The sequence below is a fragment of the Chenopodium album genome, chromosome 9 (genome assembly GCF_948465745.1).
Source record: "Chenopodium album chromosome 9, dcCheAlbu1.1, whole genome shotgun sequence".
Lineage (NCBI taxonomy): Eukaryota > Viridiplantae > Streptophyta > Magnoliopsida > Caryophyllales > Amaranthaceae > Chenopodium > Chenopodium album.
The window spans coordinates 16073118-16145206 of NC_137842.1; the positions used below are offsets into that span (position 1 = coordinate 16073118).

At 35.8% G+C, this 72089-nt stretch overlaps 2 protein-coding genes, 1 long non-coding RNA gene and 1 other non-coding gene across 4 annotated transcripts; 3 read left to right on the forward strand and 1 right to left on the reverse strand.

The window, feature by feature from the left end:
- Positions 1 to 15109: 15109 nt before the first annotated feature.
- Positions 15110 to 16607, reverse strand: LOC145559603 (uncharacterized). Its single transcript, XR_014092798.1, has 3 exons — positions 16198 to 16607; positions 15877 to 15929; positions 15110 to 15662 (listed from the first exon to the last, which is right to left on the reverse strand). It is a non-coding gene; the product is annotated as an uncharacterized LOC145559603 (long non-coding RNA).
- Positions 16608 to 31699: 15092 nt separating this feature from the next.
- LOC145561085 (small nucleolar RNA R71) lies at positions 31700 to 31806 on the forward strand. The gene has a single exon (XR_014093668.1). It is a non-coding gene; the product is annotated as a small nucleolar RNA R71 (small nucleolar RNA).
- A 3936-nt stretch (positions 31807 to 35742) lies between these two features.
- Positions 35743 to 51434, forward strand: LOC145558434 (la-related protein 1A-like). Its single transcript, XM_081619680.1, has 14 exons — positions 35743 to 36632; positions 39532 to 40039; positions 40336 to 40501; positions 40852 to 40942; positions 41148 to 41219; positions 41360 to 41934; positions 42642 to 42711; positions 48085 to 48186; positions 48464 to 48804; positions 48950 to 49093; positions 49321 to 49384; positions 49675 to 49820; positions 50033 to 50137; positions 50868 to 51434. The coding sequence occupies exons 1-14, from the start codon at positions 36384 to 36386 to the stop codon at positions 51049 to 51051; spliced, it is 2817 nt and encodes a 938-aa protein (XP_081475806.1). The 5' UTR covers positions 35743 to 36383; the 3' UTR covers positions 51052 to 51434.
- An 8654-nt stretch (positions 51435 to 60088) lies between these two features.
- Positions 60089 to 70841, forward strand: LOC145559604 (subtilisin-like protease SBT5.3). Its single transcript, XM_081621004.1, has 11 exons — positions 60089 to 60253; positions 60369 to 60478; positions 60641 to 60738; positions 60853 to 61017; positions 65285 to 65396; positions 67685 to 68231; positions 68833 to 68930; positions 69099 to 69344; positions 69498 to 69612; positions 69729 to 69942; positions 70190 to 70841. Exons 1-11 carry the CDS (start codon positions 60173 to 60175, stop codon positions 70723 to 70725), a joined length of 2322 nt encoding a protein of 773 aa, XP_081477130.1. The 5' UTR covers positions 60089 to 60172; the 3' UTR covers positions 70726 to 70841.
- Positions 70842 to 72089: the final 1248 nt, after the last annotated feature.

The window sequence follows — 72089 nt, forward strand, 5'->3', positions numbered from 1 at the left end:
CCACATCATATCTCCTTTCACCCTTCAATTTACAAATCCTTTCTTCATAAACACTTTGAGCCTCGTCTAACGATAGACCCTTCTTTTTTCAACCCACATCTACCTAACCTTGGGATGGGATGGTGTGCGACTTATGCAATTCTAAACAAAAGCTTGAGTATTTCAAAAGATAGCAAAAATAGCAATAAAAGTGTACAAAAGGGCAAGTGTTCCAATGCCTTTAATATGAAAGTATCTTTGATAAGAACACGTCTCAAATTGCGTCTCTTATCGAGTGCTCGGTACCGTGCCTGAGAAACATGAATGCCAAGTGAGTGATAGACCGCATGATCGAGATTGCCCACACTTGCAAAAATAAAATAAATGCTAAAGCAAAAAGAGCCAAAAATAATAGAAATTCAAGCATGAAAATACAAAGATTCAAAAGCGAAGTTGCACACCCTGGGGGCTTATCTAGGATCTTGAGCCTTTATCCCCTTCTTCTTCTTCAGCCTTTAGCCTAACCACGTTACAACCCTTAAAAAGACCTTTTTGAGGTATACACACTTGTGCGAGGTTCGGCTAGAGCTACGTTCGGCCTGATTCCTAACGGATACTTAGGCAACCTCACATCGAGGTGCGGCCATAATAAACATGCATTCATATTCACATTCACACACTTGCACCATGATCATATCAAGGGATCCCCTGTGCTCATCCCTATTCATTTAGAGCTAGACTTGGGGGCTTGATCCCTACATCATTAGCTTACCTAGCCTAAGAGTCACCATTATTTGGCTCTTCTAACAATATGTTTTTCCACACACTTAGCTCTTGTGGCCTAGCTTTAGTGTCACTATCACACACTGCACAGATACATGACCAAATATACTTCCCTTTAGGAACCCTTTGTCATGAAATCTTAATACAACGCTGAAGCATGCCTTGTCATATCAACATCACTCATCATTGCATCACGAAGCATGAAGTACTTAGCCTCCGTGCCTAAGTTACCCAAATACTTTCATCATGGAGTCAATAGTTGAGATAGCCTAGGATGAATTAATCCTTGAACCTTGAGAGATAGTATCAAACAACATTTGACTAAGCTCATTCAACATGCATCTTCAAACTTTTGATTTTCTTTTTCACGTCTTTCTTTTTCGGGAGAAAGTCGGTACCCTCCACAGAATTGACGGAAAATTTTTGCTTTTTTGCATTTTTCGAGTCGCACGATCACATTACAATGCACACATGAGTCATGTACACATTGAGTCATGTCGTGCCATATCACTTTGATTTGAGTCTAACACATGTGTCATTACACTTCGAGTCGAGTCAACCTCGAGCCAGTCAATCATATCGAGTCAAGTTTATACCTTGAGTCGTGTCAAGCCGATGAGTCAAGCAACATTAAGGCTTAGGTCAACCCTAAGATAATTAAAGAAATTGGCAAAGTTCTATAGTCAAAAATAAATACAGGTGCAGCAGAATAGGGAGGACCCTACTCCAATTCTTTGCGCCAGAGATATCTCAACAACAACAGAGCTCGAAGCCTCTTAGAAAGGTAATTTCGACTTCATACAGCAATTTCGGGTTCCTTGGTGCGCCAGTTAGCCCCTATAAGCAATTTGACATGATTAAGTAGTCAGTTTGATTACAATCACAAAAAGGGGTCGGCCTGATGAAAGATCGTCTCGCTTAGCTTAAACCGCCTAAGATATGGCTCATTACGGAGACACCGACATACTGGTTTTAGCGGAATAAAGTTTAGGCGAGCTTTAGAGATCGACAAATGTTGGTCTTCGGAAAATTTTTTTTCATGACATTATCGCAACAAACATTCAAGCACCGAAGCTCTATTGTTCAGAGACGCGTGAACATTTCCATCAGAAGCTCTTTTGCTCCAGAGACGCGTGGGCATATCATCAAAGCTCTTTTGTTCAGAGACGCGTGGACATTTCATTCAAGCTCTTTTGCTCCAGAGACGCGTGGACATTTCATTCAAGCTCTTTTGTTCAGAGACGCGTGGACATTTCATTCAAGCTCTTTTGCTCCAGAGACGCGTGGACATTTCATTCAAGCTCTTTTGTTCAGAGACGCGTGGACATTTCCTATTTTCAAGCTCTTTTGTTCAGAGACGCGTGGACATTTCCTATTTTCAAGCTCTTTTGTTCAGAGACGCGTGGACATTTCCTATTTTCAAGCTCTTTTGTTCAGAGACGCGTGGACATTTCCTACAATCTCTTTTGCTCAGAGACGCGTGAACATATCAAAAAGAAGCTCTTTGTTCAGAGACGAGTGAACATCGAAACAGCAAGGTGGCGTTCCCTGGATTATGGAGAGTTGTCACAAACAACTGAGGATTGTTTCAAGAGAAGCAATCTTCGATAGTATTCCCTTGGACGTGGAATGTTATCAATGCGGATGAGGATTGTTTCAAGGGAAATAATCTTCGATGATGTTCCCTAGGATGTGGAATATTATCATTACGGAGAGGATAGTTTCAGGCGAAGCAATCTTCCAAATTGGAAGCAGTTACGAGTGTAGCGGTTTTCAAGCGGGATGGCATTCTCTAGCTTGCAGGAGGTCGTCAAAACAATCAGTTACTTTCAGAGACGTGTGCTTGACGGTGCAAGATACGCGTTTCTTAACTCTCTTATCTGTTTGTCTAATGCTAGTTTTGCAGGTATCGGCGTTATAAGAGTGATTTAGGATCGCAGAACGTTCTGAATCATTCTCCGTCCCTATCGATACTTTGACTTTTATTTTCGAAACTTGCGTTTCTCCAAACTCAGTCAGAGTGGGGGCTTCTGTAGACACCCATTTGTGTCTCCCCAAAACCAAACCCAATTATGAGTGCCTTTCACGTCGAATCATAATCGAATGAAACGAAAGTGTGGAAAGGTCTAGTGTTGCGGAAAGTTTTATTTCTTTTCTCTTCTCCCTGTTTTGGAAAACTTTATTTTAAGAAAACAGCTAATCCAGTTTGGTTTGTCCATGATATGGGTCCAATAGTGGTGTAGTTGGATGGGGCTTGCAAAGACCTTTCCAACGATATATTATAAGCCCAATTCCAATGAATATTGAGGAAGTTATGACCAATTTACTAAACTAGGCCCGGTTTGAGCTTTATGTACGGCCCAATGATCTAGGGGAGGGCCTAATATGATTTATGATTCCTAATGCAATTAGGAATGGTTTTGGTATTCTAGAATATTCTAGGAGGTTCTTTTCATTCCTAATTCAATTAGGACTCTTTTTAGAGTTTTAATCAAGATCAAATAGCATTTTCGAAGAAATTTTATCTTCCAGTACGGTAAATTTATCAGATTTTCGAAAACGCGTTGGAATTAAGACTGGCGTCCAACCCCAGGCCTTGGCGCCTAGAACCAGGCTTGGCGCCAGACGCTAGCCATTGGCGCCTGGCGCTAGCCACTGGTGCCTGGCGCCAGCTAGCCAGGGTTGGCGCCAATGCTGTTTTGCAATCTTTAGACTCTGTTTTGTTAAATTATCTTTTTTGGCTGATTTTCTCTATAAATATCGTATTAAAAACTCCGTTTTCATTCATCATCTACATCTAATTTTCACCAATTCTCCTCATTCTTAAGTATTCATCTACAATTCATTCATCATCTTTCATCAATTCTCAACAATCAAGTATTCTTTAGCATTCAATTCTTTCATGCTTTTTCATACAAAATTTCGCATTCACAAGATCTAGAAACACCTAGCCATATTCGAAGTTGCCTTCGCCCTAGGCGTGAAAGGTTTTAATTTCTGAGGGTTTGGTCCCAAATCTCTATTTAAATTATTTAATTTAATTGCTTTGTTTATTATTTTCCTTGAAGTTACTAACGTGTGTATTTTGTTATTAGAAAGAGGTACGAGGCATCCAAGTAATTACTTTAATTGATTTATTGATTATGATGTAGATATCATGTTTATATTGTTATTTTGATTCCTAGTATCATGTCTAGGGTATTTTAATATTAAATATGATTGTTACGATGCTTCCTATGTTCTTTCTAATATTTATTCATGTTAGTATCATGTTAGGGTTAAAGATTTGATTTTTATTTCTTAGTGACACGCTAGGGTTTGTTATTAATCTTGTTAGTATCATGCCTAGGATCTTGCTATTATTATGCTTCAATATTAACATGAGCATGATTATGATTTTAATTGTTATAATTTATGATTATTATTATTATTATTATTATTATTATTATTATTATTATTATTATTATTATTATTATTATTATTATTATTATTATTTTGATAACGATTATAATTATTGTTATGGTTATTTATTATGTTGCTTGATACGATATTTTTTATTGCTTGATCACGCCTTTTATTGCATGTTTAAAGGGAATTGGTACTTGTAATCATGCTTAATAAGATAATTAATAATCTTGTTTAGGGTTAATATGATTATAAATTCAAGTGATCGCTAATAATAGTTTATTTGTGCATTAATATTCAACCAACATAGATTAAACAGGTTTAGGGTTAATCTTATTGATTGCATGTTAATTAGAAAGCGCACATGAATACGATCAGAATAAAGTAGAGGCCTATTATTAGGGCAGGTTCAACCTCTTTTAGGTTGGATTTGTACCTTCATCCCCGAACCCTTATTTGGTTCATGACCTTATGGAGTTGACGATCTCTTGGATCGTTAAGGGGTGTAACCTTCACCTCGTGAATGGTTTACAAGTTCCTAAAAAACTTGTTGGCGACTCTTTTGCTCTATCTTCTTCCCTTTTGGACGCCACCGTACTTTAGTGTATGATCACAGTGGGGTTCAAGCTAGTGGGATTTTTAAAGGCTTGAAATTATTCTCTACAATTAGGCAGACACATGAAGGTATTAACCTTTCATTTTTAAAATGCATTAAAAAGAGATGCAATGCAAAATGCAATTAACCCCCCTCTTTGTAACCTATCACCTCACCAATAGGCTTGGCTTTCTAATGTGGAGTAATGAAAGATTTAGGGCTAATTTAGCACCTAATATCGTCATTACCCCTATTGGTAACATCACATGAAAACAAACACATTAGTTAGCATAATAATAATAATTAAGGAAATTAAGAAAGGAACAAAGATAATACCTTGAGCTAGATGTATCAATTTTTTGGATAACCCTTCTTACTTATCAAGGATGAAAAGATGATCACTCCTTAATTAAAGTGCAATAAAAGAGACTAAGTGATTTTTTTTTCTTTTTTTTTTTTTTTTTTTTGAGTTTTGAGATATTAAAGGAAATTAATGCAAAAAATAAAGCTAAAGAACTTTTTTTGATTTTTGATTAGAGAAAATAAACTTGAAAAATAAAGCTAAATCTTGAGAAACAAACCTTTTTTTTTTGGTTTTATTTATAGACTAGGAATACTTAAGAAATTAAACTTATATTTTTAACAAGGATAATAAAGAAAAATATATAATGCTTGAACTTGAAATATTTTTGTGTTTTTGTATAGGAATTAAAGATGATAACAATACTTAAATAAAAATAACAATATCAACTTAATTATAAGATGCTTTTAATAAGCTAATAACTTAAAAAATAAAGCTAAATTAGAGAGATTTAACTAAGTAAAGATTAGAGGAGAAATTTTTAGAGAGAGAAATTGTAGGAAATTTTGGTGTGTTTTTAACTTGAAAATTAGATGGTATTTATAGGAAAATAAAGGGGTTAATTTGTAAATAGAAAAGTAAATAAATTAAAATTCAAGGATTATTTTGGTAAATATCAAGATTTTAGTAATAATGAGAATCTTGATATTAAATTCTTTCGTTTTATATGTAACAAACTACTTAATCTGTTTTACAACACTTAAACTGATAAAATAAAGAAAACCGTAATAAAATCAACTCTAATATTCATATAATAAAAAGGTTCTAAAATGCCATGGTATTACAAAAAAGAAAATATATGACCAAGTCATGTGACAACTCAAAATAATACTCACATGGTATACGATAACAGAGTGCCTAAATTTATTTAGTGACTATTATACTCACGAAGGTACTAAAACAACACTTATAAAATAAACATCAGCTCTGAGATGTCAGCTCTGAAAGTTACACAAAGACATCAGGTTATTATACTAATAGGGTTGGACAAAATATTTTAGAGTTTATAAAAAATTAAAAAATAAGAATAACCCCTGCTCTTATTAGATAGTACATATTTTTTTACCCAGGAACATCTAATCACATGACAAAATCGTATACATATGAGCATTACAAACAATGACCCTTACTAAAAGTTTAAAGTAAAGTAAATCATATCAAGCCATAAAATTGACGTGGTCAAAGTGAAAATACACCATATAAAATCATACAATATTAATTCATACGACATAAATTTAAGGTAGTCAAGAGTAAAATATATTCTCTTAACCGAATGACCCTTAAAAAAGGTGAACTCTTATCTTTCCTTAATCTACTAAAACACAAATTTATATTTATCATAGTCGCATTATTTCACAATTGACGATGACAAGAGATACAAAAATTGGATCGAATCAAACTAAAGAAACGAAGAGAAAAAAAAAAAAAAAAAAAAAAAAAAAAAAAAAAAAAAAAACAAAGGGAACAAAGGGAACAAGATGCATGAAAAGGGCTTCATCATCATGATGAGCTCGTAACTAACTGCTACTCAGTCACATTACCATTATGGATTCATGCATTCATATCCTAACTAATTTCTAGAAGCTTAAAGTACCACTGTAGATTCATGCATACGTATCCTATCTAATTGCTACAAACATAAAGTTCTACTGTTGATTCATACATTCACATCCTCACGAATTATTCTGCTGCTCCATATCCCTCAATCCGCTTTATACCCTAAATCTTAACAAAAATATATGGTGTTTCCTTATAAATTTCAGCCATTATCAGTCTGTTTTACTCCTGTCCACATACATGCTTCCTATCGATATATGATCATTGATCCGAGTTGATATCTATTGGATCCAATATTAACCGTGGGGGATAAAAAAAAAGGTAACGTTATTTCACTATTGACAATTATTCATCAAATTTGACGAAAGGATACAAAAATTAGACTGAAATAAACAAGTTATACTAAGTAAATAAGGAAAAAAATGGTAAAACAAGAAGAAAAGAACAAATTACAAAAGAAAGTCAGTATCCACATTATTAGACATGATTTTAGCAGCAAAAAAAATAACTTTCTTTCATCATAATACTCCATGGGACCCTTAGCCATGCTGCTACATTATTGATACTTAATCGAAATGAGAAAATGGATCCTAGTTTAACCTATGGTCGGTCTCAACTTGAATGTTGCACTTGTACCTATCAACGAAAGCGTTTGCTATGTACTCCCAGGTAGAAGTCTTTTCTTTCTCGAGAGAAAAGAACCATTGTTGGCAAACGATCTCGAGAGATAGTGAGAACAAAGAGGGGAAAACCTTCTTATCGATACCCTTAATACTCATTATTGTTTCGAATGCTCTTAAATGAAAATAAGGGTTATCAGTTGCTCTGAATTTTAGGATGTCATTGGCATTGAACTTCTGCGGAAGAAGATCTTTGTCCACCGAGACCCCTTGTGAAGTAAGCCCTTGAAACTTGTAGTCGCTAGATAGCTTGCTTAAACTCTCTTGCATGAGGTCCATCTGTTGTTGTTTCACGGGATCATCGACCTTGAGTGTGAGGAGCTTCAGTGTTTCAGTCATGGTAACCAGTTGGTTCCTAAGCTCGTTGACTTCTTCTTGTGTTGCCATTATGGTCTTAGCTTTCCTCTTACGAGCTATGGGTTTGTCGAAAAGTTGGACTTGTACGAAGAGGTTGTCCTTGATTAACCGTCCTTCCTTTCTTGACCACGCGCTGTAATTTAAACCATTTTGCGTTTTAATTACTTGACTCAAATCGACTTGACTTTACGGTTTATTTTAAAGAGGAAAAAATAAAAAATAAAAATAAAAATAAAAAATGGGTGCATATTTTTGGCAAAAAATAATGTACATATTTTTAGGGAATTAAGTATAGTTTTTACATTGGAGGATTAATATCCGACTTACCCCCCTAAAAAAATGACGGAAAAAGCGCGCATGCAAGACTCGCTTAGACATGGTTAAAGTGTGTGTATTGATGTGTGCGTTGAGTGACATGTTTGGACCCTTGTGTAAGACCATGGGACTTAGTGCCTAAACTCGATTTACGACTCAAACAAGTACTATTGACAGCGAAAATTAACCGAATTAATTAGCAAACTGGTTAATTAGACACTAGGTGATGACTCGACCAATAATCCGAACTGTCGGCAAAACGACAGGACTGGCGTCGCACTATGTAGCTTGGCGCCATACAACAGAGCTGTCGCCAGGCGCCACACTCCACAAGGAGGCGCTATAGTCCAAACTTTGGCGCCAATGCTGGAGCTTCAATCTGGGACTGTTTTCGGTGTTATTAATCAAAAGGGGTATGCCTAAACATGGGCACGGGCCGTGCCGGCACGCGGGCGACACGGGCCCGACACGAATCCGGCACGGCACGGTCGCCGGCACGGCGGCCCACCTGTGGGCCGTGGGCCGTGCCGTGAACAAATTTCTGGAATTTGGCACGGGCACGGCACGTGGCACGCCGGGCGGCACGTGGGCCGACACGCTGGCACGACCCGCCGGCACAGCACGTGGCACGGCCGGGCACGACACGGCACGGCACGAGCCCGCAAGGAACGGCCCGGCACGGCACGGCCCGTGCCAAATTACCGTTGGAAAACTAGTCGTTTTTGGCCGTTTTCCAACAGCTATAAACGGCTAGTTTTACACCCCATTTCCCACCCAAATTCCCTATAAATACCTCATATTTTCCTCCAAAATTTTCACAACTCATCTCTTCTCTCTTATTCTCTAATTTTCTTACTCCCAAATTCTCAATTCTCAAATTCCTACAAATCCTACAATCTTGCTCTCTTTTGTGAAAAAAAAAAAAAAAATTCCTACTCTCTTATAAATTTTACATTTTTATTATTATTACTTTTATTAGTCTACTACCAAAAAAAAAAATTGTTATATTTACATTCGGGAAATTATAAATTCGGGAAATTATAAGTTCGGGAAATTATAAATTTGGGAAAACATTGAAGCGTCATTGTAAGATCTAACTCAACTTTATTTTAATTTGTTATTGTTAGTTGTTAATCTTGTTATTATTATTATTATTATTATTATTATTATTATTATTATTATTATTATTATTATTATTGTATTCTTGGAAGTTGGAACTACTTAATTATATAAAAACTACTTTCTATTTTAATTGTGGGTTATTTGGATTGTTGAAATCTGTCTAAGGCGGGACTTGGGCTCTGGACAACGTCGCTCCTAACCTCTCCTACCTGGGATCTCATTGATCCAAGTAATCTACTATTATTATAATTATTTTTAAAAATTTAATTTATATAAAAACTACTTACTAATTCTTATTGTTATTGTTATTATTATTGTTGTGAATTGTTATTATTATTGTTATTGTTACTTTGTTATTGTTATTGTTATTTGTATTATTATTATTATTGTTATTGTTACTTTTATTGTTATTATTATTAATTAATCATGGCATCAAACCCGAACGCTTCCTCCTCCTCTAGAAAAGCCAAGTCAAAACGTAGGGAATCACCAAATCCAAACACTTCAATGCCTATGCCCCCCCCCCTAACATGCCCTTTCCCTCCCCTAACATGCCCTTTCCAAACACTTCCACCCCTTTCTTTCATCCCCAAAACACGGGAGGGCAAGAACAAATGGATGATATGGCTCCTTGGACCCAATTTCAACAAAGCCAATTTAAACAACATGAATTTCCTTTTCCTCCTCCTTCCCAAGGTAGCCAAACACAAGCCTCCGGGTCGAGTGAACCATCCACCCAAATGACCAACACCCAAAATCCTAACATATTAGAGTGGTGTACCGAAGAGGATTTTGCTCAAACCAAAAGAAAGAGTGAAGTTTGGTCACATTATCAATTAAGTAAAAATGGACAAAAAGCCAAGTGTCGGACTTGTGGTAAAATTTTCTCGGCCGATACCAAGGGAGGGACGGGACACCTTAGTAGACATACAAAAAAATGTAGTGGACCATCTAGTAATCCAACCCAACCCAAAATTTCTCAATTCCATCCACAAGGCTTCATTTACAATTACGAGAGAGATAGGGATGAACTTGGGAGAATGATTGTACATGCGGAACAACCTTTTCTTTTCGCCAAAATGATGCCTTCAACAACTATATTAACCGAGCACTACAACCAAAACACAAAAAAAATCTCCCGAAAAACCGTTCGATCTGCTGCCATGAAGAGTTATCTAGAGTACAAATTGAAATTAGTAAATGAATTAGCTAATCTTCCTAGTAGAGTTTCTTTAACCGCCGATGCATGGGATGGTGGTTACGGACTCCACTATTTATGTGTTACTTGTCATTGGTTAGATAATGAGTGGTTGTTACAAAAACGCATCATTCATTTCAAAATGCTTGAATACCCTCATACCGGTCTTAACATTTCACATCATTTAATGGAAGCCATTGATGCATATAGTCTTAGGGATAAAATCATGTCTATGACTTTCGATAATGCAACTTCTATGACATATAGTGCGAATTTGGTCAAATCCCAATTGACCGATGTTATATTAGATGGAGATGCACTTCATGTTAGATGCATTTGTCATGTTCTTAACTTGTGTGTGAAGGATGGAACACAAGCAATTGGTCCATTTTATCACAAAATAAGGAATGCTATTATGTCTATTAATAGCTCTAACATGAGATATCAAGAATGGAAAGGTTTTTGCAGGCAACAACGGATAAAAACCATAAAAATAGCACTGGATTGTCCAACTAGGTGGAACTCCACCTATGAAATGTTGAGTCGGGCAATCGAATACAAGGTTCATTTAACACTTTTTTATAATATGAAATTTCCACAATGTGCTTTACTAGAAGATGATTGGGTTAATTGTGAAAAATATATGCAGTTTTTACAATTACTATATGGTATAACACATTGTTTTTCTTCTGTATATAATCCTTGTTCTCATTCTTTTCTTAGCAATGCATGTTTACTTGCACAACTTTTTGCGGAACACCGATCTCAACATGTTTATCGTGGATATCTTCCATCCATGGAGGAAAAATGGCGTAAATATTACACCGATATTCCTATGATTTATATTTTTGCTTCTATTTTATATCCTAGGCAAAAATATGATGGCACCTTTTTATTAATTGATATTTATTATAGTAACATGAATTTTGAAGATGATGTTGAAACTTTTAAAAATAAGGTGACTAATGATTTTTTTTCTTTATATAGAGTTTATGAAAGTAAATATGGAACCGTGTCTCGATTTGCCCCTTCTCAAACATCCAAAAATGTAAGTAAACGGGCCAAAGGTTTATTTGCACAAGCTGCTAACATGATGTCCAAGTTTTCAGGTACGAAATCATCATCAAGTAAGAGAACACAAAGCGATGTTTCGGAGTTGCAAATGTACTTAAGTTACGACTTCATGAAAGGCATGGACGATGAAGAGAAGTTTGGCCTCGACATCCTCGATTGGTGGAAATCACAAACCGTGAAACATCCAATTTTGTCGGCAATGGCTCGTGATATTTTTGCTATCCAAGTCTCCTCCGTTGCCTCCGAAAGAGCTTTTAGTGCGTCGGGACGAGTTTTAGACGATAGAAGAACAAGACTAAAACCCGAAACACTTGAAATGTGTGTTTGCTTCAAGGATTGGTTGGATGCCGAAACTCGTTCTCAAGATCGTACTTATGCACAAAACGACGACGATGATGGAACGTCGACTTCTTTTAGTTCTCATACTTCTCAATCAACTCAATTGGCGGATGAACTTGAACCTCTAGGAGACGAAGACGAAGGCGAAGATGAAGATGAAGACGAAGGTGAAGACGAAGACGACCAATAATAATTACATGATTACACATTTACATTATACACTATTGTATTCTTTTTGTATTATCGAACTTCGTATTCCGTATAATAAATGAAGTTATTCAATATTCATACACTATTGTACGATTTCTAATTATCATTACTTATTTTGTATTATTGAATTCTCGTACATTCGCACCGGCTACCGTCATATAATAAAATAAGTTATTCTTCAATTTTTTGTGTTTTCGGATTATCGCACTCGTATTTTTTTTTATTATATGCATTGTTGTTTTTTGCTAAATTAATAAAATTGTTTTTATTTGTTTAAATAAACTTAAACATAATTATTAATTAGATAAATAATTTATATAACCTAAATTAAAATAAAGTTGTTCAAAAAATGAAAACAAAATATATTAACATTAACATAAACATAAATTAATCACATATATTAAGTTGTACTAAAAAAAATATATATCGTTTAATTCGTTTTTTTTTTTCATTTATTAAAAAAAATGTGGCACGGTTTGGCCCGCGGCCCGGCACGGCACGGCCCGCAAGGCACGTGGGCCGTGCCGTGCCGTGGGCTGGGGTGTGCCAATTTCAGGCACGGCACGGCACGGCCCCCACCCCGGCACGGCCAGGCACGGCCCGCGACGGCACGGGCACGACCCGTGCCCATGTTTAGGTATGCCTAAAGTCGTACTAGGTCAATTCTGATTAAAATATTATACTTTATTGACTCAAATTAATTAATTAATTAGGCAAAGTTCTTTAAGTCGTTAATTTATTTAATCTCAACACAAGTCAAACAAACGGTTAAGAAAACATAGAATATATGCACAACAAATAATGCACAATTAGTCAAGTAGGCACAATATGATGCAATGAGTTTGCAACCTAACCATGGCTCTAGTTCTCTAAAGTTCGGGATATGGTTTAGTCAATAGAGGGTCCATGGTTAATTGTCCAGATGCACCGCGCGGAAGCCTAACCGTGAAGGGTTGGCGCGAGTGGATGGGGCACCGCGAGTTTAGAAAAACTCGCTTCCATGGTTTGGTGAATTTAACATTCTCGGATGTACCCTTTGTTACACAGAGCGTTCAATCAGGTAGATGGAGCATGAATTCTCAGAGGGTTATGTCCATATGTAGAACACATATGGGTTTCAGAAAAGTGAGAAAAACTCAATCAGGAAGTAGGATCGAGCAAACAATACGAAAAACTGGTCGAAATTAGAACGCATATTTCTGGCTCGGTATTGGAGGAATTTGGCGCCAGCAAACAGAGACTGGCGCCAGTTTTTAGCTGTATCGCCTGGCGCCAATGCTGGCGTCTGGCGCTACGGTTAAAAGTCTAGCGCCAATGCTCTGGCCCTGGCGCTAATTCCTACATGCCTCAACAACTTTATGTGCTCGATAAAATTTTCCAATTTCGCGCAGTGTTATTTCGGTCCTAGTTGTGAAAGATATTTCTCAAATTTCCTACGTGTAAAATCCTATGTTTTTAACTCATTACGGATGGTCTTTCCAATGAGATCTTTTTATGCATATGACAATAATGTTAATCAAAATTACGCACATGAAATACTTAGAACGTTTCGAGTCTCATCCACTCGTTCTAAATCATTGCCGAAACAAATTCAGGAATTAAAATAGAAATCTTCCCCAGTGGAGTCACCAAAAACTGTAGGGAATAATTTCAAGCGTTAATCCCCTAGCTTGAACCCCACTGTGATCATACACTAAAGTACGGTGGCGTCCAAAAGGGAAGAAGATAGAGCAAAAGAGTCGCCAACAAGTTTTAGGAACTTGTAAACCGTTCACAGGGTGAAGGTTACACCCCTTAACGATCCAAGAGATCGTCAACTCCATAAGGTCTTGAACCAAATAAGGGTTCGGGGATGAAGGTACAAATCCAACCTAAAAGAGATTGAACCTGCCCTAATAATAGGCCTCTACTTTATTCTGATCGTATTCATGTGCGCTTTTTTACTAACATGCAATCATTAGGATTAACCCTAAACCTGTTTATCTATGTTGGTTGAATTTAATGCACAAACAAATCTATTATTGGCGATCACTCGAAATTATAATCATAATTAACCCTAAACAAGATTATTAATATCTTATTAAGCGTGATTACAAGTACCAATTCCCTTTAAACATGCATAAAGGCGTGATCAGGCAATAACAATAAATATCAAGCAACATAATAATAATCATAATCATAAAAATAAATTATAATCATCATAAATTATTACAATTATTAATCATAAATCAAAAAGTATATCATAATAATAATCATTATAATAACAATCATATTAATAATAATAATAATCATGTTAAAGCATAGCAAGATCCTAGGCATGATACTAACAAGATTAATAACAAACCCTAGCATGTCACTAAGCAATAAAAATCAAAGCTTTAACCCTAACATGATACTAACAAAAATAAATATTAGGAAGAACATAAAAGGCATCATACTTTTAATCATACTTGATATTAAAATTACCCTAGACATGATACTAGGAATCATAATAACAATCTAAGCATGAACTCTACATCATAACATCAATAAAACCATTAAAGTACTTACTTTGATGCCTCGTACCTCTTTCTAATAACAAAATACACACGTTAGTAACTTCAAGGAAAATAAAACAAAACAATTAAATTAAATAATTGAAATAGAGATTTGGGTCCAAACCCTCAGAAATTAAACCTTTCAAGTCTAGGGCGAAGGCAACTTCGAATATGGCTAGGTGTATCTAGATCTAATGAATGCGGAATTTTGTATTTAAAAGCTAGTTTAGAAAAAGGGAGAAAGAAAGATGGTGAATGATTAAAGAGAATGAGAGAATTGAAAACTGGTTGTAGGTGAATGAAAACGGATTTTTTAATATGTTATTTATAGAGAAAATCAGGCAAAAAGATAAAATATCAAAACAGAGTTTTGGCGCACGTAAAACTGAACCAGCGCCAACGCTGGCTGTTGGCGCCAGGCGCTACAGCTGCGTTTGGCGCTGGTCTGGAAAATTACGCGTTTTCCTAAAATCAGATAAAAATTGCCGTACAGGAGGATAAAATCGTATTTTCCTCAAAAATTCTCTTTGATTTTAATTTAAACTATGAAAAGTCAACAAAAGTCAATTTATCAATGTTAATTGAATTAGGAATGAAAAGAACCTTCTAGAAGAATTTAGAAGAATAAAACCATTCCTAATTGCATTAGGAATGATAAATCTTATTAGGCCCTCCCCTAGATCATTGGGCCGCATATAAGGCTCAAACCGGGCTCAGTTTAGTAAATCGGTCATAACTTCCTCAATATTCATCGGAATTGGGCTTATAATATATCGTTGGACAGCTCTTGTTAAGCCCCATCCAACTACACTATTATTGGACCCATATCATGGACCAACCAAACTGGATTGGCTGTTTTCTTAAAATAAGTTTTCAAAAACAGAGAGAAGAGAAAAGAAATTAAAACTATCCGCAACACTAAACTTTCCACACTTTCGCTTCATTCGATGATGATTCGACGCGAAAGGTACTCATCACTGGGTTTGGTTTTGGGGAGACACAAATGGGTGTCTACACTTACAGTACCTTCCATGGTGCAAAACCCATGAATTTCAAATCCCGCAAGTCTGCCATTAAAACCGATCTCCATGATAATTGAGCCTTATCAGATTATACCCAGGTGATAATTTGCAGAATCATTAACACCCAACTGAAAATAATTGTTAATTTCAGTAGAAATAATCAAATAAATTGAACAATAAAAAACATATATTATATAATCGAAGAATTAAATAAGAAGGCTAATCAAACGTAATAAAAAAAAAGATGAAAAAAATAATTGTATGTGCTTAAAAAACCCAGATCTTCAAATTGGGGATAAAATCACTATTGTATGTGCTTGAAAAATTGAGCTTGGGACTTACATTGTCAACTCCAGCAATATTCTTCTTCTCTGCAAAGATTTCTACTGGTGATTCTGCCAACCCACAAACATGAAATCAAAATTCATAAACACATGAGCCAAAACTGAACTTAAAAGCCCAAGATTAATCTGCCCTCAAAATATAATCCAGGACATATATTGGAATCTTAAACCCTAAAACTAACAAAAATTGAAAATTAAACATAGTACAACAAAAATTAGCACAAAAGTAGCAATTAAATACGAAAACACGCACAAATTAAAAACCAGTTCCAAAACAAACAACGATTTTAAGAGTTTGAGTAAAAATTAGCTCACAAACCTCTTGAAGCATCTGGGTTAGCTTTTGAAGCTCTACAAAAGAAATCGGACGTGAAACCACCGCTACCACCACCGCTAGAAATATGAAACAACAGCTGGAAATCTGAAACAACCGCTACCACCACCGCCCTTCACCCACCGTTCAAAAATCCTAGGGCAATCCATGGAAAGAGGGAAAGGGGATGGCAACGGTGATCAATAACAAGTGAATTGAAGAAATTTGGAGATGATGATTCCAGAAGAATATGAGAGAGAAAGTAAGCTTGAAAGTTTGATTTTAGAGAGAGAAAGAGAAAGATGGAAGCACGACCCTGGGAAAGAGAAAGGGGACAAAGCAACGAAGGAAATCAAAATGACAATCCTACCCCTAGAATTTTGGTGCTCCAGTAAGGGGGGCAAAGGGCAAAGGCGGTATTTCCCTATTCCTAAGGAACAGTAAATTTAGGAGTAAGTTTGGTGCTATAGTAGGGTGCTTGGGGACTTTTTAAAGAGTTGAAGATTTCTTTAGTTTACACCTTACTTAGTTGTTTTTCCATTTTCATGCATTTCTTGGTTTTTTTTGTCTTTTTCCCTTTTATTTGTTTGTTTTCTTTAATTTTTCAAGTTAAGTTCGTTATCCAAAGATTCCCAAGACCCCTTCCCAAGTTTGGCATTGATTAGGATACTTAATGTTCTCCATTTGAAGCTCAAGCATGGAGAAGTACAAGTTCCATTTGACCTTAGGCCGTGCATTCAAGCCGTGGGGGCACGAATTCTCGTGTTGAACCCACCATCGAGGTGATTTTGGGTCTGCCATGTCCCGTGTTTATCAAGAGCATCGAGTGGAGCGCACGAGGAACATCAAAGTGATGGTGAAGAGGGCTGCCCTGTTCCCAGGCACGGGCGCGCCACCTGCTCTCCCTGTTCCGTACTCAGTTTTGTGTGACTGCACATTCTCTTGAAGAGGACCGCGCCTGTACAGGTCTATTTTGGACGATCTAACTAATTTCTCTTTGTTACTTTTACTATATATAGACTTTTCTTCTATTTTGAGAGTAAGAATGAATTTTTTGAGAGAGAAGGAGGAATTAGAGAGCTTAGAATTAGAATTAGGTTTGATTTTCTCAAAGAGAGAATTTCTAGATTTTAGATTTTGTAGCAAGAGAAACATTAAAGATTGACGATTGGTGATTGGTGATTGGTGATTGATGAAAGTTGCAATTGGTTTGAATTCAAGTACGTTTCCTTTGATTTGATCAAGTTTGTAAGAATCTCCTTTACTTTAATTCAATATGATTTCAATTGTTTTGTTGATTGTCCAAGGTTATTGATTGTTTGATTGAATTAATTTAATTGGAATGATGTTGATGAATTTGATGAATTTCATAACTTTGTTTTTTATTTCTTTAATGGATTGTGAGTAGTTTGCTTACTAGGGATGTGGTGAAGCATGTATTAGTGATGGATTATTAGCTAATTGGGAGGTTTTTGATTGATTTAGCATTGTGATTTAATTGGTTGATTGATTTTGTGCATGTGTATGGATTGGAAGGAGTGATCAACCTTGTTCTTCATGCTAGATTGCATTGTGTGTCTACATTGATACGGACCATTGATTTGTAGCTCACATTTATCGCTTAAGTTTGGCCTGTGACGTTCCTAGTAGAGTCTTACGTAGTTGGCGCTAGTTTGACCTCTAGGAGATAGCTTGTCGAGCTCTTTTGATTGCATTATCTATCTTCCCTCGCAATACTCGAATTAATCAATCTCCAGCCCAATTAGTGTGTACTCATTGCAAGTATATGTGGATCCTAATTCCCTAATGTTTGATATATTGAGTTACTTTGTGTTTGCTTGTTTGTTTAGTTGATTTAGACAACCTACATTCCTTCTTACGTTTCGAGATAGCTTAACTTTAGCAATAGTTAACTTCCCTCCATTCTCTTGGGTTCGACCCTTGACTTGCCTCTATACTAGTATTTGGGTTGGTTAAGTGTTTACAAATTTAGTTTTGACCGAGGATTAGTTTCAACGACCTAGTCTTAACCCGCGTCAGTAGTGGAAACAAGTAGAAAGAAGATTTTCAGGTGATGAAGCATATTCATGATGGACATGAGTGAAGAGCGAATCATGCTAGTTTCCATAAGTTATTGTGTGTTATTGCTTTTATTTATATTATGATATTTCTATTGCGAGACTAGCATAAAGGTTTTAAATTGGATTGTTTGTTAAGGGCCTACAATGGTTCCAAGTTGTAGGTTCGACTTTGTTTTACTTTGGTTTGACTTTACTTTCGTGAATGACTTTTTTAGTTGAGTCTTTTTAAAATATTTTAAAGAAGGGTCTTCTGCTATGTGTCTTTGATAGTTGCTTTAGCCGTTTTCACGATGGCGGTAATATCTTAGATTTTCCTATTTAAAGTTTTAAATAGGGCAAAACACGTATTTTAAAAGAAAGAGATTTCTAGGGTGTTACAACAGGGGAGTTCGGCAGCAAGGACAACCGGAACAGGTGGCGAGGAGGGTGGTTGGGGTTTTTAGTTAATAAATTAATTTTTATTTTTATTTTTTTCTTACAAAAATTAAAACTTTTTAACTATTTTTTTATTATTTTTTTGACCAATCACTGGCCGACACGTATCTAGTAACTTGTTATAACAGGTTACATGACCGGTTGGGACCATTATGAGCGGATTGGGTACAAAGGTGGGATTATTTTTCGCGGATGCCCCAAAGGTGGGATTATTCCCAACAATTTTTCGAATTTCACATGTAACTAAAAATATTTACATTTAAAAGTAGGAAAAATTGCACTAGTAGAAAATATCAAAAAGGCACTCCCTAATTGGCACCGGTTCAGTCCAAACCGGTGCCAAAAATGGGCTACAAAATTGGTACAAAGCTGAACTAGAAGAAAAGGCACCGGTTCACTTCAAACCGGTGCCTAAAACATAAAGGCCACCGGTTTGAACCGGTGCCTTTGCGAACCGAACCTTTTAATTATTAAAAAAAAAACGGCCTTATCTCTCCTTAAAACCCTAAAAGCGCAGCTTGCTCCTCTCTCTCCTCTCAATCCGCCTCTTTCACTCTCTCCTCTCCCTTCTCTCTCCTTGATCTCCCTTCTCGCTCCTCGATCTCTCCGTCCCATTCACTTCTCTTTCTCTACAACAACAACAACACCAGCGCAACAAGAACAACACCACCACCGCAACAAGAACAACACCACCACCGCAACAACAACAACAACAACAACAACAACAACAACAACACCGCAACAAGGGTTTCACCACCGTAACAACAACAACAACAACAACAACAACAACAACAACAACAACAACAACAACAACAACAACAACAACAACAACAACATTAAGGGTTTTTTGTTTCAATTTTTTTGCGTTTTTGGGTTTCAACGGGTTTTTTGTTTCAATTATTTTGCGTTTCTGGGTTTTTGTTTCACTTCTCTTTCAATTTTTTTTGTTTTCTGGGTTTTTGTCGATTAAAATCCAAATAGTAAGGGTTTTGTTCGATTTCACTTTTTGTTTTCAGATTGGGTTTCTGGGTTTTTGTTTTTGCATTTCTGGTTTGTTGTTTTCAGATTGGGTTTTTCAGATTTTGGGTTTTTGCGTTTTGGTTTTTCAGATTGGGTTTCTGGGTTTTCGTTTTTCAGATTGGGTTTGAATTTTTTTTTCAATTTTTGGGATTAAATTCTGGGTTTTTTTGTTGTTTAGGGTTTGAATTTTTTTTTCGTTTTTCAGAATAATGGTGTTTTTGTTGTTTTTTTTTTTATTAACAATATTGTAATTTTTTTTTGTATTTATATGTTGTAATTTTTATTTTTTGATTATGTATTGCAAATTTTCGATGATATTGATGTTGTAATTTTCGATGATATTGATGTGTTTTAATCGATATTCGATTTATGTTACGTTTTGATGTTGTTATGTATTTTAGACTAATTAATTTTTAAGTGGAAAAAACAAAAAAAAAAAATTATATTTTTGGCACTTTTGGCACCGGTGCCAAAAACAACAAAATTATTTTTTTTTTGTCCATTTTTGGCACCGGTTAACCAGTGCCAATTCCGAGTTTTGGCACCGGTTCGAACCGGTGCCTTTTAAAACCCCTTTTTGGCACCCTCCACATTGGCACCGGTTCAAACCGGTGCCTTAGGCCGGGTTTGAACCGGTGCCAAAATCCTTTTTTCACGTAGTGTTGTCCACGTTAATCCCAAGCAACTTTGCCTCGTCCGCCAATAATAATCCCTACTTTCGATTATTCACTATCACTCCCAGCTTGTATGGGATTAATTTCTATTGCACCTAAATGACTTGGAACCGGTTGAAGAGTTAAATTTTGCTGACTTGTGATTAGTTGCACACGTGTAACATCATGATAGGTTAAAATTTAAAAAAATAAAAAAATAAATTTAAAGATTGAAAAAAAAAGAAAACCAAAACAAGCCAGCGACAGCCCGTACCTACCCACCCACGGCCAGCCAACATCTTCCCCTGGAGCACTGATCATCGCCCAGACCGGTGTCGGCGCCACGACCACCACCCACCCTCCCCTGCTCCTTCACTCTCCACGACCACTGACAGTGTAAAGTCGTATCCCCAAATCAAAAGTAATTCATAAATCCTCTAACTAATGTTGATAGAGAAGTAGGGTCGAATCCACAGAGAAACGAGTCTTTCTATTCCTAATTAACTAATATAATCTAGATTATGAAGTAACCAATATATAAATTTGAATATGAAACTAAACTACGAAGATTAAGAGTAGGGAGAAAACAATGAATAAAAGGACCTAGGGCATAAGTTCACCAATAAATAATATTCCAGTGTAGAATATAATAATAATTCATCAATGCATACATTAATCAGATCATAAAGGGCTTTCGCTACGTATTACAATCACACAATTAATTTACCGGTATTAAATCTCATCTTTCGAATCTCGATTTAACCATTTATAAATTAACCTGCCTATTGAAACTAGACCTAAACATTAATTCTCATCTGTCGAATCTCGAATCAATATTGTTAAACTCAAGCATAAAAGATCTGCGCAAATCTAGTCACAGAGCATTTATTCAATCAATAGGAAATTAATCTAGCATTGACAATTAACAACAATAAATTACCCCTTCATATTATTTATGGATCCCCATAAACCATAGAAATAGAACTACTCACACATAATAAAAACTAAACTAATCAAAGCAATAAAACAAGACATGATCAAAAGAATAAAATAAATAACTAAGATTAAGAGAAAAGAAATCGTTACCAAACAAATCTGGAATTAAGAATAGATTAAGAACAAAGTATAAGAGAGAGAAAACTAATCTAAAAGCTAAGTAGAGAGAGAAAATCTAAGAAAATAATTAAGAGAGTAAAGAAGAGAGTAAAAAAAAGTTTCTAAACTCGTTTTACGGAGAAGTATTTATACTCCGTAAGAATCCTAAACTACAATAAACTTAAACGTCAAAAATTAACTCCTAATAATAACACGCGCCCGATCGGGCGAGGCACCGCCCGATCGGGCGTGCCTTTTTGCTCATCAAGTACGCTTCTCGCGCCCGGCCCGACGCGTCTTCGGGCGCCGACCTTTGCTTCCCTCGCCCGGCCGGACGCGCCTCCGGGCGCCAGCCTTTTTGGCTGGGCGGCTCTCTTGGGCCACTAATTGGACTACGATTGGGCTCCAATAACTAGTAGAAAAATAGCAATAGGCAGCCCCCATATGGCACCGGTTCAGGCCAAACCGGTCTAGAAATGGGCGGGATTTTAGAACATGAGAAAAGGCACCGGTTTGGCCTAAACCGGTGCCAAAAATAAAAAAGACACCGGTTTGAACCGGTGCCCTTGTTAGATTTTAAAAAAAAAAAACCGGTCAAGCTTTATTCCTTAGCTTCCTTTATATTCCTAACCCTAAATGAGAACTCAGCTTCCTTAGCTGCCTCTCTCTTCTCTCTCCTCCTTCTCTCTCCTCTCTTCTCTATCATTTTTCCTTCTCGATCTCTCCGACCACAACGAAACGATCTCTTCTCTGTTGTCCTCCTTCTCTGTCCGATCTCGCTCTCCTCTTCTTTCCCCCCTCTTCTCCGACCTTTCTTCTCCCTTCTATCTTTTGCCCACCACTGCTACTAACCACCGCCGCTACTAACCACCGCCGCCACCTACATGTTTCTGGGTTTATTATTCGAGGTAAGGGTTTACTAACCACCGCCGCCACCTGCATGTTTCTGGGTTTAATATTCGAGGTAAGGGTTTCTGGGTTTGATTATTTTTGGTAAATGCCTTGATTTTTTTTGGTTTGATTGTTGTAATATTGTTCGAAATTGATGGGTTTAATTGATTTTTGAATTTTCTGGGATGATTTTGAATTTTTTTTGCGTTTAATTGATTTTCGAAATTGATTTTTCTGGGTTCTGAGTTAATTGATTTCGAAAATTTTGGGAATAATTTTAATTGATTTTTCTGGGTTCTGAGTTTAATTGATTTCGAAATTGATTGGAAATAATTTTAATTGATTTTCCTGGGTTCTGAGTTTAATTGATTTCGAAATTGATTTTGAATTTTTTTTGCGTTTAATTGATTTTCGAAATTGATTTTCTGGGTTCTGAGTTTAATTGATTTCGAAAATTTTGCATTTAATTGATTTTTCTGGGTTCTGAGTTTAATTGATTTCAAAAATTTTGGGAATAATTGATTTCGAAATTTTTGGGGTTAATTGATCTTCGAAAATCTTGGGGTTTAATTGCTTTTCGAAATTTTGGGGTTAATTGATCTTCGAAAATTTTGGGATCTAAAACACATTCAAAACATTTTTGGTTAATTGTGTTTCGATTTTTTTGGGGTTTTATTAAATTATTTTGATTTTTGAGTTCGTACATGATGCATGAGTTTTCTGGGTGTTTTTTTTTGCATTTTTTTTGTGAGTTTTATTGATTTCTGGGTTTTAATTGATGCAGGTGTTAATTGATGCACAAGGATTCAAGACTTTGATTTTGGAATATTGTTTTTGATGTTGTAATTTTTATTTGTATTTTTCAATATCAATTTAACGTTGAATTTTATTGTATGATTATAATTCATTGTATTTTTTTTTTGTATTGTACAATAACAGTTTAATATATTGATATATTTCATTGTCTTTTGCGCTTGTTCTAATTTATATTTTGAAGTTCTAATTTATTTTAGTTGATTTAATTTTTAGGTGAAAAAAGGCAAAAAAAAAAATAAATAATTTTGGGCAGTTTTGGCACCGGTTAACCGGTGCCAAAACCAACGAAATAAATATTTTGGTTCATTTTTGGCACCGGTTAACCGGTGCCTAATTGGATATATAGCACCGGTTTTGAACCGGTGCTAAAAAGGGGGTATTTGGCACCCCCCACATAGGCAGCGGTTCAAACCGGTGCCTTAGACCGGGTTTGAACCGCTGCCAAAGCACTTTTTTCATCCAGTGAATTCTTCGGGCCAATCTGGGTTTCCTCTTCAGGTCTTGAATACTCGGTCCAAATGCCCCGGTATCAGATATACCGAGCCCTTAATCACCGGTTCGATGGCTCTAACCGGCCCTGGCTATAAAAACTGGTCGTGTTTCTCCAGTGCTCGTAATTGCTCCATAATATCTCGGGAAAATGCTCCAAAAGTGCAAATCCCTACAAAAGTCAACCAAATCTACGAAAACACTAGAAAACACCAATTAGTAATAAAAGTGGCTCTAAAGAGCCAAAAACACTACTAATTATGACCAAGGGACGGGGGTAAAATACTATATAAAATAGATACATCAAACTCCCCCAAGCCAAACCTTTGCTTGTCCTAGGCAAAGATCTCATCAATGAATAAATAAATATGCTTCACCCCAAAAAGTAAAAATCAAGCACAAACAATTCAGGGTAAATCAAATAAACATGCTTCAAAATCAACCAATCAATTCCATCCAATTACCTTTCTTCCCTAACAATTGTCAAATAGAGCAAACCACAAGAGCATATAGAATTCAAGACTAGTGCTCACACACTCAACTCTCATTTATGTGGCGAGTAAAAGATGTACTCGATCGCTCTCCAACCAACCCCTTTATGTGAACAATGCCCTCCCAACTCACACTCTCGTGTGTATAAAACAATGAACGCTCAACCTACTAGTCGACTCGAAATGTGTCAAATCATAACTTGCATTGATAAACAACACTTTCACATTCATACAACTCTATGCACAAAGGTCGGAAGGTCTTTAAAGCTTGTAATGTAAGGCTAAGGTAAAGGGTAGGAATCATTTGGGAACAAGTGAGAGAAAAGCTATGCGTAAGGGAGCAAATCCTAGTAAAACTGACAGGGTAAAGTCGTATCCCCTAATCAAAAGTAAATACCTAAGTCCTCTAACTAAAGTATATAGGGAAGTAGGGTCGATCTCCACAGGGAAACAAGTCTTTCTATTCCTAATTAACTAAAATAATCTAGATTATGAAGTAACCAATATTTATATTTGAATAAGAAACTAAACTACGAAGATTGAGAATAGGGAGAAAACAATATATAAAAGGATCTAGGGCATAGGTTCACCAATAAATAATACTCCAGGGTAAAACATAGTAATCAATCATTGACATTGCATAAATAACATGATTAACAGGCTCTCGCAATTTATTAATCAACATAGATCTAACAAGCTCTCGCAATTTACTAGATCTAAGTTCTTATTGAAAATAGCCTTTAACATCAAATTAACATCTGCTCGATTCATCAATTCAATATTCCTATACTTTTACAAGCCGTAATTGTAAAGCGTTAAAACAATTCAATAAGAAATTATCATGCAATACCAAGAACCAATAATAGTCAATCATCAATGCATCAATTAACCAGATTGTAAAGGGCTTTCGCTACGTATTACAATCACATAATTAATCTACTGGTATTAAATCTCATCTCTCGATTCTTGACTTAACCATTTATAAATTAATCTGCCTATTGAAACTAGACCTAAACATCAATTCTCATATCTCGAATCTCGAATCAATATTGTCAAACTCATGCATAAAAGATAGGCCTAATCTAGTCACAGAGCATTAAATCAATCGATAGGAAATTAATCTAGCATTGATAATTAACAACAACAAATTACCCCTTCATATTATTTATGGATCCCCATAAACCCTAGAAATAAAACTACTCACACATGGTAAAAACTAAACTAATCAAAGCAATAAAATAAGACATAATTAAAGGAATGAAATAAACAACTAAGATTAAGAGAAGAGGAATCGTTACCAAAATAAATTTGGAATTAAGAGTAGATTAAGAACAAAGGTTTAAGAGAAAGAAAATCTAAGAGAACAATTAAGAGAGTAAAGAAAGAGTAAAAGGAAAGAGAGAGAAAGAGAGAGTGGAAGAAGAGTCCTAAAAATGTATTACCGAGGAGTATTTATACTCCGTACAAATCCTAAGTTAAAACAAACTAAAACGACGTTAATCGTCTCCTAATCAATACACGCGCCCGATCGGGCGCGCCTTTTTACTTCTCCAATAATAATCTCGCGCCCGGCCGGGCGCGTCACCAGGCGCCAACCTTAGCTTCTCCCGCCCGGCCGGGCGCGCCTCCGGGCGCCAACCTCTTTGGCTGGGCGGCTCTCTTGGGCCACTATTTGGACTACGATTGGGCTCCAATTCTTCGGGCCAATCTGGGTTTCCTCTTCCGATCTTGAATACTCGGTCCAAATGCCCCGGTATCACCTATACCGAGCCCTTAATCACCGGTTCGATGGCTCTAACCGGCCCTGGGCTATAGAATCTAGTCGTGCTTCTCCAATGTTCGTGATTGCTCCAAAATATCTCCCGAAAATACTCCATAAGCATAAATCCCTGCAAAAGTCAACCAAATCTACGAAAACACTAGAAAACACCAATTAGTAATAAAAGTGGCTCTAAAGAGCCAAAAACACTACTAATTACGACCAAGGGACGAGGGTAAAATACTATATAAAATAGACACATCAAAAACCCATGATCAAAATAAATAATGATCAACATCTCCTACATAACCAACTCTAACACCAACCAAATATACTCCAATCATAATAAACAATCCCAACACTTACAATTTCACTCATAAGATATAATAATAAAGAAGTGGAGTGAATAAACAAACTTTATTTCCAAACTTGAATTTTTCATTGAAGCTGCGCTCTTATTTTTTCCTTTCCTTTGATTAACCTCCAACTAGAACATTTGAACATTGAACACTTTTTTTTCTATTTTTTTATTGAAGTTCACTTATTTTTTTTCTTGAACTTCTCTCTTTTTTTTTTCATAACATCATACTTTATTTTTTTCTCAAGAAAATAATACTTTCAAACTCATCAAAAAATAAATATGATCAAAAAACAAAATAACTTCTCAAATCCCACCCAAATTGTGCAAATAATAAGCACACTACAAACTCCCTCACCTCACTCACTAATAGCTCCCCCAAGCCAAGCTTGGGACTAGTAACCAATGGGGCAAAATAGGCTTGTAATGTGGCTAATAAACAACAAAAAGTCAAGGCAACAACATGGGTAGCAAGAAGGGAACAAATGTATCTACAACCATCTGGAGGCCACCTAAAAGAATGAATGCCTTCGTCCTCCTCAATGTGCATAATAATGAATCATATAAACACTACTTATAGTTGCGAACCAATACTCAAATTCATTGACATACCAGGAACTAACATACATTCCTAACCAAATCAACTAGTCAAACACTATATTCACAAGTAGTTGGACAAAATTGACACATGTTAAGGTTTCAAGGCAATCAAACATCAAATCATGATCAACTAATCCACAATGCTCATCATCAATAACCAAGAATCAAAACAAATTTTCTCAAGTAAGGGGCACAGGGAAGCATGATTTATAATTCATTGGAACGTATTTTTGGATTTTTTTTAAATTTTTTCAATTTTTTTGGATTTTTCATAAATAAGAAAGCAGATAAACTAACCTAGAAAGCAATAAATCTAAACTAAGAAAACACACTAAAAATAAAAGAAAAGAGAAAAAGAAAGATACCTAATCCAAAATCTCCCCCAAGCCAGAATCAGACAATGTCCTCATTGGCTCGGGAACTAGCCCAACATAGCTAGTCCTGATCATCCTCATCCATGGAGCCGAACCCTGCACCTCCACTGCCACCTGCACCACCTGCACCAGAAGAGCTACCACCAAAATAATCAGCATGAAAAGTCCCCCCCGCCGGTCCCCCGAAAGGAATGTCCTGGTCGTACCCATGGAAGGCAGAATAGTCAGTGTAAATGCCATGGGCAGTGGGATCCCTATCGTATCCCTGGGGTGGAGGCTGAAACCAGTCAGGGTAAATAGCATCATCGGGAATGTTGCCCCGACGAGCATAATCATCATACATAGGGTAGAGAGCTCTACCCTAGTTCCTCTCCAAGTACCCTAACCTCTGGTCTATAGAGCCTACCATCCTCCTAAGGTTAGTGTGGGAATGCTCGATAAGGCCTAAAGCCTGACCTATACTCTGAAGGTCCCAAACTGGGTCAGAGTCAACATGGGGGACGGAGTGAGATATGCGAGGTGGAGAAAATGCTACCTCGGGCTGAGGCTGAGGCTGGGGTGGTGGAACTGGTGGTGCTTGCCCCCTAGCGTTGGCAACTAAAAGGTCATATGTGTAAGATGCTTGCCCGGGGGGAAAAGCGGTCAAGTCAGGACTAGGTAGGGAAAAGATGGGCAAAGGCTGCTCGGTCCCAGTCCTAATACACCAGTGGGGTGTCTGCTCACTGTCCAGTCGTACCCACCCCAACTCCTCAAAATATATAGCAGTCATATAGGTATCTAGTCCACAGTTGGTCAGTTGGCGGGGTCCACCCTCAACAAAACCGGCCTTTTTCACTGCTATTCTAGTGATAAGGCCTCCTATACGAATGGGGGTGCGAGATTGGGTACTGGCTGTGGCATGTCTGCTCAAATGGTGAACAATGTACCTACCTATGTTCAATTTCCCAAACCCATACACATAGTGTCCTATAACAGCTAGTTCGTTAGTTTGGGCGTTATGGGGCTCATTCCTACCTAAAAAACACAAACCCGCAAATCTTTGCCAGATTTTTGGGATAGGGTGATGAATAGGTTTGGTACTAGCATGTTGGGGGTCGGGAGTAGGCAAACCAGTCAGAGCATAATAGATGTCACCCATTTTATATTCAGCATGCCATTGGTGTGGTAATTCAGAATTTAATTCAAACAATTTACAAAATTCCACATAAGTTAAACTAATATTCCTATTGTTCAACCTAAAAATTAAATTCGGTCCATTTCTACTATTTACAACTTTCAAAGAAGACAAGAATTCACAAGTTAATTCACGGTATGTAGGATAATGCAAATCAACGAATTTTCTCATGCCTATGTCATTTAAAAATCGTTTCATAAAATCATACAATCCATAAGATTCTAAAGTAGGAAGGTGTAGCCACCGTGAAGGAATTACCTCGCGCCCGACTAGGTGTTCTAGCCTCTCCTTTTGCTCCTGGCTAGCAATACGAATCATTGGCCAGTACAGGAGTTGTAAATCCGGGTCAAACTCCTCCCTCGAGCTAGAACTCCTACCGAAAATAGATCGAGCCCTCTTTGAAACCATGGTAAAAATGGGTATGAAAATTAATTTGAATGAAATTCGAAAATTTTGATATAGAAATGTAGAGGATGAAGAGAGGATTAATAATATGTAAAAAGTTTTGGATTTGGATGAGAAAAGGAGAAGAAAACTTAGAGAGAAGGTAGAGGATTTAAGTTTTTTAAAGAGAGAAAGTTATGGAGGAAAGAGATTGAAATGAGAAAAAACAAAGAAAGAAGAAGAAGAAGTAGGCTGGGTGTGTCGCGCCCGGTCGGGCGATCTGGTTTTTAATTTTTGCTGTGCTCTCGCGCCCGGTCGGGCGGAACTCGCCCGATCGGGCGATCTAAATTACCCGATTTCATATACTCTCGCGCCCGGTCGGGCGCCCTTTGCCCGATCGGGCGATCTGATGATGCAATTTTGGTCTCTTCTTGCGCCCGGTTGGGCGAGATTTGCCCGATCAGGCGGATGAATATGTCCGTATATGACGATTTTCGCGCCCGGTCGGGCGAGCTTCGCCCGGTTGGGCCCGAGGCTAATTGTCGAATTTTGTTGCTTTCTTCTTTTCTTCAAATTTTGCCTAACTCTTTTCCTTCAAAACTATAAAAAAACTCATAGAACTCATAAAATTCCCTCATCTCTCCTCTCATAAGAAAAAGAAAGAAAAAACTAGTCTAAAAAGCATTAAAAATACGGGTTGCCTCCCGCAAAGCGCTGGTTTATCTAGGTCCCGCACGACCTTCTTACCAAGTACAAGAACTAGGACCCTTGGCCTAACACTTGATCGGGCGGTTTCTCACCTGGTCGAGCGGTGTTTTGGCTACGACGCGGCTTCCTGACATGCCCTGTGGGACGCCAATTCACCTTATCTGGTGGATCCTCCTTGACTTGCATTGGGGGTTCTTCAATGCTACGCACCAAAGATCCTTCTTTGATTGAGGGTTGCTTCAAATTGTCATTGCATTTAATACTCGTAGCTCGATCTGGCGGAACACTTGCCGTAGGCTCAATTTGCACAACTTGCTTGATTGATTCCATCTTTTCGTCCTCAAAACCAAGACCGACAGTGTAGAGGGCTCTTTCTATTGCATCAACTTCCTTTTGCCATTTGTCTATCTCATCTGAAAGGGATGCAACACAAGATACCGCCTACAAGGGATCTTTTTCAAGAGCTTGGGGCTTGTTAGAATAATTCTGAACCACATTAACACTAAAGCATTTCTCCTCTGTCATGGGGCTTTTAGGGGTATTATTAAGATTAAAAACAATTTTATCGTCCCCTACTGATAGTGTTAATTTACCACTTCTCACATCTATAATTGCTCCTGCAGTGTTAAGGAATGGTCTACCCAAAATGATCGGGGTTTGCATATCCTCAGCCATATCAAGAACAACAAAATCAACAGGTATATAAAATTTACCTACTCTAACGGGGACATCCTCTAAAACACCTAAGGGGTATTTGAAAGAACGGTCGGCCATTTGTAGAGTAATATTAGTAGCTTTTAATTTACCCATATTCAACTTGGAACACACAGATAATGGCATAATACTAACGCTAGCACCCAAATCACACAATGCATTATCAATCATTAGATTGCCAATATGACAAGGGATAGAAAAGCTACCCGGATCTTTTAATTTAGGTGGAGATTTATTTTGAAGTACGACACTACACTCTGCAGTGAAAGCTATTGTCTTTACCTCACTAATAAACCTTTTTCTTGTCAATATTTCTTTCATAAATTTTGCATATGCAGGAATTTGTGTGATTAATTCAGTGAAGGGAACTGTTACCTTCAAATCTTTTACCACCTCCAGGAACTTACCAAACTGCTTATCCAAATTTGTTTTCAATTAACGATTGGGGAATGGAAGTTTGATAATCGGCTTTGGAGCATTATTGCTCTTATTTGGAGTGGCCACCTTCTCTGGAGTCGTACCCTGCAATGTAGAATTAGATATGTTAGTATTATGCTTTAGCCCTGTAGGGCTATTAGCTACATTGTCTGGTTTAATGGAATCAAGATTAGCATTATTTAATAAAACAGGTTCATCTGGGCATAGGGGGCCCTTCATAGTTTGAACCACTCCTTAGAGTAATTTCATAGGCTTGATCCGTAGGCCTGGTCGGCTGTGCCGGCAAAGCTCCCTGTTGGAGGGCTTGTACAGTAGCAAAACGTTGCGCAATTTGATTATCTACAATTTTATTATGTGCTAGAATTGAATCAATTTGCGCATCTCTACTCTCCATGTGCTTCTGCATATTAACCAATATCGCTCTAATTTCTACCAAAGCGGGGTCGGAAGATGAGGAGGATTGTTGTGGTTGGTTCTTCTGGCCAGCGTTGGGATGGTAATATTTCTGCTGCTGTTGTTGTGGCGCCTGTGGTTTTTGTGGTGGTGGATTTTGAACATTAGTACTCCGGTAGGAAAGGTACGGATGATTCCGTTACCCAGGATTGTAGGTGTTGGAGTATGGGTTATTCTGCCTATAAGCTTGAAAGGCATTAACTTGCTCCACAAAACTCCTACAATCTTGTTCCCAATGACCTATAATTCCACAATTTTCACAGAAAGCCTCATTAGCATTATTATTAATTGCAGAATCATTAGCTATATTAGCAGTGCTAAGATTATCTAATTTTTGGCAGATAGAGGTCAATTGAGCTTGCAAAAAGGATACAGAGTCAACACTATGCTTCCCCTTGTTAGCAAAGCCTCTAGGATTCCCATATTGGGAATTATGTATCGTCATATCTTCAATAACCTGACCTGCATCATCAACATTAAGATTCATAAATCTCCCATTAGCTGCGGAATCTAAAATTATTCTAGATGAATTTCCAATGCCATTGTAAAAGGCTTGGATTAACTGGCATTGTGCCAAATTATGGTGGGGGCATTCTCTTTGTAGGTCCTTGAACCTCTCCCAAGCCTCATATAGAGTTTCATCGGCTTCTTGGGCAAAGTTCTGAATCGCACTCCGTAGTACGGCTGTTCTCTCAACAGGATAATACTTGTTATAAAAATTCAAAACAAGAGTTTCCCAGTCAGTTATACCAAGTGCAGTTCTATTTAAACCATTAAAGCATAATTTAGCTTTTTCAGTTAAAGAGAAAGGAAAGAGAATCTCCCTGATTTGGTCTTGTGTGACCCCGGCTTGCCTGATGGTATTACAATACTGACAATAGTCTGCAATGTGAAGATTTGGGTCTTCACCCTTAGCTCCACTAAATTGCTTCCTTTCTATCATCGTTATAAATTGGGGTTTAATCTCAAATTGTACCCCATCAAGAGCCGGAGTGGGAGTGAGATGTGGAAAATCTGTAAGCTTTGGTTATGAGTAATCACTAAGCTTCTTTGGAGTCGTCATCTCTGATTCTGGATCTGATGATACCTCTGAATCGCTAGAACCAGTTGGAGGATCTCAGTGATTATTATTATCACCAGAATCCGCCAGAATTTGCTTGTAGAAGTTCTTCTGTCTATGAAAGGATCGTTCCATCTCAGGATCGAATGGGATATACCCTGATGTGGAACACCTAAGCATAAACAAAAAAAAACTAAAAGAAAATATGAGATTTGCCAGTGTCTGAGACAAAAAGAAATAACCTAGACTACAAAAATAATCAGAAATAAAAATAAAACCGTTCCCCCGGCAACGGCGCCAAATTTTGACAGGGTAAAGTCGTATCCCCAAATCAAAAGTACTTCCTAAATCCTCTAACTAATGTAGATAGAGAAGTAGGGTCGAATCCACAGAGAAACGAGTCTTTCTATTCCTAATTAACTAATATAATCTAGATTATGAGGTAACCAATATATAAATTTGAATATGAAACTAAACTACGAAGATTAAGAGTAGGGAGAAAACAATGAATAAAAGGACCTAGGGCATAGGTTCACCAATAAATAATATTCCAGGGTAGAATATAATAATCATTCATCAATGCATACATTAATCAGATCATAAAGGGCTTTCGCTACGTATTACAATCACACAATTAATTTACCGGTATTAAATCTCATCTTTCGAATCTCGACTTAACCATTTATAAATTAACCTGCCTATTTAAACTAGACCTAAACATTAATTCTCATCTGTCGAATCTCGAATCAATATTGTTAAACTCATGCATAAAAGATCTGCGCAAATCTAGTCACAGAGCATTAATTCAATCAATAGGAAATTAATCTAGCATTGACAATTAACAACAATAAATTACCCCTTCATATTATTTATGGATCCCCATAAACCATAGAAATAGAACTACTCACACATAATTAAAAACTAAACTAATCAAAGCAATAAAACAAGACATGATCAAAAGAATAAAATAAATAACTAAGATTAAGAGAAAAGAAATCTTTACCAAACAAATCTGGAATTAAGAATAGATTAAGAACAAAGTATAAGAGAGAGAAAACTAATCTAAAAGCTAAGTAGAGAGAGAAAATCTAAGAAAATAATTAAGAGAGTAAAGAAGAGAGTAAAAAAAAGTTTCAAAACTCGTTTTATGGAGAAGTATTTATACTCCGTAAGAATCCTAAACTAAAACAAACTTAAATGTCAAAAATTAACTCCTAATAATAACACGCGCCCGATCGGGCGAGGCACCACCCGATCGGGCGCGCCTTTTTGCTCATCAAGTATGCTTCTCGCGCCCGGCCGGGCGCGTCTTCGGGCGCCGACCTTTGCTTCCCTCGCCCGGACGGACGCGCCTCCGGGCGCCAGCCTTTTTGGCTGGGCGGCTCTCTTGGGCCACTAATTGGACTACGATTGGGCTCCAATTCTTCTGGCCAATATGGGTTTCCTCTTCAGGTCTTGAATACTCGGTCCAAATGCCCCGGTATCAGATATACCGAGCCCTTAATCACCGGTTTGATGACTCTAACTGGCCCTGGGCTATAAAAACTGGTCGTGCTTCTCCGGTGCTCGTAATTGCTCCATAATATCTCGGGAAAATGCTCCAAAAGTGCAAATCCCTACAAAAGTCAACCAAATTTACGAAAACACTAGAAAACACCAATTAGTAATAAAAGTGGCTCTAAAGAGCCAAAAACACTACTAATTATGACCAAGGGACGGGGGTAAAATACTATATAAAATAGATACATCAACCACAACCACAACCCCAACCCCATCGTCCCTCCTATCGCGCACCCAAACCGGGGAAAGGAGATCAGGGAATGGAAAGGGGGAGAAATTCGACGGGGAAAGGGGCAGAATTCGATTGGGGAAAAGGATGGGTAGGCGGAATCCGGCAGGGAAGGGGCGATAACGGTGGTAAAGGGGGAGAAAACGGCGGGGGAACTGGGGAAGGGAGAAGGTCGATGGTCGCCGATCAGGATTCGCAGCGGCTGCCGCGTGGACGATAGACCAAGGGATTTATTTCTCCCTGCCGGCGCGGCTGCCGCTTGCCGAAAACGACAGGGGCGCCGTTGCCGGAGGTGTCAGATTGCCACGTCCTGCTGGTCAAGGGGTTGGGGTTTTTAATTTATTTTTTGTTATTTTTTATGTAATTTTGTTTTTGTTTTGGTTCTGTTTTTTTTTTATATTTTTTTTAAATTTTGTTTAGACCTATCACGTGTGGACACGTGTCTAGGCAACCTGCTACATCAAGTTAGACGACCGGTTGGGTGTAATAGAAATTAATAGGGTACAAAGTTGGGAGTGATAGTGAATAAACAAAAGTTGGGATTAATGTTGGCGGATGAGGTAAAGTTGAGATTAATGGTGGAAATTTTTCCTTAAAAGTATGTGTTGGCAAACATGCCTAGCTAAATGGAACATGTCAACTTATAAAAAACAGATGAAGTATTTTTTTTAAGGAAAATCGGTCGAGATTTTACAGAGGAAGCATTAAACATTACTAAATGTTGATCTAACACTTTTTTAATCATAAATTCTTAATATTTTACAACTCAATATTGTTAATGTTTATAGCCACAATGGCTATTTGTATTATAATTTTTTTTTTAAAATCCATTGTTGTAATTTATTACTCATTTTAAATGACCGATTATTGCATCATTCTTTTTAGAAAATTCAGGTTTCATGTTAGAAGCGATGACAAAATTGTATTCAACTGTCTTACAAGAATAGTGTCATTCAATAACAAACTAGTGTGTGGCCCGGGTGTTGCCCTGAATTGCTAGTTTGTACTTTTTAAATTTGATAATTATGTTCAATTGTCTGTATAGTTAGTATATGATCCGGACATTACCTCGGGTGTTACTTTTTTTTTTAACCTCATATGCATGTATTTATTTTCTTATCTTGTGAAAAATAAATAAATTATACAACCTTTAATTTACTTAATTAAATAAAAGGAATATATAATGTTATGTGAAATTTAAATAAATTAATAAAAGTTGGTTGAGATGATAAACGTATGACCTTTTTGTGTTGGAGGAACATGCTTGAATTTAACTCAAAGTATAATTTTTTACGTGGTGCATATACTTTAGATAATGACGTCACTGACGTGCCATTGTGATATACGTAGTATACTTTAAAAAGTGCATGTGGCACCGTTTCTTTAAAAGAAATACATTTTATTCTTTTAATAGATAATAATAATAATTATAATAAATAAATATAGATAGATACTATAGATATAGTTAAACCATAATCCTCATTACTCCATATGTTCTTATGTGTAATTTTATTTTTTAAATACGATTAATATACACACCTACGTTCTCTTTAATACATTCTATTACTCGTGTCATTTACCTACTTATTTTGACTTGCTCGGCCATAGCCCAATCCCAATCGGTCTCAAACCACCTAGTCGTGGGTCAACATCCAATCGACTCGATAACCCGAATCAACACCTCTTAGTCCCGGAGCAGCTGAAAGGGGAGCGAAAAAGTCGGCCTTTTTTCATAGAGGTGCGCACATTGTAGGCGTCGCCTGTAACTGTCAAATTGTCATTCCCTTATTACAAGAACCTATCCGTTTTTAGTTTTTACTCTTTCTTTACTATCTTCAGTGTCTCAACAAAACCCTAATCTACTGCAAACCCTCACCTCCTTCTCTTTTTCTCTCTCTCTCCAACCCCACATCAGTCACCACCCCTCTTTCATTTCTGTCTCCTTTCAAGAATCTATCCTTACTGTGTTATTCTTGGTGGGTGTTTGACTATGATCACAACCTACCCATTTTATATAAGCCACAATTCCATTTATCCCCTTTCTTGATCGAACAAATTTGGGTTTTAATGGGGTTTTTTTTTGCTTTATTCTAGCTTTATCAGCATTGAATTGAAGTGGGTTGCTGTTTAATTGTCAGAAAAAAAAAAGTTCATTTTTTTTTGTTTGAGTAATTGAGTTCTTGGGTTTTAGGTTGAATTGATGGAATGAATTTGTTTTTCTTGAGGTTTTGTTGGTTTATTCTAGCTTAAGAATCCTTGAATTGAAATAGGTTTGTGTCAAATTGTGTAATTTTCAAAAAAAAAAAAAAAAAAAAAAAGTTCAATTTTTTTTTTTGGTTTGAGGTTTTTGAAGTGAGGGTTTTAGGTTAATTTGATTGAATAAAAGGATTGATTGGTTACGATTCGAGTAATGACAATGGCGGAGAATGACAGTGTTGATGATCGTAAGGAGGTGAACGAGAGTGTAGGTGATGGAGGTGGCCCAAAGTCACCATGGAAAAGACCAGTTGATAAGGTGGCTGATTCACCTGTTATGGGAGCTGATGCTTGGCCTCCCCTTGCTGATGCTCAGCGCTCTAAGGTCCCTGAAGCTCCTCCTAAATTGCCGGTTTCCGAGGGCGGTAATTCCGGTGGAAATCACATTGCTAGTAATGCACAGGTAAAAGAAGTTCATTGATGTTGTTTTAGTCGATTAATTTTTGAATAGTGTGAGTTCTATTTTCAAATATTTGATGATTTATTATATTTATTTGTATCTTGGTTATGTTAAAAGTTTGAGGTGGCCAAATAAGCATGAGTAAATTGTAATGTTGTTCGGAGCAAATTTGATTCAATGTAATGGTAATGTATTTCTCACTCTACATTTTTTATAATCAAATTCATGTGTACAATCAATTAATTAAAATGAACCTATTTCATCCCGGATTCACGTCAGTCTATTCGTTGTCCTTCCCTTCTCTCTCACTCTTTCTTCTGAATTCCCGACCTCTGCAAGGTCTGTGGAAGGTAAGGAAAGCTTTGAATTTGCCCAAATTAAACCCATGATTCAATGTTTCACTTCTCATCCTAGCTCTAATTAATTGAATTTTCCGCTGTTTTCCTTTTCTCTAACAAAGTTTATTGTTCCCCATCGCCATCTTCAATGCAAAATTGTTCTCATTGCTATTTTGTTCTACATTGTAATCTTTTGGTCTGGTTTAATCCTTTATTTGGTCACTAAGTTTTCGCTATTTGACTATATATTTTGAAAACATAATGCTATGTGCTACTTGTATGTATTTGGTAATCAACTCTCTAATGAGTAAGAGGAATATTGCGAAACCACATGTAATCAGAATTACATAGCAGATTTCATGTTGAGTCTTCAATGTGAGAAGATTATGGCTTGCCTCTATTTAATCTCATTGAAAGTGATCTTTGAGGTAATATAATCTATTCTAACATACAGGATATGAGATATCTGCCAAAATAACCAATTTTGGTAATATCAAAATAATACTTCATTCTGTTACTTTATATTCATTATACAATACATTATTGGAAAAGCGGAAAAAGAAATATAGTATCTGCATTTTTTGGTAGCCGTTGAAAAGTCTTCCTTTAATAATGTACTTGATATAAAATTTAATTAGATAAGAGTCATTATTTACCAACATATATGAAAAAAGATTTAAATCCTTTTTTTATATAAATTTATTTTTTTCCCATTAATTTGTACCACTCTCTATCCCATTAAATCTTATAAGCCTACCTCATCACTTTTAGGGCCTGTTCACATTTACTTAATTTCATTTCATTTTAGTTCAGTTCAGCTCCAATCAGTTCAATTCAGCTCCTAATTTTCCTCTCATAAAATATTCATTTCAGCTCAGTTCAGTTCAGCTCCAATCAGTTCAGTAAATGTGAACAGACCCTTAATTATTTGTAATTATTAAATATTAACAAATTGAGTTGCCTAAATGAAAACCTCATTTCTCTGCCTTCCCCTTTGTCATTTACAGTACCATTGGCCATGACAACCACTTGTCCACAACCCTATTGCTTCTTCTTTCCTTTCCTTTCCTTATAACCTTCATGGATGACCATTGCAATTTTGCGCAATCAAGCCACAATTTATACTCAGAAATTAGCCATCGTCAACTCATTTTGACTGTCAATTTTTTCGTTCTCATTCTTTCTATTGCTTGATTTCTATATTTGCTTGAATACTTATGTAAATTGCTGATTATATTATGGTGGTTGCTGGTTTTCATGGGAGGCGACATTCCAAGAAGATGGAAGATTACAGGGAAGTTGTAATTGAGTTTTAGGGAGTATGCTTTTATCCCAAATAAAACAAATATTAAAATGAAAATGGTAAAATGGAATAGTGGTACACTGCATTTACTGTAGAATTTTGCCTTCACAAGATAATCGAGGAGTCATATGGCTGAAATTACAAATTTAGTATTGGTGCACACAAGTAATAAATGACAAAGTTTCATTCTACTTTCACCTTAAGTGGTCTTACCATCAAATTTTGGGTAAATGTAGTTATTTGATTTCTGATTTGGCTCTCATTGTAATATTTTTAGCCTTCTCAATCAATTAATATAATTGAAAGCTAAGTAGAATCAAGTATTAAGCTTCTCATTCAAGAAAAACTCTGCCATGCTGCCGGTTTAGATAAGTGCTTCAGTCAAAATAATGAAGGCAAGATTGTAGTGAATTTTATTTGAATAGATGCTTTCACTTCAATAGGCACAAAAACTTGGGAAGAATAAAGGGCAAACCAAAAGTATATTTTGCATTGACTAGAGTGATTTGGCAATTACTTTGCCCTGCTCAATGCATTTTGTGCTTAAATCTTCTGTTTACTTTATTTATTCTCCATATCAAAAGAATACCTAATCTTTTGCACTCCCTCTATCCCATAATATTGTGCTTCTTTTTTTGACACTTAGGTTTAGATGATAGGTTGTAGTGTGGTTATCAATTTTTATTTTAATAAAACAAAGATGTGATGGGAGATATTAAGTATTATTTTTATTGAAGAAAGAAGCCCTAACTTGTGGTAGTGGAAGGAGGGGTAATTATGTTATAGTTGGTTATTGCCTTTTACTGAAGGGGGCAAACTAATTTGCAATAAATGAAAAGGGCACACTATTTGTGATCGAGGGAGTATGTAGGGTATAAAGTAGCGAGAGATAGAGGGACTATGTTATCAAATAAGGAAATGAGATCTTTGGGGACAAACGAAAATGGATCATGGGGCAATTGTTTAGGAACGAAGTACCATTTATGTCACCAATGTCTGATAATGGAATGATATCTAGTAGCATAATAGCTTTATTAATATCTTGTTGTAATGTTTATCTATGTGATGTCGCTTGCTCATTATGTCACTTCTGTTACAATAAATGAAAGTATGTCAATTATTACTATTATAGTATATGTTGAAGCTCATGATGGGTCTATCACTTTACTACATTTGGTATGAATTTGACACCGAGATATAATTAGATGTTAAATATTCCCTTTACGGTCATAATTTGTATTATGCTTTTTCTGTTTTGTAGGGCTCTTCTGGGCAACATAAATCTTCGAATGCTAGACATGGGCACAACCGTAATCACAGAAATGGATCAAGGTGTAATCCAAATAGTGTGCCTCCTTTCCCTGTTCCTCACGTACCATATTACCAGCCAGTACTGCCACATGTGTACCCTCCCATGGTTCCTTCTCCTGTTCCGCTTCCTGGATATGGCTACCAGTCATGTCCACCCCCTTTCCCAGGGGCTGAGGCTGGCAGTGAAACTCTCATGCAAAATTTTATTCCATCCAGTCATGGTGTTGATGCCAATAGAAATGTACAATCTCCACGAGGAGATACAAATGTAAGTGGTCCTAACCCCTCCAGCAGAAGACCCAATGCTCCTGAAGGTGGTGCTCAACCATATCCTTTGTGGCATCATCCCCGAGCATTTGGTCCTAGAGATGGTCTGATGCAGCAAGCCATGGCAAGGGCTTATCCAAGACCATTTTTTGGGCCAGCTCCTCCATTTGTTGGCGGACCAGGCTTCCCTGGTAAACTTTAGAATTTCTGTTATTATTTTTTGATTTGTTAAACATGTGATGTCTGCATAAGTTACTTTTAATAATGTTTGGATTTTTTCTTTTTTATCTGCCTAATGGTTGTCCTCTATTGAAATTAACATGATTAATTTAATCAATCTTCTATTTATAACCAAATGCTTGACATGATGTTTTGAGGTTGTGATGACTTGTTATTTGAACCTTCCTGTTGGATATTTTGTTCTCCTTGCTACTTGACATGCTTAGTCATTAATTGATGACATATTATTGCATTCGATGGGTTGCAGGTGCTGCCCCAGTTTATTATATGCCTCCTGCTCCTCCAGGTTCAGTTAGAGCACCATTCCCACCACAATTTGCTTCACATCCTATGGTTTCTATGGCACCCATGCTGCCTCCAGAGACACTAGCATTGAGGGATAGCATAGTAAAGCAAATCGAGTACTATTTCAGGTGTTTATGCTGGTTAATTATTTGGAAACGTCATCTTATATGACTGTCCTTGTGATAAAAAAATCTTTGGATGTTTGAGTTTCAAATCTTTTTTTGATGGTGTTTGTTATTTAGCAATGAAAATTTTGTGGCAGCTGTAAAAAGATTCTTCTTTTGTTTTATATGTTATTTGCAATCAGAGGTTTACTTGTTATTTGCTACAGTTATTTCTATATTTTCAGCTAATTTCAGTCACTTCTTCTGTCATGTGTTATTGTAATGTTAGCAGTTATGCTGTTTCACTTTCTGACAGTGTTTCTTAAGCAAAGGGAAGCTTTTTCTTAACCCTTAATCTTTTGTGTTTTTGGCAGTGATGAAAATTTGCAGACTGACCATTATTTGATTTCTCGAATGGATGACCAAGGATGGGTTTCGATTTCTATAATTGCTGATTTTAAAAGGGTAATGTGTATTGAGTTGTATATCCTGTACTTAACCTGCTGCATGTCTTGTTCCTGTTGTTTCCATAATGTTTATACCTCTTCCACTTATGATTTTAATTATTTATGCTAGTATCCAATTGCATAGCTAGAATATGTGTTTATTTTACTGAATTAAATTATACCAAATACTGACCTCTGCTACTATATTTTGCTGTATCTTTTAGGTCAAAAGAATGAGTTCAGACATATCATTTATTCTAGATGCACTTCAGAGTTCTTGGGCTGTGGAAGTGCAGGTCATGTACTTTCCTTTTTTCTTGAATTTATTATTAAAATCCAAACAGATATTGTTGGGTGCATGTGAATATTCTAATTTGACTTGATTTCTCATGTTAATGTATTCTCTTTTTCCATTCTTGTAAATTGCTTTAAACAGGGCGACAAGGTAAGAAAACGTGACAATTGGTCAAAGTACGTTGCTTCTGTCGAGCATGCATCTCCAGTAAAAGCTCAGATTACCAAGGATCAAACTACAGGCATAGTTAATAGCAATGTAGAGAATGATATCAATGAAGCTAGAAAGGATGGTGCAACTGAAGAATCTGTCATTTGTGCACCAAGTAGTGACAGTGTAGCAAAGGTATCTAAGAATGATGGTAAACTTGAAGATGAAGATAGTAGCAGTGCTTATCAGAGCAGTGAGAAGGTTGTACATGATAGTGATAAACAAGCACTGGCTCATAAACCGCCGTACTCAAATGAGAAGCTTGGATCCCAAGTGAGCGTCAAATATGAAGCGCCAGATGTGGGAAATAGCTTCATCAATTACAAGCAATTAAAAGCCTCCAAGCCTACAAGGGGTGTTTCTCATGAAATGGACATTGAAGAGCAATGTGAATTTTCAAATGTTGATGATCTATCTTCTGACTTTTCTGGTACTTTTATGCTTGATGAAGAGCTAGAGATTGAGCAGAAAATGCAAAAACAGGGTGTACATCGTTCATGTAGAAGGTATTATCATTTCTGTCTACCTAAGGTTTCTTGATATTTCTTAATTAATCATTTGACGTTCTACTCTTCAAGCTCTAAGTGCTAGTATAAGTTACCAGATTTAAGTCTTATTAGTTACAATGGTTATTTGCCTTTGAATTTTGAATGGGAGAATGCCTCTTTTTCTATAATCAATATATGTAATTGGATGTGCGTTTTGAATTAGGGAATACATCTTTTGTCAGGGCACTAAGCCCATTGCCATCCCTAGTAAGGTCCTTACCCTTGCAATGATAGTGTCACTCACAGAAACCTACAAATTATTTTATTTTTTGGCTCATTTTGCTTCCAGTGACCACACTATTGTACTATAGTACTATACTACCTAAAGTTTAGACACCTGGCCCAAACAGGGTGGGCATTTTGCTAACTACAAAAACAAGATGCCCCACTAGTATTCTTTCTCACTAGCCCTAATTCTAAGTCTTTGACTGAAGAATGAATATCGAGACAACTGGTTCCCTTCTCCTTCTTGTTGAATCATCACATTGGGCCATTGGAGTGAAGCAACTAGAAACTATAGACCTTAAGCTCATAATTTATATTTATGCCTTAATGTGAGTAAATTAATTTTCAGTATAGCAATTTTTATTAGCTCTTTTTGATGGTTATATCTGATTTTTGACTAGTGTTTTTGCTTTTTTTTCTATGTGTCTATTGCTTGAAAGGATTGAGGATGAAGATGAAGATTTAGTGATCAATGATCAGGATGTTGAGAGACTTGTCATTGTCACTCGGGTATGTTTACATAGCCATCTCTTGAAATCATGCAACACATGCTTTCGTTGTTGAACTTTTTTGATTCTATTGTGTTAAGTTACAAATAATTCAATAAAAACCAAGCTTGGTAAATATAATTAATTAAAAGATCCCCCCCCCCCCCACACACACACGAATTCCCCAAATATCCTTGTGTTTTGGGTAGACATAATAAAAAGGAATCACTTACCTCTTTCCCTCTGCATTCTATATTTTTCCAGTAGCATATCCACTGTCCCGCTCTCAACTTGCACTCACTCTCCACCACCGTACACACTCTCTCTCATCATTATTTATTCTTCCATCATCATCCAGATCTTCACTGCCATCATAACTACACTATCGTTCGACGGCTGCTGATTTTTCCACCACCAACTTGCTCAATTGAGATTTTGATTTAAAAATTTTTGACTTTAAATTTCCAAAATTTGACTTTTCATGGTCAAATCAGACTATAAAAGTCTAAATTCAACGGTTGTATCTCTTTAGGTATCTCTCTTTCTCTTATCATATATTCCTCTTCCTTTTGTGATTGAATGCTGATGGGGTGAATTAGCTATTGGTTGGGTGGTGGGTTATTTCGGAAGATGAATGGATTCTGTGTGGCGGTAGCTAATGGTTTCTTAGAGAGGTAGGGTGGGTTGTCTGGGTTGATGTTGAGCTGATTTAGGTTGTTTAGGGGGTGGGTGGAGTTGGAGGTGGGGTGGCTGAGGTTGGGCAGTGACGTGGGGTCGGTGGTGGGGTCGCATGGGGTGGTACCCAGCAGTGTGCTCTTAGGTGGGGTTGTATTGGTGGTTTGGGCAGCTAATATGTAACAGAATCAAGAGTTTATATTCCCTTACCTTTTCTTGAATACTTCATACCAAACTTTCCCTAATTATTCCCAACTTTCTTATGTAAGTTTAGTCAGCATTTAACTTTTCTACCACCACATATATGTCCCCTCTCTACCTCAGCTCCCTAGTCTCATCCCTCACAGTCACTGCACTGATTTCTCAATTCCACTGCTGACTCCTTTCTCTCCGTCTCTAATCTGCTGCTATTTCCTTGATTTAAAAGATATTTGTGGCAATGTTTTTTCCGGCTTCCATAGTGAGACAAGTGGTGTGTAAAAGTATTTATTTATTGATTCTGACCATTCTGTCTTATTCTTTGTTTCCTTTTTTATTTTATTTTATTTATTTATTTATTTTATATATCTACTATCCTTTTCAAGTGATTCTTATGTTTAGTGTTGCAATCTCTCAAATACAGTGCTTCAGCAATCTACTATGTGGTTATATTAAAAACCACACATTTTGGTCTTCCTTCATCTCCAATTTTTCTTCGTTCAAATTATTTTGACGGCATATAGGAAATATTTGGTGACAAGGAAGATAAATTTTCTCCATTTATTTTTTTCCTAATAATTTTGGATGCATGATGATAGATGATGTGGTTAAAGGACAGATTACCACTGAAATGTTTTCACAGTTTTTATGTGAGAAATTAATTTCGCAATCTTTCCTGATACATTATGCTCTACTAAAATTCCCTTCTTTTAATTATTTGGTTAGGCTTTTTAGCCATGAAACCTCATATGAAAAGGGTTCTTACTTTACTTTGTCCTCTAAAGTCATAGAGCCACCCTCTTAGCTTCTTACAAGCTAAAGCGGTTGGGGTTTTGCAAATTATTATGTATAGGAGATTCAAAGACATTAGGCTAATATGTAATCTCCTCTCCATGAAATATAGGTTGTGCTCCAATTGGATATCTTTGTGGTGCCTTTTGATTTTTAGTTTAATGTTGAATATGCTTTTTTATAGAAGGCCTAGTCTGAGCCCTTTTTTGCTCCAATAAAGCCCTGTACTCTTCACCTAAATTTTGTTGAACTGAAATTATTTTTACTGAACTGAAATTATTTTGGAAAAATTGCTCCCATTAATCTGAACTTTGCCTCATCCGCCGAAAATAATCCCAACTTTCGTTTATTATCTATTGCACCAAACTTTGGGGGGTATTAATTTTCGTTGCACCCAACAAGTCATCCAACCTGATGTAGCAGGTTACCTAGACACGTGTCAACACGTGATAGGTCCAAAAAAAATTAAAAAAAAGAAAAAAAAATAAAAACAAAAATTAAAAAAAAAAAAAAAAAAAACTCCTAAACCCAGCCACCACCCCCATTCCCGGAAAACACTGCATCACCACCCCACCCCGCTGGAAATTCGCGCCCATCCCCGAAAACTCCTCCCCCGCTGCCGGAAACCGCCGCCCAGCCACCCCTTCCCTTCCCCCACCCCCGAAAACCCCTCCCCAGCAGCCCAACCACCTCCTAAACCCCCTCCCCACCCCCGAAACCCCCTTTCCCAACAACGCCCAATCCTTACCCCTTCGACAATCAGCCACGAAATCGGCCACAAACGGCCGAAATCGGCCGGTGTAGGGTATTTAGCCCCAACATCGGCCAATTTCGGCCATTTGTGGCCAATCTACGTGGTCGATTTTAGGGAGGGGGTTGCGTTGTGGCCACTTTTGGTGCCCAATTTTGGTGGGGAAACGGCCGGTTAGGCCTTTGATGGGTTTTCCGGTAGTAATGGCTAGGAAGGGAGTGCGTCGGTGGTGGTAGTGTGGTGAGTAGGGCATTTGTCGGTGGTGGTAGTGTGGTGGTGTGGTGGTGGAGGTGCGACAACTGGGTTAGTTTTAGGATTTTTTTTTTTTTTTCTCTATTTTTTTTCAACCAATTACATATTGACACGTGTGCAAAAATAATAATTCAGAAATGTTTACTTGATTGACCGGTTGCAAGTCATTTGGGTGCAACGAAAATTAATACCCCCAAAGTTCGGTGCAATAGATAATAAACGAAAGTTGGGATTATTTTCGGCGGATGAGGCAAAGTTCAGATTAATGGGAGCAATTTTTCCAATTATTTTTGCTGAACTTAAATTATTTTTACTGAACTTAAATTAATTTTACTGAAATGAAATTATTTTTGCTGACTGAAATTATTTTTACTGATTTTCTATTATAATTCTTCTTTGAGAAAACTGAATTTTACTGAACTGAACTTATTTTTACTGAAATGAAATTATTTTTACTGAACTGAAATTAATTTTACTAAACTAAACTTATTTTTACTGAACTGAAATTATTTTTACTTAATATTATATATTTTTAAGGTGAATAGAACAGGGCCTAAGCCAAACCAAGATATTTTCTAGTTGCGAATTGGGTGTAAAAATAAAAGGGTTATTTGGTTACACCTTTGACTTTATTATTTTTTCTTGCTCTAAAATATTGTTGTTTTGATGTTGAAAGGGTTTCTCTTTACCATAGGTAATGCATTTTGATTTTTGAGGTGCATTTGGGCTTAAAAAAGTTTTAATTGTAGGTTCAATTCTTGCATGTCAAGAGGGTATTGTAAATAGAAATTTGGTTTAACAGGAAAGAGAAATATGAAAAAGGGTTAAATAATCTCCTGCTCTCCCTAGCTACATGCGTAGGTACTACTCTACTTATGGTCAATGGCGGACCATTTCAATGGCTTTCCACCTCTACCACTTGACAAAGTGACTTGCCCTCCCACGTCATATTATAAATCTCTTCCACTCCTTAAACTCATTTTTTTTTAGTACTTGTGCTGCACTGCCTCTCTGCGTTGCTTTCCTATTCAAATATTAGTAGATATCTTATGCGACACTACTTTCCCTTTATATCTGTGATCCAATAGGTTTTACCTCTGCCCCTCCTCTTTTTTCTCCCTGTTCGAGTGTATGACTATGTCTGGGATTTTGCTCTATCTTCCTTTTGCTTTGTTATGGGAAAGAAAAGAGGAAATATAGAAGTTGACAAGCATGGGATGTAGTGGTGGTATTGATCTGTTCAGCTTTTGGTGGTAGTAGGGAGATTTTGTTTTAAAATTCTTCTCTCTATATGAATTATAGTTATAAAAAAGTTTGTCCAAACCATTGACATGTTTTTTATGATTATTTTTTATTATCGCCTTGCCACTTTTGTTGGACTAAGGCGTAATTGACAGTTGAGAATACCAAATACAATTTCGCCTTATGTGGCTCTGATGCATGTTGGACTGAATTTTTTTCCTTATGGAAGGATTTACAATTGTTGTTAATCATGTCATGGAGTTACTCATTTAATATTTAAGGCATCATTCTTCTGCTTAGGTGAAAAGTATTCTATGCTGAGAAAGATTCTTATCTTTAGTATTGGTTGTATAAAATGACCAACAAGGAGCCAGCAGTCTGGTTAGGGTTTTAGGGGTCATTTTGGCCATCCAAATCGAGTATGGAAATGTAAAAAAAAGCAACAAAAATGCATCGTTTTACATGCTATAAAACAAAAACTATTTTGTGGTGGTAAAAGCTACTCCCTCCATCCCCTTTTGATAGTCCCTTATAGGCATTTTTCACGGGAATTAATAAACACAAATAAGAATAGTTAAAGTACATTGAAAAAGTAAATTGAGATTGGGAATGCAAAAAAGTAGAGAGAGAAAGTAATAAAAGTATATGGGAAAACAAAATTTACATGGGAAATTTAAGTATTGTTGCAAATTGGAGGGAATTTTGGTAAAAAATTAATATTAATGATTGTTGGAAAAAGCAAATGGGGTGAACATTTTGGGACTAAAATTTGCCCATAAGGGACTATCCAAAGGGGACGGTTGGATTATAATTTTTTAAAGGTGATTAAATATAAAAAAAAAAAGATTAAGGTGTTTATTTACAAATATTGGTTATTTTTAAATTTTCTTTCCTTGAATTGTAACGGAATTTTAAGATGGCCCATGTTTCCATTTAGTTTGCTTACTGCTATCCTCTTTGTACACTACATTTTATTTAAGCAGCATGCGTAGAAAATTCTGAGGCTATTTGTCGGTTGTAGAAATTGAATAGTTGTTTTTATATTACTTGGTATTGGAATCAAAAGGAGTTCAGGAAAGTAATGTTTTAATCTGATGGAGACTGCAACATCTTTTTTTTGAATTTAAAATAATAGAATTCTTCTATTTTAAAACATTCTACTACTGTAGATTGGTTTATAAGTAGGATGGGGGAACACCGGAACATTTGGGCATCCACTATGTCAGATCAAACCAATGGTACAATTCTCTAGATGTGGTTGTAATATATAGTAGCTTCACTTATCATGTGCCTGCACTTTTAGGCTTTAGCAATGAAGTTAGTAGGAGTAATCTTCATATTAGTCTTGTTTTATAATAGATAAGAGTTAAAGATGCATGCATTGGCATATGTACAGTTTTATATTCTCAGTATTTTGTCAAATCTAACAAATAATTTACTTTGAGTATTGCTGTGGAGTAAGTATGAATGTTGATAACTTTGCAGAATAGCAGTCTGCTTGGAGCTGGAAATGAAGTTCAGAAATCTAATAGAATATCCAATGAGCTTGCATCTGAAATCAACGATGGTCTTTATGACTATGAGCAGGTTCTATACAGCAAATAATTTGCAATGTTCTATGAAATTTATGAATAATTCTACTGCCTGTATTGCATATTGGGGTAACGAAAGGCGAAGTCAAGATTTTTTTGAACAACTTTGCAACATGCCTCCACACATTGCTTTTTCTCTCTTCATAAAGACTAATTAATAGAATTATTTTGTTTACACCAAATCTCATGGTACCCTGTTGATCTTTTTCTGATTTTGAGATGAGGAGTTTTAATCATATTGCAGTAGTTTATGCTTTCTCTGTCATTATCAGGAACTCAAAACAAAAAGGTCTAATCGCAAAAAGATGAATATTAATAAGGAGGACAAAGATGAGAGCTCTAAGTCGCCTAATATTCGAACTGGTGTAGTGAACATCAGGTCTGTTGAAAAATCTTCTGGTGGTCAAGGTTGTGATGAGATTGGAAGTCATGTTAACAGAAGTAAGCAAAGCAAAGGGTCTGCTAAACAGCAATCAAGCCACAGACAAAGATTTTTCTCAAATAATCCCAAGAACCATGGAGGAGGTCGCAACTCCTTTGGAGTTGTATCAGAAAGTCCTCCAAGTAATTCGGTCGGATTTTTTTTCAGTTCTACTCCACCTGAAGCTCATAGGTATGTTTAGGGCATTGAGTGGTATGTACAAGCTTTATGGGTTTGGTTGATATTCTGTCTGTACCAACCGTCGGCTAATGTTTTTAACTCTTATCCGCTCATAAAAGCTATATGACTAAGTTTTTGGATCTGTATTTTTTGCCAGTCTCAGATCTTCAAAATTGAGTGGCTCGCCACATGGAAATTTCGCAGCAAGTAGCCCTCCGGTTGGCTCCTTGCCAAAATCCATTCCTCAGTTTCAGCATCGAAGTCACCAGTTATTACAGGAAAATGGCTTTGAACAGCAGAAGTAAGCTATGCTCTGTATTTCGTCCATGCATTATAACCTAATTTCTTTGTTATATTCATTTTATTTTGGTCGGATCAAATTCCTGTTTAAATTTTCTGGGCATGTGTAGCATCTAGCTGTATCTGTTTCCATAGGAATGTGAAGGCATTGCAAAAAACTTGCTGATTGTTGTGAAGTTTTGGCTGATGAACTCGTGTATTTACTTCATACTCTGCTGGTTCACCTAGGTACCGGAAGTATCAAAAGCGGTGCTTAAATGACCGAAAGAAGTTAGGAATTGGGTGCAGCGAGGTGAGGCTTCTATAATTCACTAAACATATCTTTCCCCTCTTTTGCATTGCATTTATTATTTACTGTTGAATGCACTATAATTTTATATGGACAAGTTCTAGAATTTAAATGCTTGCTCATGATGTCTTTTTTAGGTTATTGCCTCATATATCTTGCAATATATCATCGTTGCCAAGTCACATATATCATATTATCAACATATGGAATATAATTTTTCAAAATTTTATTGTTGTGGGCTTGTGGCAATCTGTATGCACATATATATACATGTCTAACATTCTTTTCTGCAGGAAATGAATACTCTGTATAGATTTTGGTCATATTTCCTCAGAGATACATTTGTTCCCTCAATGTACAATGACTTCCGGAAATTTGCTCTGGAGGATGCGGCTGCTAATTACAATTATGGACTGGAATGTTTGTTCAGGTTCTATAGGTATGCTGAACTATCATCTCCCATTCCCGAATACAGGAATTCAATTCTACTTAAAATATGATTGATAATAATAATCTATTAGCAGCAGTTTACTTGCCAATATACATCCTTGATCATGTGTGTTTCCAACTTTACATAGTGTTCTTGATGGTATAAAAAAGTACCCGGTTTGGACTACATAATGTGTGTTTTGACCTTTTTTCTAATTCCAGTTATGGGTTGGAGAAGAAATTCAGCGAAGAACTTTATGGGGATTTTGAGCAGCTTACTCTGAATTTTTACAAGAAAGGCAATCTTTATGGTCTTGAAAAATACTGGTATGTTTAGTTATTTTGCTACTTAACTTTAATGTTTATCGTCGGATATAGAGGCTGTGATTGGTGTTTTTTGTTCCAAGCACAGTATGGTGAAGAAGATCCGTGCTTGTACATTTTTACTTGACGGCCCTTGTTCAAGAATAGTACTTCCTCCGTTTTTTTAGTTGACACATTTTGACATTCACACACTCTCCTTTGACCGTGTTTTGTGATTTATACATAATGAAAATATAGTCATGTGAGATCTTATTAGATCCGTCACGATATTTATTTTCAAAATATCAACTTCTTATAATTTGTGCGTATCGGTAATTAAAGATATAAATAGTTGAATTTGTGCATTGACAAACGTGACTAAAGAACGTGTTAACTTAAAAAACGGAGTTAAAATAAAAAAAATTTCACTAGGGAACTAATCCTTGAGAATTTCATTAGTATTGGTAGCTTTTGGTGTCACTAGGTTTATATCTTTTGTTCTTTGTGGATTTTTGTTAACTATTATTGATACTGTTTTATTTAGGGATGTAAAAGTGCTGCAATGAAAATGAATTTAGATATCCAGTTGTTTTCCAATTAAAACATGCATGAAGCATTGATTGAATCTTCATACAACCCACTGCATGTTTTAGTTGTACAATTTTTTATTATTAATCTAAAGTTAAGACTAAATGGGAGCCTTAAGAACCTGATCAAACTTGTTAATGTGTTACCTTGTTTTGCCATGTGTCAGGGCATTCCACCATTACCGGGAAGTCCGTGATGGCAAAGAACCCTATAAAAAGAATCCGGAGTTGGAGAGGCTGCTTAGAGAGGAGTTTCGTAGCTTAGATGACTTTAACCGTGCCAAAGAGAAGCCTGAAGTGAAGGATGACAATCTGCCATTGGCATCAACGGCTGCCCCTATAGCGGCTTAAGTGCAAGTGCCAATCCAATTTTGAGAAGCAATGTCTAATATCATAGCTGAAAAGAGGCCGAGCTCGCTGCCAATTTGTTTCTCCTGAGAGTTGCCCGTGGATTTTTGCTGATTTGAGGGTGTGTCACACCTGTTGATGGATTCTTTTCAGGCTAGTATACCTCCAATCATCTCCTTTCTTCAATCCATTGGTAGTCTTTCAATGTTTGACCCCTTACTGTTGTCCTGAGGTATTTTAAAGCTTGGAGAGGCATCTGTGCATTGGATTTGACTTTTTTTTGGGAGTAATTTGTACATATAGAGAATTGTTGGACCCAATTGAGGAAAACTTTGAAAAAAAAAAAAAAAAGATAACCAATTGACTACAGAAAATGTTTTCCAGTCCTTTTCAAGTGTTTGTTGTGTTTCAATTATTTCTTTTCTGCTGTACAAATGTCACAGGTGCGTTTATACTTACTCGATCTGATTTGCATGAGGTTGTTGTGTACTTGCATGATTGTGACAAATTACCACACCGTTCGTGAAATGAAGTAATATATTGTGCAAGTGTAGTACGGAGAATAACATGCTGAAAATGACTGGGAAAACTCTTTAATCAAGGAAAATGAAAGTGGGTTGAGATGGGTGGTGTGGGTTTTGATAGTAGATACTAGGGTTGCAAAAAATCTGCTGAGTTTAGTTTGTTTGATGTAAGTTTGACAAGAATTATTACTGTGTAGATTAGATTGACCTTCAACAAGTTTTTAAAAATCTTGTTTGAGTTTTGAATTGTATGAGACCTTTGTAGGCATAAAAAATTTATATAAGTGCCACATTGGATAATATATGGGTCAAAAGTCAATTTATTGACTTGATGCTAATTTGACTATCGATTAAAATTAATTAAATTGGGTGAATAAATTTAATTGGCCCATTTTAGTTATTTTAATTAAATTGTTTATATAATAGTTAAAACCCACTAAAAATGGGTTATGATAATCAAGCAGGCCCACCTCCATGCACATCAAACCCTAACCCTAAGAGTCACTCACTCTATAAATAGAGCTATCTCTATTTCATTTTGGGGAGAAAGAGGAAGCAGAAGGAAAAACCTAAAATAGAGAAAAATCTACAGAGAAAAACCTAGAGAAAACAAGGAGAATCAAATACAGAAAAACCTCACATAAAATACTCTAAACCTCTCTAGAGAAAACCTTACATAAAATACTCTAAACTTCTCCAAAGCAATCCTTACTCTAAACTTCTCCAAAGCAATCATCTCAAAACCTAGAAGAAGAACAACAAGCATTCGACGTGCCGTTCTACTCTAGAAGATCACCCGTGGAAGAGATCAAGCCTCGACGTCCCTCAACACGAAGGAAAGAAGAACCTCAACTCATCAAGAACATCACCGGTTCAGCCTCTACACTAAGAAGTCATTGATCGAGATCAAGCCTCGTCGACCCTCAATCAACAACCCAAGTCAAAGGTCTACATCAGATATCTTTGATAGAGATCAAGCCTCAGCTCGTCGGCCCTCAATCAAGAGTCAACTCAGCCCGTGAAACAAGTCAAAGATAAAGTGGAGATCGAATCAGAGGAGCAAATTAGAGATTGTACCCAAAATTATCAAATTAATAAAACTAACATTTTGTTTCATTTATTTTGAATCTATATTTTGCAGATTTAAAATTTGTGTTTACAAATTTGGCACGCTCGGTGGGACAATTTCTACCTCTCATCTTTTTCTCCACAAATCGAAACGACGAAGCACGTAGAAGGAATGATGACAAAAGACGGTGCACAAGACGACGTTGTCAATGTCATGGCAATCGAAGCGAGCACCATCAAGGAAGAGTTAGCTAATATGAATCTACTTCTTGAGAAACTCGTCCAGGAAAACGAAGAAAAGGGAGCACAAATTAAATTCCAAACTGAACAAATTGCTGCACTCGAAAGAAGACTCGAGAAGCGCCCAATTGAAGAAAGCGAAGATGATAGCAGCGAGTCAGAACTTAGCACGAAGACAAAGCTAAGTTCAAAAAATGATGAAAGGCCCAATGGTGATTCATTCAGCTTCCAAGCAATTCAAGAGATGATAGCTAATGCTATTAAACAACAGCTTGGCAGAGACATCAACAAAGATGGTCGCTACAGCAAGCCTTACACAAAGAGGATTGATAACATGAAAATGCCAAATAGCTATCAACCTCCGAAATTTCAGCAATTCGACGGGACAGGCAATCCCGAGCAACATATTGCTCACTTCATAGACACCTGCAATAATGCTGGGACCTCTGGAGATTTGCTTGTAAAACAATTTGTCCGCTCTCTCAAAAGTGTTGCTTTCGATTGGTACACAGATCTACCTCGCAAATCCATCGACAGTTGGGAGCAAATGGAAAAAATATTCCTCGATCGCTTCTTCAGCACTCGGCGCGTTGTCAGCATGACTGAGTTGACACAAACCAACCAGTTAGAATATGAACCAGTTGTGGACTACATCAATCGATGGCGAGAATTAAGCCTTCAATGCAAAGATCATTTGTCCGAAGTTTCGGCAGTCGAAATGTGCATCCAAGGCATGAATTGGGATCTTGCTTACATTTTGCAAGGAATCAAACCCAAAACATTCCAAGACTTGGCGACTCGAGCTCATGAGATGGAGTTTACGATAGCCAATCATGAAGACAGATCTGATTAAATGGGCATCAACATCCAAAGGGGGCAAAGATGAAAAAGCGGTCCTCAAAGCTCCTAAGCAAGAGCCTAAACTGCAAAACAAACAAAAAAAAAAAAATCACACAAATTGAACTACATTCGGCTTGATCCAAAAAGTAAATTTTAATTACTTATTGGTACGTAGGCATCTTGGATATATAAAATTTATTCAAGGGCATCCATTAAAAAAATGATAAACTACAAGATTGGGGGCAAATATCAATTTGTTCCCAGAAATTCGAATGATGTCATTTGAAGATTGGAGGAAGCTTTCAAGCACCAATACTTCGCCAAATTTACTTGAAAATCCGGAGAAAGCAGCAAGCACCGGAGATTCACAAATCAAGTTGGACACGGACATCGGAGAAAACTACGAAGCACCGATCCACCAAATTTCTTGAGATCCGGAGAAAGCTTTCAAGCACCGGAGGTCAACTCAAAGCGTCCAACACAAAGATTGGAGAAAGCTACCAAGCACCAATACTTCACCAAATTTACTAGAAGGTCCGGAGAAAGCTGCAGCACCGAAGATTCGTAAATTGTCAAACACGGACATTGGAGAAAGCTTCCAAGCACCAACGGTCCACTAAATTTGTGAGATCTGGAGAAAGCTTCTAAGCACCAGAGATCATCAACTCAAAGTGTTGAACATGAAGATCGGAGAAAGCTACCAAGCACCGGTCTATCAAATTTTTTTTGGGATCTGGAGAAAGCTTCCAAGCACCGGAGATCAACTCAAAACATTAAAGACGAAGATTGGAGAAAGTTGCCAAGCACAAATAATTCACCGACAAATTTTGAAGATTAAGAAAAGATTGCCAAAGTGATCATGAGTTATGATAATCATTTATCAATACAAATGACAAATAATTATCATTTTTCAATTAAAAAAAAAAAAAAAAAAAAAAAAGAGAGAGAGAAAAGGAGTCACGTGGATGTCATGATTATATTAGATCATGATCATCATTTTACAAAAAAAAAAAAAAAAAAGCCCTAAGTACGTGGAAGCCAAGGCTATTCCACTAAAAAAATAAAAAATAAAATAAAATAAAAATCAACGTTCATAATCACTCATCAGCATGATCAATCATCTTCATTCCCACGGAGGTATTAAAATAGATGAGTGCACTGGAGCGACCTTGATCAAACTCACGAATTGGATGGCAAACGTGGTTTGATTCATGTAAAACTTGGCTAGACTGCTGAAGACACGTAGAGCTACAATTTGAACGGTGTAATCGGTCAAATGTTCACTAGATAGTCAAAATGGTAGTCTAGACAAAAACTTCATCTTGGATGTGCATGGCTTTGCGGGGGTCGGTCGAGTTGCGTAGCTTCAAGTTGTCGAGTTTCGGGTTGTGAGGCTCGGCACGACTTCAATATCAAGGTTGTGTTGCGACGCTCAATTATCTAGCTCCGAGACTTCAAGACAAGGCTCGGTTGTGAGGCTCGAGAATGTAACTCTGCGATGTCAAAATTAATGATGCGATGCCAGCTTCAAGAGGCTGATGCCCGAGTTGTGAGGCTTGAAAACATGACCCCGTAATGTCAAGGTTGTACAACTCATTATGTCAAGGACTCAAGGTTCGAACCGAGGTTACTCTACAAGGTCATCTTTTGTAAAGAGCTCACAAGGGGACTTCGGCTTGCCGGCTTGGTGTAGAACTTTTCACCTTTGGATGGATATATTTATAGCCATGACTCCATGACGGAAGGATGATGACTTTTGGCTCTCCAGGAAACGAAGTAAGATCACAAACCTGCATCCAAAAAAAAAAAAAAAAAAAAAACGCTGTTAGTGGACCAACTCAACCAAAAGCTTAAGCTAATGGTTGAGGCCCAGGAATATGTTTTATACTCCATCACGCCCCCTCACACGAGAGCCCGTTTGGGCTAGAAGTGTGGATGCAGCATGGGCCCTCCTCATACCCAGCGCTTAATATTCCACTTGAAAGTGGGGGTGAATGAGATTCGAACCCGTGACCTTTGTGTCACGCTGGCTCTGATACCATGTTAGTGGACCAACTCAACCAAAAGCTTAAACTAATGGTTGAGGCCCAGGAATGTGTTTTATACTCCATCAAACGCCAAAGGGCATCATCATCAAAGACAACGGGTTCTGAGGTGGGGTGTTGGCTCCTTTTCTTCTCGGCATGGTGTTGAGGCGTGGCAGCAAAGAAGTTGCGGGCTTGCGGTGTGGCATCAAATCTTGGCAGTTCCCTCTATTGTGGCATCGAAGTAGTGTTGCGGCGTGACATCGAAGTAGTTGTTGTGGCGTGGCCTGGCTGGTAGCTCCCTCTAGTGTGGCATCGTTTGTGTCTCGTGGCGTGACGGCTCCCCATGCTATTGATGTCAAGTAAGTGGTGCTCCTCCGTGGCGGGTGTCGGTTCGAGACCTTCAAGTAGCAGCTCCACCGTGTCATTGACTGAGATTGATAACTTGTCCTTGCTCTAGCTCATTGTTGGATACACAATGCCAAAAACAATCTTCACCAAGGTCCTATATTTATAGGATAAATTTGATGGAGTTGACAAACTCTCAGCAAGATAAACTTCGAACTTATCAAGTTGTTGAGCACTACGTGTATTAGCTTGAATGTTTCAAAGCTTATCTTTCATTTCTGTTAAAAAAAAAAACAAAAAAAAAAGGTGAAGATAAACCCAAGCATCTTGTCCATCTCGTGGCATAGGTGTTGGAACATGAGTTTGTTACATTGTAACATAACTCATAAGAGCATTATCATTTTCTTTCAAAAAAAAAAAAAAAAAAAAAAAAAAAAAATGAAAGATATTGAAATTTGAATGTTACTGCTAGACGTGAAGTGCTATTTAGGTGCTTAATCATGATAAGGTCATAGCTATCATTGATTAACAACTAAAGGCATGATTGCATCAAAAAAACAACTAAAGGCATGAAGTACATACATTTATTTTGTATGGCAAGTAGCCAAATTGCTAATTAAAGTTAGCTAATTTGGATTTAAAAAAAAAAAAAAAACAGGGATTTCGAGCCCGATCACGATCAAACACTCCAAAGTCGTGTCTGTGACTGATCTCGAAGGGGGCAATTTGTAGGCACAAAAAATTTATATAAGTGCCACATTGGATAATATATGGGTCAAAAGTCAATTTATTGACTTGATGCTAATTTGACTATTGATTAAAATTAATTAAATTGGGTGAATAAATTTAATTGGCCCATTTTAGTTATTTTAATTAAATTGTTTATATAATAGTTAAAACCCACTAAATATGGGTTATGATAATCAAGCAGGCCCACCTCCATGCACATCAAACCCTAACCCTAAGAGTCAATCACTCTATAAATAGAGCTATCTCTATTTCATTTTGGGGAGAAAGAGGAAGCAGAAGGAAAAACCTAAAATAGAGAAAAATCTACAGAGAAAAACCTAGAGAAAACAAGGAGAATCAAACACAGAAAAACCTCACATAAAAAACTCTAAACCTCTCTAGAGAAAACCTCACATAAAATACTCTAAACTTCTCCAAAGCAATCCTTACTCTAAACTTCTCCAAAGCAATCCTCTCAAAACCTAGAAGAAGAACAACAAGCATTCGACGTGCCGTTCTACTCTAGAAGATCACCCGTGGAAAAGATCAAGCCTCGACGGCCCTCAACACGAAGGAAAGAAGAACCTCAAATCATCAAGAACATCACCGGTTCAGCCTCTACACCAAGAAGTCATTGATCGAGATCAAGCCTCGTCGACCCTCAATCAACAACCCAAGTCAAAGGTCTACATCAGATATCTTTGATAGAGATCAAGCCTCAGCTCGTCGGCCCTCAATCAAGAGTCAACTCAGCCCGTGAAACAAGTCAAAGATAAAGTGGAGATCGAATCAGAGGAGCAAATTAGAGATTGTACCCAAAATTATCAAATTAATAAAACTAACATTTTGTTTCATTTATTTTGAATCTATATTTTGCAGATTTAAAATTTGTGTTTACAACCTTTGAACAGAATCTGGCCATTGAACAAAATATTCCAGCACTGTTTGTCATGTGCCACGCACGTGACATTAAGAACCTTTTTTCTCTCTCCTCCTTCCCGACGACCATGGCACTATTGTTCTCTCTCCCACTCTTTCCCTCGTCATCCCCTCCATTGTAAGATTTGTAACCACCCAAATGCTATCCCACCACTGCCTCGTCAGCCACCCCCTCTCTGAGCTCCTAAAGAAAACCCCACCCTAGTGTGACCCCACCCACCTATGATCCCCTAAAAAAACCATCACCCCACCCTTAATATTGGTTGTTGTCGCTAGTAGATGGCTAGGATTAGGGGTGAGCATAACAGGGTACCCTGTAAAAATTCCAGGAACCGGAACCGGAACCGGAACCTGTTGCAACAGGTTCCTCAAAATGAGAACCGGAACCGGAACCTGTTGAACAGGTTCCTAGAAATTGGGAACCGAAACTGGAACCTATAGGTTCCGGTTCCGATTTAGGGTACCCTGTATTATAATATACTCACTAACTTTTTCGCGGAATTTTAAATAAAAAACTGGTTGGTCACTAATTTATAATGTTTGCAACTTGCAAATAAGACAAACTAATAGTAGTTGTCTAACCAATTTAATATATATATTTTTATAATTGTAATTTTGATATTTATTATTTAAAAATTGAGTAAGAATTAGTATATAATTTGAAATTAAGTGATACTTTTATCAGGTACAGGGTACCTTACAGGTTCTGGTTCCAAAAAATTGAGAACCTGAACCGGAACCTATTACAACAGGTTCTCCAGTTTGCTACCCGGAACCGGAACCTCTTGTATAGGTTCTGGTTCCGGAACCTGCGGTTCCTAACAGGTTCCGGTTCCAATTCAAGGTACCCTGATTTTTTGCTCACCCCTAGCTAGGATGGTTTTGTTTTGGGGTTTTTAGATGGGTGGGAGGGTTTTCGAGGGTGGTGAAGCTTTTGTTGGTGGTGTCGTATGGAGATGACTAGGTAGTTCGTGGTTTAACTTTTAGGTGGTAGTGTTTAATTTAGGGTTTCGATGGTTGTTGTGATGGACGGGGTCGGGTGATGAGGGGAAAGAGCAGAGAGAATGACGGTGCCATGGTGAAGGGGAAGGAGGAGAGACACGAAGGTTTTTTTACTGCCATGTGTGTGGTACGTGATAGTCAACAGTGGAAAAATTTGGTTAAGAGTCGAATTTTGTCAAGGTCCAATCTCACATTTTTTATAGATATTGTCCCATTTTGCCACCTTTTTATCCTTTCTCATAATTAAGCCACTAAAAAAATAAGAAAGGTTTTTTCTCACAAATTTTCCGTATACTATTTGTTATTTTGCTCATAAGAAAACCAGAGTCTTGCTAAAATATTACTAGCGTAAATAAGCTACTTTAATTGACCAATTCATATACTTAATAGAAATATTATGAGCGCTCACACAAATAAAATTAAGTTGTTCACTCTAAATCACCATTAAAAGCCGACCTAACAACCTTTTGGCATAGCTTAATTACTCTGTAATAGTAGTTGTGTACTATATATCAGCCTATCAAAACTATAAGGATTAGACTTATAAGTTTAAACAGTCATAATAATTAAATAAATAGCAAAATTTGTAATTAGAATAACTCATTGTTTATCGATCATTGAAAAGTTAATGTATCAATTTTGTTTAGCTAAGTGGAAAACCATTTACCAAACATTTGTTTTCTTCATTATTTGATCACACTATCAAAAGATATAAACAAATGAAAATTTCGATCAAAACACAATTACCAAACATAGCCATGTCAAATCGTGTTAAAAATAAAAAAAGTCCAATTTCAAATATACAATTTTTTTGTCAAGTAGAGTCTATTTGCTAGGTGTACATGTTGAATTCGTAGAAACTAGAGATTGACTTACCACCCTCAAAGTTTACATTAAAACATTAAATTAAGCTAAATCATGATTTAGTATACTCCCTTTATCCCAAATTATTTGCAACGTTTTGACTTTTTTCCCTATTCACATTCTCACTTTGATTATCTTTTTTATCTATTATATAAAAGTCAATGTAATCATGTAAAATGTTGTTGGATCTATATTAATGTATAGTTTTTTAATATAAATTTTTTTATAACTTTTATAAATATAAAATAAAAGACATCGACGGTGAAACATGCACATCAACAAGCGTGTTCAATCAAAATGTTGCAAGTAAACTGGGATAGAGGAAGTATTATATATTTATGAATTAACCTTTTTATTTATTTATTTATTTTTATTTTTTTATAAATTATCACCAACTTAAAAAAAATCAACCTCTTGTCCTCTATAAATATATCCCCACATCACAAGCAACTTCCTACTCCAAAACAAAGGCAATATTAAACCTCTTTCTATTTGAAGAAACCACCAAATCAAAACAGGGCATCTTACTAAAAATAAAAACGACCAATGAGGCTTTCTGCTTCACTCTTCTTACTTCTCCTCATCCTCCTATTTACACTGAACGAACAACCTACTTTTGCTAAGAAGGTAATTAAACCCATAATTACAAACTATTTCCTTAATTAATGTCTAAAAATCTCTTGTTTTTTGTTCAACTTTACTAACCAATTCAGCATACTTTTCTTTGTACATCATTATTTAGTCCTATGTAGTGTACATGGGAGCTCATTCACATGGACAAGAAGTTTCTGAATTTGATTTGCATCAAGTCAAAGAATCACATTATGAGCTCTTGGGATCTTACCTTGGAAGGTACTAAATCCGATTTTGGTAGTCGTTAATCTCGTTATAACACATTACTCGTTAATTTCATGTATATATAATGTCTGTCAGTTAAAATATCAATGTATAATTACTTGTCAGTTAATACCTATGCAATATCTAACACCCCACGAATTTTTTTTACTAACACAGTCGCAGTGACGCCGAGGATGCAATATTCTACTCCTACACAAAACATATCAATGGCTTTGCAGCTGTTCTCGAGGAAGAACGAGCATTAGAAATTGCAAGTATGTAACAACACACTTGCACTTTTGTAATACTTTTTTTATTTTTTATTTTTATTATTTTATTATGAAAATGCAAAATAATAATTTGTTAATATTATCAAAAATGGGATTTAGAGCATCCAAATGTGATCTCTGTATTTCCAAATGAGGGAAGAAAATTGCACACAACTCGATCATGGGATTTCTTAGGGCTCGAAGATGATGGAGAAGTGCCCCCTTTTTCAATCTGGGAGAAGGCAAGATTTGGTGAAGACACTATTATTGCCAACTTTGATACTGGTTAGTTATTTTGTTTTTTTTGCTCAATATTAAATGAAGTACATATCAAATAATTTAATAGTATATATTCCGACCTCAATCTTGTTATTATTGTGAAGTATCGGACCTATAATGCAATTTTTTTAAAAATATGTTATTATGATATTTAGAGTTGCTTATATAGCATTGAATATATTTTCTAATAATTGCATAAATTTAGAAATTTATGACATAATCACGACGTTGTCGTTGCTAATTAATAAGTGTTAATAGTTTCTTTTCAAAATTCTTATAACCGCCCTTAACCAAGGTATAACATGATATATAATCTTTACGTTGAGACTAAAATCTGATAATTGGCATTATGGCTTAGGAGTCTAGGACAAAGCTTAGCTTTAGCTAATCAACGCCTTGTTAATTGACTAAAAAAAATACTTAAACTAAAGATAAGTTTATTTTATATCAAATTGTATTCTTACATTTATTTCACACGTTGAAAATTCAGTGCAATTGATATGGCAAGCTGCTATCGATTTTTTTTTTTTTTAAAAAGAGATATGGTGAAGTGTCAATTGTCCATATCATCTTCTAACTTCAAATGATCAATTTAGGGTATGTTCACATTTACTGAACCGAGTTGAACCGAAGTGATTGGAGTTGAAGTGAAGTGAACTGAATATTTTACGAGAGAGGGAAATTAGGAGCTAAACTGAACTGATTGGAGCTGACTGAACTGATTGAAGCTGGACTAAAATTAAGTAAATGTGAACATGCCCTTAGTACATAACTACATATCATCACGTTCTTCATTAAAAATAATGATAGAGAAATCAAAGATGTCATTATTTGTAGAATGCAAATAATTTTGCAAATGTACAATTTTATCATACATAATTAAGGAAAAGTAAAAAGTAAACAACTCGATCTTAATTTTATTTAATTTAATTGTGCTAGAAAGAAACTATTTGAACTTTCAATTTTCGTATCAGTGTCTGTATAGAGTTAATTAGACCGTCTTAGATTAAACCGACATAATTAAAATTGAAGGCATATGTTTTGAGACATACACGGTTGTTGTCCTAGAATATATATGAGCTTTGTGTCATGATGATTTTTATCTTCTCTTACATAAATGGTCAATAAAAACCAATTTGAAAAGGATAAACTTAAAAAAAAAGTCCCTTTAATTCGAGTGTTAAATAAAATACGAAAAAAAACTCTCGATTTCTACATTTCTACTAGATAAATGGATTTATGGACCCAAATGGTTGACCTATAAAACTACTAATCAGTATAGATCCATGTTGATATTAAAATGTTTATATATAATGTATTACTACGTACTAATGGTTATTAAAAGCTCCAATATAATGTACTCATATAACCTTGTTTTGTTTCCTAATTTGTCCTCATCATTAACATATCGTTATCATGGTATAACGGGTCAATTTAAACTAATTGTCAGAGTTATAAACCTATTATTAATTTTTGAATTTGACTATCCTAGTTCAAATGTGGAAAGATGCTTATGGATTTTGACTCTTCCATGATTCAGAATAATAATTAAATTGTATAAAAAAAAAGAATAATAATTAAATATACGAAATATATATATATATATATATATATATATAGGGGAAGGCTCTCGTGAGAGTTTTTCTTATATGATAATTTTTCTTATGTGAGAACACTCTTTATGTTCTAAATTTTTACTCGTATGTTCTAAATTTTAAATCTGATGTTCTAAACTTTTTTTTAGGTGTTCTAAATTAAATCAAATGTTCTAATTTATTACTCACATGTTCTAAACTATAAATTAGTTAAGCTTGATGTCATAAATTTTAAATAACTTGTTCCAAACTTTTAACTTTTATGTTCTAAATTTTAAAACGTGTGTTCTAAGATTTTTAATTATATGTTCCAGATTTTCTAAGATTTTTTAATTATATGTTCCAGATTTTAAAGCGTATGTTCTATTTTTTTTTACTCGTATGTTCTAAATTCTTTACTCACACTTTCTATATTCAATATCAGTTTGTTCTAAATTTTTATTCACATGTTCATAATCTTAAATCAAGTGTTCTAAATGTTACTCATATGTTTAAAATTTCATAAAGCAAATTTTATAAATTTTTAATCACTTGTTATAATTCTTAAATAAGATGTTCTAAACATATTACTCACAGAAATGTTCTAAATTATTACTCATATGTTCAAAATTTTAATTTGAGTCACATGTTCTAAGTTTTAACTCGTATGTTCTAAATTTTTACTCACATGTTCTAAATTTTAAATCAGTTCTCATATAAGTATGAATTCTCACATATGGACCTATTCTCACCGGATCCCTCCCCTATATATATATATATATATATATATATATATATATATATATATATATATATATATATATATATATATATATATATATATATATATATATATATATATATTCTTGTTAAATTTATGTAAATTTTTGTTCAACGTGAGAAAAAGTAGGATGCAAACCATTTAGCAGCCCACACATTTTACCCGATTTTCCTAAATCTTTTGAACTTCCTAATGTTACATTATGAACTAATTAATAGTCATTAGTCATTATTTTCTTAAAATGAAGGGATGTGTGTCAATTAAAATGTGTCCAGGACTATGATGATTTAAAGGGCTAGAAAAATGTTTAGCTTGACAATATTATCATGTTACCAAAATAATAATTGTAATTATACTATATATGTTCCATTCAATTACTTTTCATAGAGTTAAACTTAAAAAATTTGAATGTGTATTATACTCACATACAAATATAAAAAATATTATGTAAGATCTTGTTCGATGATTTTAATGTGTAATAATCAAATATCAAAATTTTATAATTTACGCAATTTCAGATATAACTAGTCAGTATAACTAGTCAAAAATGTGTTGGATATAGTGTAAAATATTATTGATAAATTAAGAAAAAGGAAATACCATAGTAAACGTAAAATGTGTTTTGCGTTAGTATGTAGCTGCCATGCAGAAAGGTTTGATCACACAAGTAGGGCTGTAGGGTAATCATGGTTTATGAAACCCATAATCAACAAAGTACTGTAATTAGAAACATTTAGTCATGCAAGATTGGATTGATGACCAATGAATAGTCTTATTTTAATTTGTTTGAGAATGAAGGCATCAAAGCACATGTGTGTCGTCAATATTGGCGTGCATGCAAAGAGCCACTCCTCTACATTTTGTCGCCATAATATGACCATTTGAAAAGGAGAGAGGATCATAATTTTTTTTTTTTTTTTTAATTTAATTAAAAGGAGGGGCTGAAGAGGACCATATATATTGCTTAGGTCCCTAAAGAAGAGATACCAAAGGGTTAAAACTTAAAAGATAACATTTTTTTGGGTATGTCAATCCCAATGAAGTACTTTATTGTTGAAGGTTAATGAATGGATCATATAGTGTGAACCAAAACATGCACTTGTCACTGTTCTCAAACTTTGCCTTGACAATTGTTTTAAAAATTATAATCATGTACTCACATTTGATCTTATTATATTGTCTCAATTTATGTATTAATTTTTTTTTTTCTTATAATTGCAAATTCCCTCTATATAAAACAATTTTCATATATTCAATTTTTTCGAAGGAAATGTATTCACTTTTATGACAATTCATCACATTAAAGATTAAACATTAATGTTACTTAAAATTGAAATTTTATCCACTTGACCCATACAATATGGGCCTTTTCATTAACTTTATTTATCTCACACTCTTTCTTCATATTCTATGACATGTGGATTTTAAAATATAGGCAAATGAGTCAATTGATGTCCCCCATATGATCTCCTTACATATCAAACAAGCCATGCATTAAGTGTCATTAAAATAAAATAAAAAAATTATTAGATATGTAGTATATTATATTAATATGATAGGAAGATATTACAAATATTACTCGTATTATTCTATAATTTTTGAGATTAGACGTGGCTATTGAGCATTTGCATTAGGGTCGGGTGAATTTAAAGCGGGTATGTAATTTTGGGGAGTTCTACTCAGGTTATGATAATAAGTTAAATGGAGGAAATTAAAATTTATATGTGTAATTGAATTTAAATAAATAAATTAATTCAGTAAAATCATAAAAAGTAATGTTCATTTAGTAGATATATATAAAAAAGGCTCTCTAAAAACAAAATATCAACATCCAACTCCAATATATATATTTTCATTTGTTAGTTTGTTACTTGTACTTTTCTAAACCTTAATTAATATAAATGTATGTCACAATCAGGGGTGTGGCCAGAATCAAAGAGTTTTGGAGATGAAGGAATTGGACCTATTCCGGCGCGGTGGAAAGGAATATGCCAAAGTCACAACAATCTTGGTGGAGTCCATTGCAATAGGTCCATTTTTATCTCCCCATCTACAAACTAGCATTCTGTTTTTAAAATTATTTGCCATAACTATCTAACTGTTACTTTCTCGAGTATACATAGTATAATACCTCCAACTAATTTGCTGACTAAGTAATCTCAAGTAGTCTCATTTACTCACATAGATTTTAGATAATTTGAAAACATTCAATTTATTTTCCGTTTCAAAATAAATGTTATGCTTTAAAAACTTTCGGAGTACTCCCTTCGTCCCTAAATTACATTCCTGTTTCTAGCATTTATTCCTCTGTTAATGTTAGAAACAAGAATGTAATTTAGGGATGGAGGGAGTACTTTTTTTTTTTTTTTTTTGTTTTTTTTATATACTTTTTTTTTTTTTATTATGTTATACGGATTATTATACTCGTAATTCAAAAGATTCTATCAACTTAACAGTAGTACCAAAGAATTAAAAAAAAAAAATTGTCTTGTGTGTGTGGCTGATCACACTATGTGACTATTTATAAAAGAACTAAGTAACCACTATAACACTGAATGACAAGTAACCCCTGTAATACTAACCGAGTAAACCCTGTAACACTGACGAAATAACCCCTATGACAATTATGAAGTAATTCCTATAATGGCTGGCCACACGGTGTGGTTAGCCACATATAATAATGTGTGAAGAAAAAAGAATCGGAGGAAATAGTTTGCTTTAATTTCTATGCATAAAAAATTTTATGCGTTAAATTATATGTAGCCTCAATTTAAATTTCTAAATACGGAATATTAATTATATTAATATTCACATATCAAATTATCAATTGTAATAATGTCATAGTTCCAACTTCCAACAATGTTGGCAAATGGCAATTATCTATTAATGGACCAAGTAAACCTAGTAATGAATTTGACGATAAATAATGAATGTAATTATCTAACCTATGTCGTAAGTCCTATCTCTCAAACTCTCAAAGTGGAAAACAAAAGGGAAAAGTATGTAACAAGGAATAGTATTGGTTTGAAAGTTAGGTAGATGATTAGAATGGCATCAAAATGATTCTTTTACGTGGTCACACCATTGGTAATATGATCGAATATGATCGATTTTATTTCAAGTGTCAACCAACCCGCACGCCCACATCGTACCATGCCAAAGTAAAGTAAGGTGCAGATAATAATGGAGGCTTTGGTCCAGCCCACTAGACCTAGTGGTCAGAAAACCTTTATAGTGGCTACCACGCTTGCGTGTTCCGGTGTTCGAGGTATAGTAGTAGTGTTTTGCTGTATAACGCCTATAATAAGCTCTTGTAAGGAGAGTCTGACTACATACAAGTTTAGTAGATTTTTATTCTAAAGTCAATTGCCCATTATTATTATGCATTACCTAGTGGTCAGAACATCTTCACAGTGGCTACCACGCTTGCGTGTTTGAGGTAGTAGTGTTTTGATGTGTAATGCCTATAAGCTTTTGCAAGAAGAGTCTGACCACATATAAATTTAGTAGACTTTTATTCTAAAATCAATTGCCCATCAATATTATACATTTCTTATTAGTCATATTTGATATCTTAATTCTTCAATGTGGGATGGGCAACGTTAACTAATCCTTACTTCACACGTGGTTGTCAGAGTTAATTTTTTTAAATATTGGTTGTGCAAATAAAAAGATAAAAAACAAATTCTAGGTGAGGTTATTAACTTATTATAATGTTTCTTTAGCGTTGAGTTAGCTTTGGGTTTCATAATTAACAACCTTAAAGATCGAGTAATGAAAATGAGTTTTGGGTAGTGCATCAATTCATATTGGAACAATAAGCTTAGGGCATGTTCTGGTACAATTATTTTCAGTTCAGTTCATTTCAGCTCTAATTATAAGTTCAGTTCATTTCAGCAGTTCAGCTCTAATAAGCTAAGTTTAGTTCAGTTCAGTTCAGCTCTAATAAGTCCAGTTCAGTTCACTTTACTTTAGTTCAGTTCAGCTCCTAATTTCCTTCTCTTATAAAATATTCAGTTCAGTTCATCTCTAATAAGTTCAGTTCAATTCAGTTTAGTTTAGCTCTAATAAGTTCAGTTCAGTTCAGTTCAGTTTAGTTCTAATAAGTTCAGTTCAATTCAGCTCAGCTCAGTTCAATTCAGCTCAGTTCAGTCAATGAGAACATACTCTTAGTCATTTAGGAAATGCATTACCATTTTATATATCTAGATGAAGCTTAGAATATAGTGTATTTAAGACCACAAAAATGCACAAAACATACAATAATGATTATGCAAGTATAAATGAGATAATAACTTAAATTAATGACTTAATACAGGAAGTTAATTGGAGCAAGATACTACAACAAAGGGTACTTAACAGCTTTATCAACAAGCAACACCACCAACACAACAGAAATCAACAGTCCACGAGACTACGATGGACATGGCACCCACACCCTATCCACGGCCGGAGGATCATTCGTAAAAGATGCCAGTGTATTCGGGTTCGGAAAGGGAGTAGCCAAAGGCGGCTCCCCTCGAGCTCGAGTGGCGGCCTACAAAGTTTGTTGGCCGCCAATTAATGGCAGTGAGTGTTATGATGCGGATATCTTGGCTGCCTTTGATGCAGCCATAGCCGATGGCGTCGATGTTATCTCTGCATCACTTGGAGGGACTCCTACTCCTTATTTCAATGACAGTTTGTCCATTGGTTCGTTTCATGCTGTCAAGAAGAACATTGATGTAGTGTGTTCTGCTGGAAATTCTGGGCCAACTGATGGTACTGTTGTGAATGTTTCTCCTTGGATTTTCACAGTTGGGGCTAGTACTATGGATCGAGAGTTCTCTAATTGGATATTACTCGGCAATGGTCGACATTTCGAGGTTAAATTTCTATCTTTATTCTTTTGCGTAGTATTTGAAGTAGGGGGGCTAATGAGAATAGATGGTTTGTGAACTATGAGATTATTTATTCTGCTTGATTCAATGTAGATATTATACAAAGTATTCTCTAATTTAAATTAATACAGAGTAAAATAAACAATATTGGTGACAAGCTAATTTAATGTTTGAAAAAATTAGCACAAATATAAGTTGTAACTTGTGAAATCAAGTTGTGTTTTAAGTTATGATATTTTGAAAACTTATAAGCCTGATAATAACATGTGACTCGAGTTTGAAAAAAATTTAACAAGATGAATATATGTGCTACTCAAGCTTAGTCTTAACTCGCTCAATTATCATTAAATCAGGAATGCTGGTCATGTATGAACTCCAATTAGGCACTCCAAACTCCAATAGAAAATTTTCTTTGCTCATAAATTTGTGAAAACAAAAAAGTTCTTTCTAAAGCAAGAAAATAAATTTATTAGAAATTACAATTTTAGTGTTAAGTTTATATTTCATATAGTATTGTTTATATAATATATTACATATATAATAATATAAAAACTTGATTAATTAAATTTGAATCTTTGTACTAAAGGGACAAAGCTTGGCACCAAAATCATTACAAGTTGGCAAGTACTATCCCCTAGTGAGTGCAGCTCAAGTCAAAGCAGCAAATGCATCTATTGAAGAAGCGTAAGAACCATAAACATGTTACATCCATTTTCCTCTAGGTTTTTTTTTTTTTTTTTTTTTTTTGATTCAATTCTACTATACTTATTTTCTTCTTTCAAAAAAAATAAATAAAATAAAAAACACTATACTTATTTTCTTAATGAAAACTTTATGGTCTTTATGATGTAGACAATTATGCAAATACGGAACCATGGATCCTAACAAGGCAAGAGGTAAAATCGTCGTTTGCCTAAGAGGAGATAACGCAAGAGTAGACAAAGGGCAACAAGTCGCATTAGTTGGGGGCGTTGGTATGGTCCTTGCTAATGATCAGGATACTGCTAATGAAATAATTGCTGATCCTCACGTTCTTCCTGCTTCTCATATCAATTATAGAGACGGTGTCCATGTTTACGACTATATCAAATCAACAAAGTAAGGGCTCAGTTGGCTATATATACTATTCATGTTATTAATATACATACACTAATCATTTTATTTTTGAACAAACAACATGAACATGTCCTAAGAAAATATTGAAGACTTTTGTTTCATTGAAATTAACTTTTGTTATTTTTTCATTGATAGGTCTGCGAAGGCTTCCATTACACAAACATCAACAAGGTTAGGAATAAAACCGTCACCATTTATGGCAGCATTTTCATCAAAAGGACCAAATACAGTTACACCGGAGATTCTTAAGGTTCATTATAATCACATTTCATTTCATAACCAACAAATAATTAAATTTCCAACTTTGGAGTGTATCTATATACTTCAATATAATGGTCATGTTTTTTTTTACACTTGCTTTTTCAGCCTGATATAACAGCACCAGGAGTCAGTGTGATAGCAGCCTATACTGAAGCACAAGGACCAACAAATCAAGTGTTTGACAAACGTCGAGTTCAGTTTAACTCCATATCAGGCACTTCTATGTCATGCCCACATATTTCAGGTGTTGTTGGTCTTCTTAAAACCATTTATCCACATTGGAGCCCTGCAGCAATTAAATCAGCTATCATGACCACAGGTAAACTACTACATGTCGCTTTTCCAAAACTCGACCTTACTTGATTAATTTAATAGCTTTACACTCTTTCAAGACCAGGGTATACTGTTATACTTCCTCCGTTCCAAAATAATTGCAATAGTAACCTTTGCATAGAAAATGTTGCAATTATTATGTGCTGCGATTATTTTGAAAATTAAGGTTAGCGAATTGATACATTCTACATCCAAATTACTTAAATGGTTTGTTTCATTTGTTGTAATTGCAGCTAGCATAATAGACAATGTGTACGAACCCATAACAAACGCGTCCAAGTTACAAGCAAACCCGTTACACTATGGAGCCGGGCATGTTCAACCTAATCCAGCTATGGATCCAGGATTGGTTTACGACATGAACATCAATGACTACCTGAATTTTCTGTGTGCAATCGGTTATAATGAGACATCCATTTCATTATTTAATGCAAGCCCTTATGTTTGCCCTAAAAAGTTTAGTATTCTTAATCTTAACTACCCTTCAATCACAATTCCTAATCTCAGAAAATCAACCACTGTGACTAGAACCTTGAAGAATGTTGGTTCTCCAGGGAAGTACATAGCTCATGTTCAAAGCCCGAGAGAGATCGCGATTTCAGTCCATCCTTCTGTCTTGGAGTTCACTAGCATAGGTCAAGAGAAAAGCTTCCAAATTAACATTAAGGCGAAGAAGGGGAAGGCATCCAAGGATTATGTATTTGGAAGATTAACTTGGTTAGATGGTATGCATTATGTAAGTAGTCCAATAACTGTAAAGTCAGTATAGTATTGGCACTACCTATTATATAATTGCTTTTAATTAGCAATCTACTATACAAATCCCTAATTGTAACCAAGATATTACTCCGGTTATTAAAAACTAATATTAATATTGCATGGTCATTGATTGCATTATATATAGGATTATTTGTAAATAACTACCTTTTATAATTCATTTTTTGCGAGAAACTAGCACGAAAACGAAATGTTGTAATTAACTACCTTATAAAACACAAAATATTGTAATTGACTACCACCCACCGGAAAGTCAAGTTTGACTTTATTTTTCCGGCGTTGACATATATAGTCACGTGACGGTCAAATGACCCTTAATGACAAAATTTTTCCCCCTTTCCCCCCAAATTCTCCCTCCTGTTCCTTCGAAAACTTATTGTTCTTCATTTATTCTTCTCTCTCCTCATTACAAATTGCCCATCTACACTGATTAGACCTAAATTGCAGAAGCTCTGAGAAAAATTAACGGTGAATTCAACTAACCTGTTTCGGTAAGTTTGAACTTTGTTTTTTCATTTCAAGTAAAAAATACGCACTGTTCATCTCTTTCAAGATCTAACAAATTTTGTACCTTTCTTTCGTTTTAAATGGTTAATTACTGGTAAACGCAAACGTGGAGGTGGTGAGGGGACCAAATGGCAATTAATTCAAAAACCCAGGTATGATTTTGACTTTATTTTGAATTTGATGATGTATTTAATTGGAAATAGGGCTGGTGCAATTTTTATACTTGTTTAATGTTGGGGGTTTTTGTAGCATTAGTTTAATGTTATGTATGGTTGTCTAATTAACTATTTAGTTGCATGGGGAAGATGACTTATAGTGTGGTTGTATGTCAATTTTTTTTTTGCTGAAATCTTGTTTAAAGTAGGAATATTTATTTAATTGCAACAGGTTTAACGGTTGAGATAATATATTCTATCCTTGCTATAGACTGATGGAAGGTCCAATTAACATTAGGTTGTATTATGGGGGTGTGTTTGTCACTAAGAAAAGGAGTAAGAAAACTAGTTATGAAAAGGGGGAGGACAAGTACTATGTCTTGCTTTGCATCCTCATGTTTATGAAGTTTGTTATTTTGAATTTGCTGATTGGATTAAAAACAAGCTGAAGTATGCAACTGTAGGACAATTGTGGTTTAGAATGAGAGGGTGTACTTTGTACAATGGGAGGAAGGAGATAAAAAGTGATAGAGATATCCCTGACTTTTTGGATTCCTCAGCTTGATGGTTGGTATAATTTATATGCTACCCATACTAACAATTCTGAGGGTGCTGATGAGGTAAGGATTGACAGTGAGATGGATGACTTGGGAGTGCAGGGTGAGGTGGAAAGTGGGGACATGGGAATCTCATG

What these genes read in the sequence shown, in the direction of transcription:
- LOC145559604 (XM_081621004.1), top strand. Translation starts at nt 60,173, where the DNA reads ATGAGGCTTTCTGCTTCACTCTTCTTACTTCTCCTCATCCTCCTATTT. An exon ending in AACCTACTTTTGCTAAGAAG is followed by an intron (nt 60,254 to 60,368) that starts GTAATTAAACCC and finishes ATCATTATTTAG; the next exon opens with TCCTATGTAGTGTACATGGG. An exon ending in ATCAGCTATCATGACCACAG is followed by an intron (nt 69,943 to 70,189) that starts GTAAACTACTAC and finishes TTGTAATTGCAG; the next exon opens with CTAGCATAATAGACAATGTG.
- LOC145558434 (XM_081619680.1), top strand. Translation starts at nt 36,384, where the DNA reads ATGACAATGGCGGAGAATGACAGTGTTGATGATCGTAAGGAGGTGAAC. An exon ending in TGGCGGACCAGGCTTCCCTG is followed by an intron (nt 40,040 to 40,335) that starts GTAAACTTTAGA and finishes GATGGGTTGCAG; the next exon opens with GTGCTGCCCCAGTTTATTAT. An exon ending in TATGGTCTTGAAAAATACTG is followed by an intron (nt 50,138 to 50,867) that starts GTATGTTTAGTT and finishes GCCATGTGTCAG; the next exon opens with GGCATTCCACCATTACCGGG.